General features: G+C 44.1%; 4 protein-coding genes, 1 long non-coding RNA gene and 1 other non-coding gene across 12 annotated transcripts in view; 3 read left to right on the top strand and 3 right to left on the bottom strand.

The window, feature by feature from the left end:
• The first annotated feature begins 23,036 nt into the window (after positions 1 to 23,036).
• On the top strand, positions 23,037 to 24,195 carry LOC109526232 (uncharacterized). Its single transcript, XR_002170290.1, has 2 exons — positions 23,037 to 23,840; positions 23,871 to 24,195. It is a non-coding gene; the product is annotated as an uncharacterized LOC109526232 (long non-coding RNA).
• A 5,120-nt stretch (positions 24,196 to 29,315) lies between these two features.
• On the bottom strand, positions 29,316 to 29,388 carry trnak-uuu (transfer RNA lysine (anticodon UUU)). The gene has a single exon. It is a non-coding gene; the product is annotated as a tRNA-Lys (tRNA).
• Positions 29,389 to 29,725: 337 nt separating this feature from the next.
• nek3 (NIMA related kinase 3) lies at positions 29,726 to 33,916 on the top strand. 2 transcript variants are annotated; one of them, XM_019887394.1, is made up of 12 exons: positions 29,726 to 29,992; positions 30,110 to 30,203; positions 30,707 to 30,804; positions 30,999 to 31,082; positions 31,223 to 31,290; positions 31,412 to 31,498; positions 31,695 to 31,749; positions 32,209 to 32,409; positions 32,520 to 32,625; positions 32,711 to 32,956; positions 33,278 to 33,401; positions 33,527 to 33,916. In XM_019887394.1, the coding sequence occupies exons 1-12, from the start codon at positions 29,876 to 29,878 to the stop codon at positions 33,588 to 33,590; spliced, it is 1,344 nt and encodes a 447-aa protein (XP_019742953.1). In that variant the 5' UTR covers positions 29,726 to 29,875; the 3' UTR covers positions 33,591 to 33,916. The 2 variants fall into 2 exon arrangements, with proteins under 2 accessions (XP_019742953.1, XP_019742952.1); XM_019887393.1 differs by having other exon boundaries at positions 32,696 to 32,956.
• A 6,853-nt stretch (positions 33,917 to 40,769) lies between these two features.
• lpar6a (lysophosphatidic acid receptor 6a) lies at positions 40,770 to 42,536 on the bottom strand. The gene is made up of 2 exons (XM_019887362.1): positions 41,728 to 42,536; positions 40,770 to 41,595 (listed from the first exon to the last, which is right to left on the bottom strand). The coding sequence occupies exons 1-2, from the start codon at positions 42,412 to 42,414 to the stop codon at positions 41,332 to 41,334; spliced, it is 951 nt and encodes a 316-aa protein (XP_019742921.1). The 5' UTR covers positions 42,415 to 42,536; the 3' UTR covers positions 40,770 to 41,331.
• Positions 42,537 to 44,417: 1,881 nt separating this feature from the next.
• On the bottom strand, positions 44,418 to 56,532 carry rcbtb2 (regulator of chromosome condensation (RCC1) and BTB (POZ) domain containing protein 2). Of its 4 annotated transcripts, none has more exons than XR_002170284.1 (12): positions 56,089 to 56,473; positions 54,975 to 55,116; positions 53,676 to 53,826; positions 53,192 to 53,358; positions 52,954 to 53,112; positions 52,167 to 52,489; positions 51,603 to 51,793; positions 50,623 to 50,749; positions 49,457 to 49,596; positions 49,249 to 49,379; positions 48,525 to 48,756; positions 44,418 to 45,498 (listed from the first exon to the last, which is right to left on the bottom strand). XR_002170284.1 is itself a non-coding variant. In XM_019887361.1 (12 exons), the coding sequence occupies exons 2-12, from the start codon at positions 55,098 to 55,100 to the stop codon at positions 48,616 to 48,618; spliced, it is 1,584 nt and encodes a 527-aa protein (XP_019742920.1). In that variant the 5' UTR covers positions 55,101 to 55,116; positions 56,089 to 56,470; the 3' UTR covers positions 48,255 to 48,615. The 4 variants fall into 4 exon arrangements, 3 of the variants coding, with proteins under 3 accessions (XP_019742920.1, XP_019742919.1, XP_019742918.1); XM_019887361.1 differs by lacking the exon at positions 44,418 to 45,498 and having other exon boundaries at positions 48,255 to 48,756; positions 52,167 to 52,309; positions 52,382 to 52,489; positions 56,089 to 56,470; XM_019887360.1 differs by lacking the exons at positions 44,418 to 45,498; positions 56,089 to 56,473 and adding an exon at positions 56,491 to 56,532 and having other exon boundaries at positions 48,255 to 48,756.
• Positions 56,533 to 57,301: 769 nt separating this feature from the next.
• fndc3a (fibronectin type III domain containing 3A) overlaps positions 57,302 to 68,194 on the top strand; it is a 44,441-nt gene continuing 33,548 nt past the window's right edge. Inside the window, exons 1-3 of one of the 3 annotated variants that reach the window (XM_019887329.1) lie at positions 57,302 to 57,395; positions 57,867 to 58,005; positions 62,345 to 62,488. In XM_019887329.1, coding sequence (XP_019742888.1) covers positions 62,378 to 62,488 — 111 coding nt within the window. In that variant the 5' untranslated portion in view covers positions 57,302 to 57,395; positions 57,867 to 58,005; positions 62,345 to 62,377. Of the gene's footprint in view, positions 57,396 to 57,449; positions 57,634 to 57,866; positions 58,006 to 62,344; positions 62,489 to 67,822 lie in introns of those variants that run through there. The other 2 variants (XM_019887328.1, XM_019887327.1) reach the window with 2 other exon arrangements.

Here is a 68,194-nt window from a genome sequence, read left to right as displayed (position 1 = left end):
ACTGTGGGGGGGCAGGGGGGTAGCAACAGGAAAAGGGGGTAGGAGAGGGAAGTAAGTGGACTACTCTGGAATCTGTGTTCACCAGCAAAGAAAGTGGGAGGGCTCGCTTCCAGCCCAGCATCATAAACCTGCAGCGCTTAGCTATCGGACTCGCCATCTACTTAAAATAAGGGCCGGCCTGGCGGATTACACACACACACACACACACACACACACACACACACACACACACACACACACACACACACACACACACACAGAAAAGGCAGCGGAAGATGTGGTATCAATTCCTGGAGCAGTGCTAAATCAGGTTGCGCTTACTATAAATACACAAACAAGCAGACACACGGCTGCGCACATGCGATTGTGGTCAACCTCGGAGTGTTGGCGCGCCATATTTTGCATTTTCCACTCAAGGAGTTTTCAAGACTGGCAGCATTAGAGGATTACCGCATTGTTTTTCGCCTTTTGATCTGTGACCGTGCTCATAACTACAGAAATCACCTGTTCTGCTGCACTTAACAACATTTCCTTGACTTCACGCTCATTGCACTAAATCCTCTTCACTGTTTTTTGTTCTTAAAGGCCCATACGTTTATCGCGCACACAAGCAGTCCAATAGGTATTTCTATACATTTTCAAATACCCCTCCATGTTATAAAATAGTGTTTTCATTCGATTAAATGTGTTTTAAGCATGTGGAAGGGGTAAAACATTTTTTTTAATTAGTACTCTTGGCATATTGTGGATTTTCACTTATTGCAGTGAAGTCTGGAATGTAGCCCAAGAAACAGGGGATGACTGTACAGCTCAGCTTGGTCCCTGTCGCTATCTGCCGCACAGTTGTCTCTTCAAGTTGTGATTCAATCTTGCCCGAGTTAGCTGCGGTGACGGGGCTTTTCTCAGAGGATCAATTAAGTCGTCGGAAAGCGCTAGACGCTAATAAGACGTGTAATGGAAGTCTCAGGGCTCCCTCGGGGAACCGCTGTTCAATTCATCACCGGCTGCTGTTTTATCAGCGACACATTACAAGTTGTAATCAGTCACACACGTCCGGGCGACGCGTCTGCTATCAATCACGCTGTGTACCGCCTCGAGTACACGCGTGTTCCTGCCAAATAAGTTGGGAGGATGTCATGCGGCGAGGTGAGATGAATGCTGCCTGTCCGTGTATTATGGCAGGCGCGGAGTTGGAGTGGCAGCTGTCAAGTCGATGGCGGACTGTGGGCCAGGTCCGCGAGTGCGGTGTGTCCTCACTGTCGAGTCATCCCCAGTGGGAGTTGTCGGACAAAATGCTGAGTGTCCTTCAAGAGACTGCGAAACTTAAATGGACCCTGGCTGAATGAACATTAAACTGTCTTGATTGAGAGTAATTATTTATTTGAGCGGGGAGAAGCGCTTGAGACATACGCCGCCATCTTGTTTTATTGCATGTATTAAACTAGGTTTTTGATTGAATGGGTGCATTTGAAATATAATGATTTATTTGTCTGATTGGACCAATACCGCTAGCAGTTAGCTTGCTAGCTAAACCTACACAACAAAAAATTACCCCCGGATGCCACAATTTACAGAACAGCTCGTTGTCTTTGCTTAAATTCCCAAACAAGGAGGTGACACTGTCCCAGAAGCCTGTTAGCTTGTGAGCTCGCTGATAGCTAGCACCGTACGTTCCGGCATTTCAGGCCAGGAGACGATCTATCCCGCTCAACGGAGTCTTTACTGTCTATATTTTAGCTCCCCAAACATATAGGAATGTGTAGGCATAAGAAAGATGCTCAAAAAAGTCGCATCCATATTTTAGCAGGGTGTGTCTTCACGCATTCAGCTGACACGCCCACAGCATGAACCCCAGGAAGGTTAGCAAAGTGCTACAGCAGAAGCTAGATGGGATCCTATTGAAATAATTAAATGAACACATATCACAGTCGAGATAATTTTGCAATTGACGATTTTTTTTAATCCTTCAAATTTGGTAATGCCAAACAAGCAATTACCAATTTTGAGAATTGGCCGATACAGAGAGAGTGGAAGAGTCACAGAAAGACATAGAAGTGTTTGGCCTTGGAAAAGCGACTCACAAAAACACTTGCTGTGAATTGTGCCATTCAGCGTTATGCAAAAAAAGCACTGAAATATTGGACAGTTGGGCATCTGAGAAGGTCAAATTCATTTCAGCTGTAAAGGTCAAAGTGCGTATTCGATTAATCCTGAAATGTCACCACAAAGCCCAACATCCCAAACTTTTCGGCGGTCGTGTTATGCGGAACGGATTCGGCTGATGCCAAGTTCAGTCATGTCCGATCCTTGTTATTCCAGTCCTGCCTTTCACGCTCAAGGCTGCATTCTCAATGTCGCTGTCGCTGCTTCCCCGCATGAGCGTTCGCTTGTTTCCAGCACACGCCACAACTCGTAAACTGTTGCCTTTTGTTGCCGTGATAAATTAGTGCCTGAAAAGATCCGCACTGAGTGGTTGGAACACATTCCCATTTGGAATAAATCCGCAGCAGTTCACAAGGGGTTACCTTTGCAGTCGTAGGGACCAAGCCCGCCTGGAAATAGCGAAAAGTGAAATTTTACATTTAACCATGTCTGTAACCTGCGGCTCAAGAGCCACATGTGGCTCTCTGTCATTTGAAATTACATCGATGGTGAAGATGATGGTGCTTGAGGAACATAAAAATACATTTTGAGAGTTTTTTTTTTTTTTTTAAACTGCTTAAAATATGTGTCACAAGCGCTGAAATACAACACCCGGTGCCAAGATTTATTCCGGTCGGTAGTAAACATTGGTTCTGTGCTACGTGAAGGATTACAAACAAACGTGGCTCGCAGATTACGATCATGGATGAAAATGAAGGGGATGTCTGCGCAAAAATCACATTCTAACCAGGTCAAAGGAAGATTCATTGTAATTGGCTGTTATTTTGCAAATACATTTGACATCGGTGAGTCAAGTAATCCTTTTGAAGTGTAGTTCAACGTAATGCTTTATAATTCCAGCTGACAGCTGACTGCATGCTGCACAGGCGTTAAAATGACGGGAACACGGGAGCAGACGACATTTTTGGTTTGGTGCGGGTGAATAATTGAAGTTTGGATTTCATGTGAATGAATGAAGAGGAGGAAGACTCAAAGTAAATGGTGACGATGTTATTTCAATGGAAGTTTCAACCAGGGTTTAAAATGTTTTTGTTACACGCTGAAATCAAAATTCATGTTCCCGATAGCAGTTCATCGATTTCATCAATACAATACTTGATAGTTTTCTTTTGGTTTTTTAACATACAGGTGAAGAATATGCCGTGTTATCCCAGTGTTTTCTGTGGTACATCACCAAAAATGGCTTTTTTTTTTTTTTAGTATTTAAGGTTGTCAAACCCTGGATTAAATTATTAATTGAGGCAATTATCAATTTTTTTTTCTTAGGAGAGGGATTTGAATTACTGTCAGTTTGCTAAATAGCAAGGGTTAACTGTACTTGCTAGACTCCCAGTTCTATTGTGTGTGTGTGTGTGGGGGGGGGTTTTTTGGTGAGTGAAGCTGTTTGGAAAGGGAAAAACATTAACTCAGGTGTGCAGTGCATGTGTGTGCGTGTGCGCTAGACCAACCGCTTGCAATGCAACTCCACCCCCAGGCTGGGGTGACGGACTGAATGTGTTTTTGTTGCCAAGGTGAAGAGGACCAGCGGTAGGCTTTTTGCGCTTCGCCAACAACTTGCCACCATCACTCAGGCCTCGTCGTAAAGCCGTCGCGCACCTGACTCGCCGTCTCGCCTTGTTGTCTTTCATGTGAACAACAGGCGCCGTAACCGTCGTCACGGCCGACTGTCCCCCAAATTATCCAGTGAACCTGGCGGGAAATGAGGCGAGCGGTGGCAATGGCAGGCTTTTTTTTTTTTTCTTTGCTTCCCACATCCCCCCCCCTCCACCTCCTATCACAGTCGAGATAATTTTGCAATTGACGATTTTTTTTAATCCTTCAAATTTGGTAATGCCAAACAAGCAATTACCAATTTTGAGAATTGGCCGATACAGAGAGAGTGGAAGAGTCACAGAAAGACATAGAAGTGTTTGGCCTTGGAAAAGCGACTCACAAAAACACTTGCTGTGAATTGTGCCATTCAGCGTTATGCAAAAAAAGCACTGAAATATTGGACAGTTGGGCATCTGAGAAGGTCAAATTCATTTCAGCTGTAAAGGTCAAAGTGCGTATTCGATTAATCCTGAAATGTCACCACAAAGCCCAACATCCCAAACTTTTCGGCGGTCGTGTTATGCGGAACGGATTCGGCTGATGCCAAGTTCAGTCATGTCCGATCCTTGTTATTCCAGTCCTGCCTTTCACGCTCAAGGCTGCATTCTCAATGTCGCTGTCGCTGCTTCCCCGCATGAGCGTTCGCTTGTTTCCAGCACACGCCACAACTCGTAAACTGTTGCCTTTTGTTGCCGTGATAAATTAGTGCCTGAAAAGATCCGCACTGAGTGGTTGGAACACATTCCCATTTGGAATAAATCCGCAGCAGTTCACAAGGGGTTACCTTTGCAGTCGTAGGGACCAAGCCCGCCTGGAAATAGCGAAAAGTGAAATTTTACATTTAACCATGTCTGTAACCTGCGGCTCAAGAGCCACATGTGGCTCTCTGTCATTTGAAATTACATCGATGGTGAAGATGATGGTGCTTGAGGAACATAAAAATACATTTTGAGAGTTTTTTTTTTTTTTTTAAACTGCTTAAAATATGTGTCACAAGCGCTGAAATACAACACCCGGTGCCAAGATTTATTCCGGTCGGTAGTAAACATTGGTTCTGTGCTACGTGAAGGATTACAAACAAACGTGGCTCGCAGATTACGATCATGGATGAAAATGAAGGGGATGTCTGCGCAAAAATCACATTCTAACCAGGTCAAAGGAAGATTCATTGTAATTGGCTGTTATTTTGCAAATACATTTGACATCGGTGAGTCAAGTAATCCTTTTGAAGTGTAGTTCAACGTAATGCTTTATAATTCCAGCTGACAGCTGACTGCATGCTGCACAGGCGTTAAAATGACGGGAACACGGGAGCAGACGACATTTTTGGTTTGGTGCGGGTGAATAATTGAAGTTTGGATTTCATGTGAATGAATGAAGAGGAGGAAGACTCAAAGTAAATGGTGACGATGTTATTTCAATGGAAGTTTCAACCAGGGTTTAAAATGTTTTTGTTACACGCTGAAATCAAAATTCATGTTCCCGATAGCAGTTCATCGATTTCATCAATACAATACTTGATAGTTTTCTTTTGGTTTTTTAACATACAGGTGAAGAATATGCCGTGTTATCCCAGTGTTTTCTGTGGTACATCACCAAAGGGGGGGAGTGAAGCTGTTTGGAAAGGGAAAAACATTAACTCAGGTGTGCAGTGCATGTGTGTGCGTGTGCGCTAGACCAACCGCTTGCAATGCAACTCCACCCCCAGGCTGGGGTGACGGACTGAATGTGTTTTTGTTGCCAAGGTGAAGAGGACCAGCGGTAGGCTTTTTGCGCTTCGCCAACAACTTGCCACCATCACTGGGGGGGAGTGAAGCTGTTTGGAAAGGGAAAAACATTAACTCAGGTGTGCAGTGCATGTGTGTGCGTGTGCGCTAGACCAACCGCTTGCAATGCAACTCCACCCCCAGGCTGGGGTGACGGACTGAATGTGTTTTTGTTGCCAAGGTGAAGAGGACCAGCGGTAGGCTTTTTGCGCTTCGCCAACAACTTGCCACCATCACTCAGGCCTCGTCGTAAAGCCGTCGCGCACCTGACTCGCCGTCTCGCCTTGTTGTCTTTCATGTGAACAACAGGCGCCGTAACCGTCGTCACGGCCGACTGTCCCCCAAATTATCCAGTGAACCTGGCGGGAAATGAGGCGAGCGGTGGCAACGGCAGGCTTTTTTTTTTTTTCTTTGCTTCCCACATCACCCCCCCTCCACCTCCTACCCGGAGTTGTAACGTCAACGAAATGGCTCCTGGGTTGCTCTGGGATTGCTTTTCCAGCTGTCAGCCGGGTTCCCTGCGGACGTCTTTCTCTTTCTTCACAACTTCCGGAACAATCTGAAATTCGTTTTAATAATGGATTGCAAGGCGACTGTTGTGCAGGGATCCCCAACCGACGGTCTGCGGCCCCCATTTTTTTATTTATTTATTTTTCCATGGAGCATACTTCAGCCTGCCTCGCACCACCTGCATTGGCTATTATCTTCTGTAGATGGATAGCCCGCGCAATCAGCAAAGCCCAAAATCGTTGTTTGCGACGAACATTGACAAACAGAAAGGTTTATGTTTACGTATGGATGTGAAGTTTCAACCGCAGTTAATTTCCATTAATTCTCATGGAATGCTTCCCATTTGGTCATTTCCAAATTTCCACAACTTAACTTCTCAAGTAAGTTTACCGTAAATGTCACAGAAATGTTTCACCCTTTTGCGACCCGAATTAAAAAAAAAAATTTGAAATGAGTAACTGGTTTTATAAAATATATTTATGAAGTTACAAGAACTGTACACCTGTGTGACTTTAAGGGGGCGTGGCCAATCGAGTGAGCCTCAGACTTCCTTGATGCCAATTATTCCTCAATTATTAGCCTGAACTACAAATAAGTCCAACAGCTGCCAGTAGGGAAATTCAGCAAAGCGCCGAAAGAGGCAAATTCACGAATAGCAAGCCGCAATGATATTGGACTTGCAAGTATTTTTCTTCCTCCTTTGGGCTTGCCCTGGCTTCCTCCGCGTTCATTTTGGATTCCTAAAGTGTTTTGTGGGACCGCATGGCAGTGCTGTGTGAGTCCTCGCGAGTTGGCCTTGCCAGATGGTGTTGGGAGAGGAGCAAATGCCCGGGGGAGGAGGCCGCCGTATGGTGGCAGGAAACGCTCTGACACGGCTCCGGCAGGGAAACAAGACAGGCCCGAACGCACACGGAGCAGCCACAACATTATGTCATAAATAAATAAATAAATAAGACAGCCAAAGAGAACTTGAATAATGAGTGGAGCGCAGACCTGTTTGTGTCGGGTTCTTTTTGGTCACAAGAACAACCTAAGAAGACCTAAGAAGGCATTTTTTGACAATGTGTGTGAAATTAGCCGATGTTTGAACTTTTATAGCGATCATAACATCCATGCTAAATTTAGTTAGCTCGTTAGGCATGATACGTTAGCGTCAGACTTTTGTGAGATGTGTGTGATTGTGTGTGATTGCACACACACACACACACACACACACACACACACACACACACACACACACACACGCATATACCGTATGTATACACACATATAGTGTATATACAACATGGCACCAGAGGTATAAAGAAGTTAATTTCCCACAATCAGCCTCCTCTACAGTTGCCACCGAGTCTTTTAGCGACATCAAAACTCAGCTCCTATTTGACATTTAGCGACATTTCTACACTGTTCTCTGTCACAGCGCTGAAAAGAATGATTGTGCTCTGAGGATTGATGAGCGCCTACGGGGGGGAGAATGCAATGATGGGGCGCGCTGGAGGGGATGGGGAATAGCTGTCTCTTTGCTGTATTTTGTGACCTTTCCGCAACGACGCTGAGGATTTGTGTGCCATCTGCAGCCCCGTGGGTATCGTCTAATCCCGCCGCCGTCGCTGTAAACCTTTCCACCTTATCATGCTCGCGCACTCGCTGGTGTTTGACATGTCTACCTGCGCGTTGCAACGTCAACAAATACGCACTGGGTCGATAAAGAGTTTTAGCCGAGATCGAGCTAGGCCGGACGCGGGTGTGAGGGCGTGGATATGAAACAGATACGCATCACTCGGGAACAACCTCCTTTTGACCCGCGCATGAATACGGCCCATTGTCGCCAAGGTATTGCTTTCCCGCAGTTGGAAAAAAATTGCAGATTCAGCTGAAGGATTCCTCGGGTGGATGAACTGGGAAGTTCTTTGTCCTTTCCAACGTGGACGCCTTCTATTTGACTTGCATTTATTAGCAATGCCTGTTTCTTCTTAAGCTTTTTGAAAAGCAGACGAAATGAAATAAATTCATACCGGTAGTTATACTGTGTAACTCTGACTTGAAGATGTTTTTGTTTTTTTTATTGGAGCTCATTTTCAAAAGACGATACCACAAAAAGATCGTTTTTCCAGACACAAAAAAAAAAACAAAAAAAAAAACCCTCATCTGATTTTCAAATGTGCGTTACACTCGGGTCCAAGTGGCAGCATTTTGACCGAATGTCATTTTTGAGAAATCTTTTCACATTGCTACATACATTCTTTATCCTCTGCAATAAATGACTACTCTCACTGGGGCTTACTGAGAATCTGTGACCGTCTCCGCGTTTATCCATGCCTCTGTATTATAGTGCCCCAGAGGATACCAAGAAGAACCAGTCCGGTGCGGTGTCCATTGAAGTGAAGCAAAAGGTTTTGGAATTTCTTGACAATCTCTTCAATGATGTCACGTGTGTTTTTACAAAGTGCAAGATTCTAGAGTGCTATTTTTCTTGCCGAAGAGCACATTCTAAACATTTTTGTTGGCTGGAAGGGCCATAATGGCATTTCCATCACTTTCAACAGGGGAAAGATGATTTGACATGATCGCGGTCACGGAACGAATGAAGCTCTCAGTCAATGTAACACCAAACACGGAAATGTCAACATTGATTTTAAGTGTCTCACCATTGCCGTTGTGTCCCTCCTATTCCTATTTGCACAGAAATATCATTGACGGTTTCTGCCGCCTTCAAAGTATACTCGAGTGGCCAGTTGAGAAGGCACGGCGGCCTTTCCCCAAGATCATCTCCTGCTTTGACAACGTTCATTTTCCCGACTCCGGAGTGAGTCGACGGCGTAGGATGATGGAATTGTCATTGAGGACACGGCGCACGTTTCTCTCTGGACTGCTGCTTGCGAGAGCACATCCGTTCCTTTATTGTCATATTTCTTTATTGGTAATTAGTTTTATTGCGCGAGCGGTGCAGGCTGCGTCTCCCCTCAGCCGTGACGAGGATGCGAGGAGGAAATTGGGAGGCGTAAAATGGAGAATGCGCCGGTGACGTCTCCGTCGGCGGAGGAAGTCACTCCGGTTAGATGTGGGCGTTCAACTTAGATATTAAAAAAAAAAAAAAAATAGATGGAAAATACTTTGTAAGATAGATATGCTTGACAACTGGCTGAGAGCATGAGAGCAATACAATAAACAGCAAAGGGAGGTGCAACACATACAGACGATCTTAAGTAAGTTGCAGTTTATTGGTCGCTTTCGCAGAGGATAAAGATTCTATGCCTGTAAGTGTTTTTCTCCTCGGTTTGCGTTCAAATATGAGTTGGTCATGACAGTGGTCCCCAACCACTGATCAACAACAACAAAATAATGGTTGCCGGTCCGCGAACAGCCTGTAGTTGTCTCAACCGGCTCGTGACACAAAAAAGGTTGAGGGCCACTGCGTTGTTGACATTGCGACAGCGATGCTATTCATTCGCTCGTTTGAGGCATTTTGCATTGTTTCTGAGAATTTCGCAAAGTAGACTTGCTTCGATTCTTGAAACTGCTTCAGCGTTGTTGTCGACCTCTTGGCAGCTACGTGGTTGTTTTCAATACAAAATGCGTTATTCGTTGTTTTAGAATCCTTGACAAAATTCCCAAATTTAATGGGTGCCCCCCCCCCCCCAATTTCACATTCAACACTTTTTTCCATTTAAATTAATTCGGCTCTTCTGCATTCACTTGCAATTTCTCCAGGAATGGAATTCCCCTGTTGGTAGATAAATGTCCAATGTTGAATAATCATCACTTCATTCGTTTTCAGTCTCAGCACAGCAGGAAGCTCCGAGGCTGATGGACAGCGTAGCACCGGGAGGAATTCCAAGTCAATCTGATTTGTAGGCCGGGGCCCCCGTAATGCGGTATTTTCCCTTCCCCTGTGATTTACTGCTTCAAATGTTTCAAGCGCAACTTTCTTTTCTTGTTTCTATTAATCTGGCTGAAGTGTGGTGATGCATGGCCGGCTTGGCCAGGCTGCACCGAATCTCACCTCCCTGGTGTAGGAACCGTTTAGCGCCTTTCCAGCCGTTCCCCATCCCCACCCCCCGTTCATTCATCTCATTTTTACGGTGGATGGTCTTCAGGCAAAGTCTGATCCCATTTATATCTTTTTATAGCTCACCAGGAGGAGGGAAAACCTCCTGTTTGCCGAGTGAATTGTGGCTGAAAGTCAAGCTCTCGCGTAGCTTCGCACAAAGCCATCCGTCCGACAATAGAGCGCTTCACATCGCCACATCACTACCCCCGCCAAGGACGTGCTGACCTTCAGCTTTAGGTTGGTAGGGAGTGGACGGGGGGAGGCGGGGCGTTGACCCACTAATGCTGAACCTCTACTCTATCAAGCGCTCGCTCCCATGTTGCCAGACAGCCGCCATTGTTCCTTAATAAATTCACGGCATACTAATGAGGCAGCCTTCGTGCCGGAAGGGGGCACGACATGGGCGAGGAATGTAGATTGTAGAACATGTGCATATGCATTTATTTCTTATTTTTATTCTCGCATGGATGAAAGGAAAATGTCTAAGAATGTTCGCAAAGGTGGGGGTGAGGGATCTTACGTGAATGAATTCTTCTTGGCTCACACCCAATGTGGAGGGAATGAAATTAGGAATGTTTCTTTAAATAGGTCGGTCAGCGTTTCGGACAGCACCAAACTGTCCAAAAAGCCTATCGGGTGTTCCTGCGTTATATCCCAGATTTTTAGGCGCTTTTTTTCGATGTTTTATTTTTTCCAGGTGGCACTGATGATGACTTGTAGACATACGGCATAATTAAGAGCAAGATGAAGAGGCAGATAAGACTCCCCCCCTTACCCCCTTATATTCGTTGTTCCCACAGAGCAGAGTACTGTCGTATGCGCTGTTTGTATGTGATGCGGCGCCGAGTGCGTTAAAGTCGCAGTTGTTTGAAGGTTCCTCATCACCGTAACGTCCATGCGAATTTCAGTTCGCCTCGTGTACGGCGTTTCCCATGACATGCTAGCATTCCTCTTAGCGTATGTCAAATGTTAGCCTTAAGATAGCGTGAGATGATTTTTTTTTCCGCCTGTATGAATGCCTACATAGGCTGAATGTATCTTCTGCCATCTTGTGGAAGACCATTTACTGTTGATGCTTGTCACTATGTCACTGGCATAGATAGAACAAAGACGCCTAATTTGTTATGAAAAAATGTTGATGTCTATGCTAATTGCAAGACAATTGATTATTTAATGTCCCACCAGTCATTTACAATGATAAAAATGACTAGTTTTCTGCCATAATGTAGTGACCAGTTAAGCTAAGAGCTAGCCTAGCTTCTTCTATTTCTTCTGCTTCTACAACGACTTCTACTTTGGAGTTTCTGGCAGCCTGGCTGCCCGGTGGCAGCCTGGCTGCCTCTCACGGGTCAGTGTGAGTCCTACGAAAGATCGATTAATGAATTAATAGTGCGCACGTGTCATTCAGATTTCTGTTTTGTGACTGAAACTGTCACGCCATTTGTGTCAGGGAAATGGGAATGTTTCGACCTGCCACCGTCGTTAAATGGCCAACCCCAGTGCCTGTTTATCCTGCTAACATACCATAAATCTTTCAGCACCACTGGCCTGAGGTTGCACGCAGTGACATTCATCTTGACCCAACAGACACTTCATCTTTTACCTAAGTCCTGTCAGGTCCACGGACACGGTTTTACGGCTCAATCAAAGGAGCCGGTGGCAGAATGCCCGGCGGTGACCCTTTCGAGTCTCTCTAGAGAGAGATTGCAAACTTTGGACATTCTGTGTCTTTTATGTATTCATTCTTTTGGCTCATTGCTACGTAAATCTGGAATAGATGAAGAAAGCAAAATCGATGAATGGGGCAAAAGATCCGCAATACAAAATTCATTTTGTGCAGTTTAAAAATTCAAGTGACAGCGAGACCGCAAAAATGGAACCGTAAAATGGCAAGGGATGAAAGTACTAGACATGGAAATTGAACGAAAAAATGGGAAACGGGAAGTAGGCCCTTGGACTTAGGGTGCGTAAAATCCAGCCTTTGTTATCCAAGTAGTGCTCTCGAGCACATCAGCGGCTCAAAGTTAATTTTGCCATTTTTCACAGCGACACCACGGCGAGTCTTAATTCATCGGCGCTTGGGCTTAACCGTGTTTTATCTTTCATTTTAAGCAGCAGACTCCTTCACGTTCATGAATACTGATGAATTGTCATGAAGCTACTTTTTGCACAGGACTCATAAAACCTGAGGTTGCGCGTGGGTGGGGGTGCGCTTATTTGGTGTAATTGAGTTAGATTGTTGATTCTTGCGATCCTGATGCAAGTCTGCTCCGCCTGCAAATTTAAAGTGGAATTCCGCCGCAAATTACCTGTCGCACGCCGGTTGAGTCCGATGGGTAATACGTTCTAATCCTGTGCAAATTGACTTTATTTGTAACGTACAGTTTGGCCCGCTTCTTTTAAGAATGCGGTGTAATAAAGCGCTAGGTTGATGGAGGAGGCTCGTGATTCTTCAAAATTGTATCTGGCACACTGAATTTACGTCCGAGTCAACAACGACCGAAAGAGATTAGGTGCGTACAAAAATGGTGCCATGTATTTTCCAAGTTATATTTCACATTCTTTCAGTTATTATTGAAACTTACTGTCGACTTTCTCCATGAGCCACTACTTTCTGGTAATGTACTGCCCTCTAGTGGTTTGGAGGGTAAAAAATGAACCATATTAGCTATTTGAACAACATTCGTCACATTTATTGGGGGGGGGGGGACCAGCCAGTTTGAACTGAGAGAATTTGATTCAGTGAACCCAAGTGCGTATGGCTTTTTCTTTGGCGGTTTTTGTGAATTTTTTGTGATCCCACCTCATGATTTCCGATGGTTTTTACTGAATTTGAATCTGTTCAATACTATACAGTATTTACACTAATGTATAATATTGTAAAAGCCCATTAAAAAAATAAATAAGTAAAAACGGGTTTCCACGATAAAGTGAAGATTTCCACCATCGAGAAGGATATTCCTCTCTTGCTCTTCTCTGCGATATAGCAGAGAAGAGCAAAAATCTGCGGAATTGAATCCGACTCAAAATGATTAGTAATTGCCTAGCGATGCCACATGAAGGGGCCAAAGCACTACGTATGTCTAAATGAACGTGTGAATTCACACAACTTGACACCAAGATGCCAGCAGATGGCGCAAAAACAATGAAGAGGTGAGTATCGGCGAGTACCAGATGTTAAGTTTTAAAGCAAAATCCACAAATAGTCCAATTTGCGAATGCCGAAATGTGAATCGGCGGATGTAAACTGTTTTGTTTATATGCGGTCGGAAGCAGTTTTTACTATGATCGGACTTGATTTATTTTCAGATTTTGTGGAGTGTGAAGTACAAAAATGTTTTTTTTCCCCTTTGAAAGTCAAATTCATTCATGGCTTTAATGGAAGCCATATGTGTGTGGGAGGCGGCGGTGTTCCGTCTGTACTCTCTGAAGTGCCATTGGCTCAAAACGGTTCTTTTATGAAAAATTCTTCTCTGATTAGGAGAATTGTGTGCCGTCGCACAGCTGTTCTACTATTCCCGTAGTGTTGGGAATTTTCCCTGAGGTTTGGTGCTGGGGGGAGGGGAGAATGGAAAGAGCAGACATTCATCTCAAACAATCCGGGGCGTTGCCTATGTAACTACTTCTACATTCATCACTCTCTTTCTTTTTTTTTTTTTAGCTCTCCTGATCTTTTCGTCAGTTTGCCTCCAGGCTTTCAACACTTTACAGAAGATGTCTATCAAAACAACTTATCATAACACGCAGCCTGTAATCGGACTTTGAGAGGAACATATCACCCGAGGTGGGGTGCACTTTCACATACTAATTTATCATCTCACTGGTCACGGAATAAACTCTCATCTGGATAGCTTCCAACGGTGGACTTAAGTAGGTTGTTTCCACACTTCTCGACTTACTTTAGTATTTCTGTAATGACGTTATGCTTCGACTCCCTGCATTTGAAAACAGATTAATGTACTGAATACTCCTGACTTTGTCGATATAGCCACGTCAAATAAAGTCAGTTGCAGTTGAGATGTTGATTGATTAAGATCAAGAAAGGAGGAGATTCAGAGAAATGAGATTTCCCATGTTTGGTCTTATTTAGGACAATTGCTGTCGGCTCAAAGAACGATTTGTGAGGAATGTGTTGTCTGTTGGATCTCGTGCGAGCTAAAAAAAAATCCTCATCTTGTGGTCAGGAAAAAAACTCAAGAAACACATGTGATCCTAATGAGGACAAGCACTGTAGAAAAAGAATGGACGGAGGAGGAAAGATTCCAAGCATCTTGTTTTTTTTTCCCTCATCTTCAAATTGTCCCATTTGACAGCCAAAAAATAAATAAATCAGGATTGTGTCACTTTAACTAAGCAGTGTGAATTGAGTCAACAAAAATAAACCTCGGTTCAGTGAATGATAATGAATAATAATTTGCGATTGCCTACAAATGCTAAAAAACAGAGTATACACCCCCACCCGGCCAAAAAAAAAAAAAAAAAAAAAGCAAATGGGCGAATTAGGTACTGTCAAGTTGATGGAAGATGCGGGCATTCAATGTGCTTCTAAACTCAACTCACTCATGTCTCAGGTAATTCACAGCTCCAAAAAATGACACAACGGCATTTATTTCCGCTCTTTTCAAAGGCCGTTTTACCGGCTGAGCATCAACAACGACAAAAGGTGAAATTGCAGAGTGAATTTCAATGAGCCGCCCCTTCTCGACTCCTGTTTGCTTTCAATCTTTCAACGTATCGAAGCAAAAAGAGCTTGTCATCCCCGAGTACACAGGATCAAGCATATATTTGATTATGCAGTGTATCCATTCGACACAATGCTGTCAGGCACACACAAGCGCAGTTCAGTTCTGCTTAGGTTCTCCTTTTATGCTCCCCTATTGTGTTACTCTTGCATTAACTAACATGTTTTGTTTTGTTTTGTTATTTGGGCCGCACACCAAAGGTACTCCAATGTCGGAATAGCTGCACATGACTCCAAAAAACATGATCTTGTAGCCTTATTTGATGCACTTCCTAATAAGTACAAGAAGCTAAAATGTCAACATTTTCAGTCTAAAATTGGCTGTTAATCAGTCAGGAGTCAGGATGTATCTTAAAACATTTGGGAAAGACTGCCGTTCAGCTATCATCATGTATTGCGGTAAGGGTTACATAGTTTTTATAGAATAAATATTTTAACATGCGTGTGAAGAAGATGGCTAATTTAGCAGGCTGGCTAAGAGGAAATGAGAAAAAAAGAAAGGTTTAGTCCTCAGCTAAAAGCGTCTCTTAGTATTTCATATTTTCACGGGTGCTCAGAAGAAAGTTAATGTAGTAAGCTAGCTCCAGAGGCAATTAACCTTTCAAGTAAACTGAAAAGCATTTTAGCATTTAGTTTTTAAGAAAATGACTAACACGGCGGGCTGGCTTTTGAAAAAGACAAAAGGTTTAAGCCCGTGTTTAGCCTTGTTATATTGTTTTTGTTGTTTATGTGCAAATCAATAAATACAGACACAAATGTTCATATCCTAATGCGGGTGTTGATAGGAAGGCTAACGTAGCAGGCTAACTACAGAGGAAAAAAAAAATGGTTTCCGCCAATGCAACATTGTATAACAACAAGCTGCTTTTAATAGCAAAAGCCATCATGTCAACACACAACAAATATTTTGCAGTGCGCTCCAGTCTTTTGCACTTGTGTGTTCAGGGAATATCATGTTAGCGAGAGATGCGTAAGGCTTTGCCAACCCTTACTCCCCACCCGAGGGTAAAAAAGGCTAGCCGGCGCGCCTGTGAAGTTAACACACCACTTGAAACACAAGCCGTTATAAAACAAACCGACATGACTTTGTACGCTTGCTCGTAGGAGGATCCCTGAAGCACTACCGCGTTGTCTTTTGAAAAAGAAGTTTGCGCGGTTGATAAGCTCCCGTGGTGACTCACACTCGCTGTCACCACCAATGCGTTTTGATGTCTGCGAAGGGGACATCGAAAGATTCACCACTTGTTCAGGGCGCTATTAACATGAAAAGTGGCTTTGATACCCCCCCCCCCCACCTCCCCGGGTGACTTCCTTACAGAGTCTCGTTTACACCCATTTAAGCAGTCGAGCCTGCTCATTTTCCGTGTCAATTTGCCACACGCCACTCATGACCTAATAAGACGCGTAGGGAATTATGAACTACTGATCTTTATACAGAATTACGTTTCGGTGAATGACCATTTTTATTGTACCTTTATTTATCGGGGAGATTTAATTGAGAACAGATTCTCCGGGCTGCAGACAGCGGTGAATTGGTCTCCGTAAATTCAGTCAAGTTTTACGATTTTGAGATTCCCACATGACTCTTCAAAGAGCAACAGGTGCATGTTTTTCATGAGGACAGTCGATGTCATGAAAGCTTGGTAACCACGACTCGTGGCTGTTTTGATCCCCTCTGCGAGCGTTCTCCTCCGACGTCGTTCATGTTTGGAATTCCGGCAGCGGCTTAGCGCGTGAGTGCGAACATTTACGAGCAAAGGGTGCGCATACATCATTTCAGCCGACAGCCCACGGAGGAATTTCGCTTGAATCCTTTAGTTCTGCTTATTTAACGATACGTCTTTGGGAACGGAATGTGGACAGCGTCCAATTTGCAATTTTCAAATCTGAGGAGACACACCCAAGGTCGCCGCGAGGCCCTGCTAGAAAAAGTGAAACGGACATAAAATATCTTGATCCTGCTGTTTGAACACGGTGTCTATTTTCAATGAGTTCCAGTTTGAAATTCGTTTTGCTCTTAAATGTTTCCGTCAATCTCAAGCTAACATTGGGAAAATTGCACGTTGTCTATTTAAAACAAACACAGCCTAGCTTTTAGTCAGACAGCTTAAGGCTAATGCTAACATGCAATGGGAGGGGCCTATATATCGCGTGAATCAAGTGACATTTGATCCTAGACGGTACAGCAAAACATTTAGGCATTCGATATGACAGTAATCGCAGTCATGTGGACTTTATCCTCTGCAAGGAGCCATGATGACCTGAGATGTCCATAGTGTACCAAAAACCACACTATCCATCAGTCTGTCTGCCTTTCTTATACTGCCCCCAGGTGGCCAAAGCAGGCAGCGGCACAAGAGGGCAATTTAAGAGAGTGCTTTTTTTTTTGTTGCTGAAAATAGGTTTCTGACATTGAAATTGGGAAAAGGTTGGAACAAATCCTTTCAACAGAGGAAGGTGAGTTGCGATCATTTGGCCGCGACAAAGCTCTGCCCCTACAGTGATGTGCCCGCCAAGAAAATGCATTTGAAACCACTGTGTTTGCAGGTCTTCCTTCCACCACCCTTAAGACTTTCCAAATGTATACAGTATCCCTCTTGCTCAGTTTCTGCCCATGTACTGCCCACAAAATTGCTGTTTCTGCTTAATTGCCGCCTAATGAACCAGAAGCTCGTTTTCCCGCTGTAAGTGGCGCATGCGTTAATTAGCGTCTACAGCGCGGAACTGCGCTGACAAATGAGCGCTGCGATTAGATTCAAACGGCTCTTGACAGAATGCTTGTAGCGCCGACGCTGAAACAGATCAACATAACACACACACGCACGCACACGCACACACACACACACACACACACACACACACACACACACACACTCTCTGCGCGCTCGTGTCAGATGCCAGGCGACTGATATGTTGACACGTGATAAAATGAGCTGCTGAATGGCAACATGTCAACAGCCAACACACGAGCAGGGTGCCACGTTGGCTTTTTTACTCCAAAGTTACCGTCTGTCCATTGATTTTCTATCGGGCTTGTTTTCGACAGGGTGGCAGGTGAGCAGCACATAAAGCAGAGACAAACACGCATTCACACTCACATAAACGTCTATGGACAATTTAGAAGAGCTGCTACCAAATTAAGCTGTTTTATTTTTAAATGCAACACAACGGAATAAACCAATAACTCCTTGCTAACTTTGCTCGCTGCGGGCCAGTTAAAAGCTCCGAGAATTGTGACGTACCATCACATGAATCTGTCTTCCTTGCCTGAATAAAGTCGAGGAGGCGGGAGGGGGTCGGGGTGAGAACAAAAGGCATATTATTCCAGGAATTAGGTCCCATTTGTACATCAAAGCAAAAAGGCTTTTTTTTCCCCTGGGGCAGAAGTGCCCTTTCCAGAATAAAAGGCATCATTTCCAGAAGAAAGTTGTGATCAGAACATTTTTAGAAAGGCAAAAGATTAACTCCATAAACAAATTTGATCGATTTCCATGATTTCTTCAGGGGATTTTTTTTTTGTCAATTTGTCAACAAAGAAGATTTCAAAATCTTCTTTGTTGACACCAAATTTTACAAGTGGATTTAGTTGTTGGTACCAATGGATTAATGGGAAAGTTTGAGCAAAGCGTGCTCATTGATCTGATCATTTGTTACATTCCTTGTGAGAACACTTCAGCCAGGCCTGGGACAACGACCTCGAGAAGTGTTGCGATGCTCACACGTTGATTCGCTTCACACTTGTAAATCCCTCTATTCTCCGCATTCCCGCTCAGCCTCCGATCTGACGCCGGGAGCGCGTCTTCTAGATCCCCGAAAGCAGACAGAATACTCGGCACGGGCGCGGTAAGCCTCACTGAGCGCGTGGGCCGATTCAAGCGCGAGCGAGCTGCCCGCGGGAATTAAAGCGGCATTTGAAAAAGGCGGGGAAACGTGTCTCTACTCGAGGCCCGTCAAGGCTGCCCGACTGGAGGTTTCAGACCACGCCTTCTCTTCCCAGGAGTTATCTCGTAGCATTCCGTTCGCGACCAAAATGGGAAATCTCCCACATGACTACGATCTATTCGGTCACGTCTCCAAATGGTCTGCGGCTAAGTGGCAAATCCTGACCTTGAAAGGTATTGTTTCGACGCAAAGAAGTGTGTCACTTCTTGGCTTCTTCTGCAATGTGAAAAGGAGACTTTTCCTTCCCCCCCTCAAAAAAAAAATTGTGAGTGATTCAGTCAATTGTTTGGATCGACAGTTACCGGTAAGCTAGTTAGTCTGTTAGCTCAAGAGTTCGATTCCTTATTTGACAACAGAAGAAAGGGGCTAATTGTTTGTTTCTTTAGGTAACAAACAATTCGTTGGTTAGTTAGTTAGTTAGTTAGTTGGTTAGTTAGTTAGTTAGTTAGTTAGTTAGTTAGTTAGTTAGTTTGCTCGAAAGATGGTTAAATTAGTCCGTTCATCCAATCAATAATCCAGTGAATTATTTTGTTAGATCCATAGATTATTCGCTAGCTCGATGGATTAGATGAATTGTCCAATCATCGCTTGGTTAGTTTGTTCGTTATTTAATAAGCCATTAAATTCGTTCCTTCGTTTGATAGTTGGTCGGTCAGTTAGTTTGATACCCAGAGCCAGTGCTCACTTTGCAAGGTATTGTCGGGGTATGCAAAGAATTGCGTTGCTTCTCGACCTCGCACTGTGATCAAAATGGTGCCAGGCTGTGAAAAGGAGACTTTTTCATCAGGTCACCAAATAAAAGGATGAGGAATAAAGAAGCCAAGATGGGACAATGAACTTCCCCCGCGGGTTGAAATGTGACATGAAAAGCGAATCGATGGTGATGAAATGTGAGGCAAATGAAGAAAGATCCGTGTGTTCGGCAGGGATGGAGTCCATTTATGGAAGTCTCTCCCAGTTCACGCGGCGGGCTTTTCAGAGAAGCCATTAAGGCCGGAGATAGTCGCTCTGATAATGGAGATCAATTGAAACTCAATCTGACAAGAACTTGTCCAGCTTCTTGGCTTGACTAGCAAGTGAGGGCCAGTCGCGGTGGCAACAGGAGGACTCTGAAACAGTTGGTAAACAGGGGTGGTCCGGAAAATAAAGCCATAAACAAAGAAACCCGTCCGGGATGCGTGGCACTTGACCTTGGCAGAAAGTGGAGGGTGTCGCGTTTGTCCTCGGGGATGGTGAGATCATGCCACCAAAGCTCAACGCCTCTTTTGGATTCAGAGGAAGCACCTTTGATAAGGTGTGGCCTCCGAAAGAAAATAGGGCTGCCAGTTTCTATTTTGTCACTGAAAATATAAACAAACAACGGCTGGTGCAATCTTACTCGGTTCATTTGTTAGTGAGTCAGTCAGCCAGTCAGTTAGTTGTTTGGTTGATTGTTGTTTTTTTTTTTTTTTTTGTTTTGTTTTTTTTTTTGGGGGGGGGGGCAGAAAGGTGTGGTCCAAGCACAAACCAGGAAGTAGTCTGTTCGATACCAAACGTTCAGCTCTATGATTTTTTTGTTTTGTTTTTAAAGTTTAGCCTTGGAAGATGTTTATGCTCGACTGTGTGACAATCTAGTTGGTCTTTGTAAATGCAAAATTTCTGCGAACCAAAGGCCTTGTGTACCGCTGCACTGTTTAAGCCGCAACAAACAAGCCACCAAGGTGGGGCGTTTGATTTGTCTTGTCAGAAGCCATCGTCTCTTCATGTGGCCTCATGTTGAAACCACGCAAGGTTAGCGCAGCCGCACCCTTTCTATTGTTTTGCGCCCTGAAATCAAAGCCAATCTTTTGACGAGGGGGGAAAAAAAAAAATCACAGTATACTACTTAGAGTATTCCAAAGCCTCCCCCCTGCCCTTTCTTCTCGTGCGTGGTAAGGAAATTCAGTTGGATTATATGTGGCCCTGTCTCTCCCTGTTGCACTTGAAAGGGAATCCGTGATATTGTTAAATATTAATCGTGAATTCATTATCAGGCTGGCTGGCAGTGCCTTTCACTCTTTACGGTGGCAAATTTTAATCAAAACACCGTTTGATAATGTTATGTAACGCCACAGCATCTCACTGTGTGTGTGTGTGTGAGTGTGTGTGTGTGTGTGTGTGTGTGTGTGTGTGTGTGTGTGTGTGTGTGTGTGTGTGTGTGTTTGCACTCTGTTGGCTGCTTGCACAAGGATTTACATCCAATCCCCCTGCGTGTCACTTTTTCTGTGATGCTTGGCTCAAAGTTGAAATTTAGGAAGGAGATGCGGTTAAGTTGTCACGCATTGGAAAAAAAAAATCCCTTGAACCTCTCTGATCCTGAGCTGGAATTATGTAAGATTTTTTTTTTTTTTTTTTTGGTAATACTTTATAGACTCTGTGGATAAGTTTGCATACATGTTTCACCTCCAGGAAATGCATCAACTCAAAGGGGGCATAATATGGAAGAATGCCTCCTTTAAGTGCTTGAACAGTTAAAAAAAATAATAAACTATGTAGGGATAGTGGGTCTTCACTCTTCAACAACTTGCCAGCCTATATTGTATCAAAAATATTGTCAAGAAATTGTGTGCTACACAAATGTAATTCAGCCGCTTGGTAATGGAGGATTGTCCACCATTTTTCCATTTTCAACTCACGTCGTTATCTCTCATTGTGTCGCCATAAACAAGGTGATAACAAGAATTTTGAGCTTCTGGGAGCGTCTGGGATCGTGTACATTGTCGAGCATTTGAATTCAAACTCAAAGGCAACACATAAAGAGCGTGCATTTCCACACACCTCCCAGGATGCTCGGCGCCCTCCTGAGGCTTGGGTTTTCGCTCATTACGGGAAAAGCTTTTTTAATTTATGATCCACCAGCAGGTTCTTCCCTACGCGCGTGTTCTTGTTTTGTTTTTTTTTTTTTCTTTTTTATCAAATATTCTGTGCGATCATAGGCTGTAGTCTTGTTCTATCCCCGGGCAGAGAAGGGGATTATGGTCTACCTTTTTTCACCAAGATCTTCCCGTTTCTCACTAACCTGCGGTCTACTCTCATTTTCTAGGCCTGCTCATTGGATCCGGCTGCGCGCTCTATCCGCTTGGATGGGACAGCGAGGAAGTGCAACAGACGTGCAGCAACAGCTCGGACCAGTTTCAGCTCGGTGAGATGATGCAACCGCTAGAAGAAAAAAAAAAAAGAACAAAAAACACGCATAAACACGTTTGTGGTTGCTTCAATTCTTCTCTGAATTGAAGTAAACACAAAACAAACAACACAAGGCGTTTATTGTCACAGTGGGTTCATTTCATGAGAATTCAAAAACGTAGGATGACAGCACAATGAAAGGTTATGCATTCTGAAGAAACGACTTTATTGGGTATTTTGAAGCCCATGCAATCATATCGTATTTCTGTAGTGCTCACCAGTGGCGTGCTGATGCAATAGAAAACTTCAAAAGTGAAATCAAGTTTTTGCCATCAAGCATTGTCGAGCAACAGACCTGCTCCAGTCACAATTTTACAAATGAATCACTGCTCTGTATTAAATATGAAATAATGTTGTGGTAATGCATACTGTACCTGTTGTATCTTCTTTAATATTTTATTGTTTCGAATGAAGGAACATTTATACAATTACTGTACATCACTTCAGTATTTCAATGCAATGAGGAAAGGCAGCAAAAAAAAAAACGGAGTTCTCAAAATGGAAATCTCCACCTTGACATTTTCCAAAAGAGCAGGCATTACAATCATTGAAATAGTTAGATTTTTTTTTTTTAAAGTACACACGCATCAAGTGATTGCAAAACTGACACGTATGATGGTGTTATCAGCGTGTTTAGACCATCACCTAGGTCGGAAATAACTTCAACTGCATTTTTTTTTTTTTAACACTGTCACACCACCTGCTCATCAGTGTGACGTTCTCCTGCGGGAATTCTACGCACTGCGTGAATCGGATTCATTCATTTGTTAGATTACAGATGCTCGACATTCTGTGTAGGTGACAACTATTGAAAACACGACAGGACATGGCATAAGGAATTTTCACCGATTGCAGAGGGTTCTGCACCGTGTGTGCTGCGATCAACGGGGCTTCGGCGCACATCCCCAAGTGCTGCCATCAACAATTTAGCGTTCCAATGCTTTCTTTGCAGGCTCCTGCCAGATCGGCTGGGCCTATTACTGCACGGGGGCCGGGGCGGCGGGCGCCATGCTGCTGTGCACCTGGTTGTCATGTTTCGCCGGCAAGAAGCAGAAGCAGTACCCGTACTGAAGGTCCGAGGACCCAGGCCTGCCGAGCGGCTCCCATGAAACTGGCTGACGGCGCTACTACCGTGCACAACGAGGGACAAACTGCAGGGACTCTTTCATAATGCAGCACACACACGCGTGACACTGCTCCAAAAAGGTCATCGATACAGTGAACCACCTATATACTCGACGAACTTGTGTGCTGGAAGCGTGGGATTGGTTCTCCACTCAGTGACGGACAGTGTGAACGTGGGTGTGTATGGTTGTTCGTGAGTGTATAAATGTTGCATGTTGGTAACAAGGAACTATGTTGAACTGAGGGGAAAGACTTCATTTAGTCCACCCATTGTGTTGTCCAATGGGGGTAAAAAAAAAATGCTTTACCGCCATCTTGTGGCATCTATGGGTATTCTGAACATTTTTGGGTCGGCACAGATTACTTGAGAATGTTAACTGTGGTCGCTATCCACCGTTAGTCGAGGTGGTTCACTGTATTCGTCTTTGGGTTGGAATTACAGGATGGACCTGAAGAGCACTGTCACATTTACAGATGAACCTCACTTGACCGAGTTTGAACTTTTCAATTGTTCAACGTTTCAGAACGACAAGGAGCTCAAGTGAAAACAGGTCAAGGACGTCCACGTGGAGACCCCATCGGGTCTCTCTGTGGCTCTGTTGTAACCTGCAGACAGCGGCGGTTTCTGGTCTGAGCGATATGTGCGGCTATGAAGGTTGAAGTGAGAGGTGATTGGATGTCAAGGAAGTCTGACATCTTTGTTGCTGGAAGATCTCTGGGGAAATAAAGGCAGCACACATTGTTGGTGCAAATGACCGATGCCGAGTATGAAAAGGAATCGTCATTTTAGCTGCGTGGAAAAAGAGACGCTCACAATGAGCGGGCCACGAAGGGCAATGGACGTACAAAATTTACAAAAATGTCAAGAAGGTCAAATTTAGTTCACCTGTCAAAGTTACAACGCAGTTGAGGTTCATTCTGAAATGTCACCCAAAAGCTCAAGATGCCCACCTTGTGGAGAAACACACACACAAACACACACGCACACACAGCTTTGAAATCTTCTCTTAATATGTGGACCAACCATTTTGTGAGGCTTTATTTCACGTTTCTTTCTCTTCAACCTGTTGATATTTGTGTCTTGTGGTGAAGACTTCAATCATAATACAAGTAATAATAATAATAATGCTATATCCGACTTCATTGTAACGTGAAGTGTTCCTGTATCCTCCTCGTCTGTCTCATCATTGCCTTAAACACCAAACCCCGAAATGCAATAATCCCCCGACAAGCTTCTCCAGCTCCCCCGCCCTCCTCGCCCAAAAGAAGGATGCAGACCTTATATGTTATGTATGATAATGTATTTTTTATCATAATAGCACGTTTTGTTTTGTTTTGTATTCACCTCCTCAAATTATTCTGTTTTTGTAAATAAATGTTGATGGAAAATGTTGTGTTGTGTGCTTTGTGGGAGCTCGGGTTCCTAAAAAGCTTTTTCGCATGACCTCCTGATCCTCTTCGGTACCCATGAGAGAAGCGCCCTCCCCATGCCTTCCCCCCCACTCTCTCCAATCGATAAGGAGGATAAGGACAGGCGACGCACTCAGAATAACTTGTCTCGATGTACCCGATCCTCCGACCTTCACTCACATTTATTTGCCTTTCGATCAGCAGGATCCAGACGAAGCACCTTCAACCGCCACGCGAATTGACCTGCGTTCAGACTGCGCGATGCTCACTGACTATTTTTAGACACACACGTGTCCACACTCGAGAGATGCTAGTGCAAAGTCAGCTCATTTACATCTGCTTCCCCAACCGAAATAGTGTCGATCCCACCTTCCCCCTCTGCTACGTTTCTGCTTGCGGATGTGGCTCTTCATCTTTATTCTCTGCTGATTGACCCCCGGTCACAGCGGATGCTTCATCAGCACCAGTTCCACACTTTCAGGGTGTCTTAAAGGAGAAATATTACATGACACACTTTCTTTCTTTTTTTGGTGCCATGTTTAACATGGGGGGCACGGTGGTTGACTGGTTAGCACGCCAGCCTCACAGTGCAGAGGTGCAGGGTTCGATTCCGCCTCCGGCCTCCCTGTGTGGAATGTGCACGTTCTCCTTGAGCCTACGAAGCTTTTCTCCAGGTACTCCGGTTTCCTCCCACATTCTAAAAACATGCCTGGCAGGTTACTGGAACACTTGAAATTGTCTCTAGGTATGATTGGGAGTGCAAAAGGTCATTTGTCTATGTGTGCCTTGAGATTGGCTGGCAACCAGCTCAGAGTGTACCTCGCCTACTGCCCGAAGACAGCTGGGACAAGCTCCGGCACCACAAGGTACGGGCGAGACCAGCTGCTCCCGGAAAACGCTCAGTGGAGAACGGAAAGTGCGGCATTGAGGACAGCGCGCGTTACCTTTGGGCCACACTTGAAATGCGGTGAACTCATCCATGCTGCGCTTGACCTAAGTACATTTTTTTTTTTATGAAAGACTACATCTGCTTCGCTGTGAAACTGTGAGTGAAGCAGTCAAAACAGTCATCCAAGAAACAAGATGACTGACCGCTTGCCAATTGTCCGTTTTACACCGCCCGCAAACGCTGCCACTTGACTGCTTTTTCTGCCGTGTCGCTGTTCTGTAAAAACAGCAGCGGAATGTGATGGTGGAAGTTGACCGGGCAGTATGGTATCAGAATTCCCGTACGCCGAGGCTGGTCGGTGAGTATGCAGCGATGATGAAACAGGCGTGAAGTTTTAAGACGGATTTTGTATTGATAATGTCGCGCGATAGCACTAGCATCCATCAAAGGCTCAGCATCAGAGGCCGTTGGAGCCATCAGTTAATTCTTTCTAATTATGTTTTTCCCCCAACAGGACGACGGCGAGATAATTATTACCCCCAGCTAGTCTTTATGCTCCTTTGACACCAGGCTGTGCGAACATATTGCATTATTTATACGGCTGCCGTTTCCGGCCTGATGAGAAGCCATTAAAGCAATCGTGGAAGCCTGCGTGGAGGCACTTGAGACGTCTGTTGCTTAGTGCTGCATAATCGGGGCGCTTGCACAACTAGAGGTGTTCGCTTTCTCTCTTCAGAAGAGGTTGATGAGCGCCTCAACTTGGTGACTTTCTCCCCCGCTTCGGATTGAGCTCGGCGCGGGTTCTTCTCCATGCGACTGAACTGAGTTTGTTCGGAACTGTGCCACCGAAATCACCGAGAACAGGTCGTTGGTTCCGTCGGAGACCAAGTTCAAGACGAGAACGCAAGTTCTTGAGAAATTGTGAGTCAATGCTGGAGAGCGGATGCTAAACTGGGACAGTACGGAATGAATTGAATCGTTGAAATGCAGAATGTGAGACTTGAAATCGGAACGGTTTGAAAATATAGCTTGAATTGGAAATTTTATTTATTGGAAAAAATGCGATGACAGACATGTCGAATCGTTTAGTATTAACTGGTGAAATGAAATTGTTGTAACACTCCAGGGGAGCGAGTTTGGGGGTTCATGTTATGTTGTTGCCCCCCCCCCCCCGGAAATACATTTGCACCAGAATTGCTGGTGTGGTAGTTGGGGAAAAGTAATAAAGGCGACAATTCCAAGAGCTCCTGGTGCTTGGGCCCTCATTACAACCGTGGTAGCAACAAAGTGGGCCCCCGCGCTCCCACCAGAAGGAGGATTTATATCTTGTGTTATTGCAAGTCCACATTCCGGACATAAAGGGGTGCCTACGGATCTCTTGGGCCTTGGTCACACATTTGTTCCAACTTGAACTTGGTGGACTTCTTTGAAAAAGTAGTTGTATGCTATCAGGCCTCACTCCACCCACGCATAATGACGAAATTGAAAACCATTTGTGATTTTGCATCAGAGAAGATTTTGTGGGTCTACTCATTATTGACAAGCTGACCAAATTTCATGCTGCTAAAGAGTGTAACTTGCTCAAGTGACAGACTGAATTTTCCACAAACTTCAGGAAGCTGTTTTTTTCAGTCCAAAATCTTCTGAAAGTAACTCAAATTATGGCCGCCAACATGAAGAAAAAAAATGTTTGAAAAAAAAAATCAACGAAGCTACAGCTCATATAAGACTGAAAATATCGAGGCACTCGGAAGTCAAGGTAGCACTGTACGTGAAGCCTGAAAAATGCTGATTTATTTGGCCTCAAAAGGATGACGGTGAAGCAATTTTGAGAGTTTATAAAAAGTAAAACGTCATTCAAAACAGAATTTTACATTGCTTCCATATTAGAAGCAATGTACAGGTCAACTATCAATGTCAATGAAGTTTTCTAAAGGGTTCATAGTTTTCATGTGCAGAGGCTCATCCATCATTCTATTAATCTGAATTCGAACAGTCTCGGTCTGAGAGTCAAGCCCCCTGTTCATCCCCGATGGTAACAATTAATGAGATCTGGATTTTCATCTGATCAAATTTCCAGTCTCACACAGTGCTGTCAAAGTCACACGCTTCCGCGATTTGACGCTTGGTTTGCTCCAGGACTGGAGGACCCGAGTCACACTTTGGGACGGCCTAATGATATCCACTTCTGAAAAAAATTAAAAATTGATCATATTTGGTTTCAGCCTGACGATCCTGGCATCTTATCAGGCACAATTTCCTGTCAAGTGATAATTCCTCACAAACAAACGCCAAGTTGCCATTTCAAATCCAGCCCCAATCCCTTCAATCCTGTCTAATTAAAAAATACTTTCTCAAGCTCGCATGATCGAGCCAACCAATAATCATACCGAAGGAATGCTGTTTTGAGAGAGACTGCCACTCTTCTTCAGCCTGCTGCTGCTCAAGTTCAGCTCAAAACATTTACAGCTGCTGTCAAATGTTCACCCCGCGTGAGATGCATTCATCAATATTACTCCTATGATTATAGAGCAGGTCGCCTTTAAGGTTATTTTGGTCGCACGTTGATGGTAATCGATCATTCTCAGGGCCACGAAAACACCTATCTGTGGACCGCTACTCACTTTGGGTTTGATAGTGTATCCATGCGCTACATTCACACTGTGTATATAGTTTATGAACAACTGCGTCCACCGCTTAAAAATGGTTACGGTGAAAGCATTTTTCCTGTGGATGTTGCGTTGTTTAAACAATCAAAACCATGAGCTACACAGATAGAGAAACTATATCGATGCTCACAAGTCATATATTCTTTATCCTCTCTGCAAAACGACTACTATCACTGCAGTTTACAAGAGCAAAACTCTATTGCCCCCTGGTGGTTAATTCCGCATTTAATTATTGTACTACTGTATAGTTTTATCATTTTTTGCTATTCATGTCAGGATTTGGTTCTTACCTGTACCCCAGGTTGTCACGATAACAAAAGCTGGACTGGCCACTGGCCAAGCAGTATACGGGCCTGGAAGAAGGCTGGCTCCTGATCCAGCCTGGAAGAAGGCCAAATATGTCCCCTTTACAGAAAAAAGAAAACAACCTTTGAAGGGTAAAGTGATACACAGCAGCACCAGCAGCAAAGAAAATGAAGCAAATTATTACTGCAGGGATGAACAGGTGTTCTCGGGTCGCGGGAAAGCCATAAAACGGCGGCCTTTTCATGCTCAAATGATTCTTGGAAGTCGAGATTGGAACTTTGCATCCGGCCACTAAGTGTCATTCACGACACATTAAGCAACTTCACTCATGTGTTGGGATAATGAGTTTCGCCTTGTTTCACTCCTCCCATCTATCCTCTCCGAATCGCTGACTAGACAAAGAATACGGCCAACAATTAAAAAGTCCTCTAATTACTTGTTAGTCCTAAACACAAACATCTTGTTTGGCTTTCGCTAAACTTTTCGTTCTTCCTAATTTCTTTGGAAAAACGACATTGTTCGAAAGTTTGGTATAGAATATATGAGATCATGCCAACAGTTTAGCCTATTTTAACATCAGGCACATATTAAAGAGTGGCTCTCACACTTTTATGGTCCAGGGACTTCTTTGTGGGGGTCAGGTTTTCGAAGCATCCCCTCATTATCCCAGCCAATGAAATATACGTAACTACCATGTGCACCACATTTACGACACGTATTACACAACCACCTGTACTTCTATTTATATCGAGATGATGATTACTTTTGCTACCTACGTAGCTACACAGCCAAGAGAGTATGATTACTTTTGCTACCGACGTAGCGATACAGCCATATTTCGTCGCCACGACGTTGCTGAACATTAACGTTTAAGTATATGATGTCATAATTCGTACTCATGGTTTTATAATGTATTTAAATACTTTATAGATTAAGAAAAACGAGCCGCCCGAACAGGGACTTGAACCCTGGACCCTCAGATTAAAAGTCTGATGCTCTACCGACTGAGCTATCCGGGCTCTGGCAATACGTACGGGCGGACCGTTTTTGTTGTTGTTGCGACACACAAAAAGCTGCAATTGGATCAGCTGTCCCCCATTTTGAAAATGACCAGAGCTGACAAACACTGCCATTTAAACGTCCTAATTTCGATGTGCTGTCAATCTTTTTGCGTTATTAAATCCGTTCAGTCGCTCTTGGATGATACACCATTATGTAGTGTTACTTACGTGGCTATACATTTGACAAATGCTTGGGTTTTTTTTTTGTTAAAATAAAGTGTAATCGAACGAGTATGACAAAAAAATGTAATGCTCTTCCGCCATCTTGAGGCCGGGCTGCAACAAGCGGGGCAACGTCACATCTGACGTAATCAACAACACGGAAGTAGCGGTGGAGCTGCATAACAACACTAATAGCCAATCATCGCTGAGATATGTCATACAAACCCCGTTTATTCTCGACGGTGAAATTATTCACTGCTGTGCTTTAACTTCCTTTACGTCTATGGAGAGTTATTCAGTGCACAAGGTCATCGGTGAAGGGTCTTTCGGTCGGGCTTTGTTAGTGCAGTGTAGAAAGACTCAGGAGAAGTATGTGCTCAAGGAAATACAGTTGCCAAAGGTAAACCAAAAAACATGTGCTGTGTTTGTGTACAATAATCGTCTGGGTATTTTTGTGCTATAAAATCCTTATATCTGTATCTAAATTAACATGAAGTTTCTGTTCGATGTTTTGTAGAATGCGTCCAGACTGGAGAAGTCAAGAAGGGAAGCTGTGTTGTTGTCCACCATGAAGCATGAGAATATTGTGGCTTTCCACGAGGCATTTGAAGGTAGGCGGCGAAAGTATTCATTCTACTTTAGTAGAAGTACAGAAACTTGTGGGATTAAAAGTCCAATAAAAGCAAAATACCGACAGGTTCCACTTTGGAGCTAATATACAATACATCTTTATTTATATAGCACGTTCACAACAGTTGTAGCTGTAACAAAGCGCTTAACAAAAAAGTGAACATAAAATAACAAAATAACATAACACAATACATAACATAAAACACGGACAGTCATGCAATCTTAATCACTTTTCCTGCCTACCTGCATAGCTAAATTAAAATGATCTTGTGCACCAAAGTAACATTGCATTTTACTGTCAAGTACTGTACGTGCAATACCAGTTGTGATGTTTTGGCACAATAAAAAAAAAAAATGTATCTTCGCACAAAACAATTTTCTATATTGCCTCATGTTTCATGCTGCATGCTCATTGCGCCCCACCACTGTAAGGTAACCCGTTTTCCCGTTTTGTGTGTGCTCCATGTGACGCGTGTTTGTGCAGCTGATGACCTCTTGTGTATTGTGATGGAGTACTGCAGCGGAGGAGATATGCTCCACAGGATCCGGGAACAGAAGACCAAGCAGTTCTGCATTGATGACGTAGGTCTCATTACGTTCACACACAGTGAAAGCTCACCTTTCGCACCGGTGAGGGAGGCAAGCCCCGACGTGAATGGGCCCCTCCCCCAAAAAAAGAAAATCCCTCAGTCATGAACACCCCCACTTAAAAACGTATAGAATCACTTACGAGTGATTCTTATGCAATCAAATGTCTTTTTTTTCCTCCCCTTTAGATCTTGAAATGGTTTGCTCAGATGTGTGCAGGTGCCAAGCATATCCACGACAAGCGCATTTTGCACCGAGATCTCAAGTCCAAGGTAAATGTTTTTTTTTGTTTGTTTTTTTTTGTTTTTTTTTTGGTCAATGTAACAGTGGAAGCTTACCGATGACGGCAATGCGGAAAATGTGACATTTTTGCAACGCAGCATTGACTGTTTTCAAATGTTTTTCTTTCCAGAACATTTTCCTGACAGGTAAAGGCACAGTCAAGCTCGGCGATTTTGGTTCGGCGTGTGTTCTGAACTGGTAACTTTACTTCTCAATGACCAAGTAATCTAAACCTGCAGCTGCACTCCAGACTGCCCATCCTGGTAACCGGTTAAGTGAAATTTGAGAATTAACCACAATTCTATTTTTCACACTGCAGCTCGAAGGCGTATGCTCGTACGTATGTTGGGACACCATATTACGTCGCCCCAGAGATCTGGGAAAACAAGCCGTACAACAATAAGAGGTATAGATTTTTTATTTTTATTTTTTTCATTTTTTAGTAAATAATCGTAATATTAATATAGACCAATGTTTTATTACAGTTAAAAAAAAAGTTTAAGCTACGATGATGTTATGTACTGTTTAAACATTGAATTTCTCTTATGTACCACTAGAGAGAGCCACACATTGAGAAATGAGTGTTGTGGTGTATTTTGCAGTGACGTGTGGTCTCTGGGCTGTGTCCTCTATGAACTGTGCACCTTGCGACATCCGGTAACTCCTTCTCACATCAACCTTCACATTAGGGGGTAATCACCTTTTGCGAAAAAGTACTTAATGCCAACAATGCAAAACATCATGGGGCTTACCCTTTAAAGGTTGGATATTTGAACATAGACAGTGGTGCAACACATGTAGACAGACAAAACCATTCTCACTTTCTAATTATGACATGACTGCATGGTTTTGTAAAGTGCAATATCGTAGAGCGCCAACTTTCTCACAACTCCCCTAGCCCCATGTTTTTGGGTTTTTTTTTTCAGGAGGGTGGCAGGGATTATTGGTAGTTGTATTAATTACGTGCAGTCATGGAATGAATTAAAAATGTATCTCAAGGCACCACTGTACATACTGTTTGTGATATTTCTGCAGCGCTGAACAATGTGTGAAAAGTTGCCAAGTCACAGGAAAGCGGGGAAAAAAAAAAAAACAACTCACCCGGCCGATGTTCAGTTCCAGGCGCCCAGCTGGAAGTGTCTGATCCTGAAAGTGTGCCGCGGGGCGTACCCCCCGTTGCCTGGGCACCTGCCCCACGAGCTGCGGCTTCTGCTCAAGCAGATGTTCAAGACGGACCCCCGGGACCGACCGTCCCTGCGGACCATCCTGACCTCTCACCGCGCCTCCAGACTGCTGCGAGCGCATCTGTCCTCCCAGGTAAGCATCCCGCGGCGCGGCGTCGTGTCGCAAGCGAGCCCCGTAACCTGTGACACCGCGCTGTTAGTTCAGATGGCTGTGCAGCCGAAGTGGAATTTTTGATGTCACAGGCGATCGAGGTGGAGGAACGAGGGAGGCGGTGGAATCCTGACGAGGGGAAGAAAGTGCTTCAACATCTGAGGGAGAAGAGCATCAGCCAAACAACAACATTGGAAGGTTAGCGTCCAAAAGATGGGGCGTCTATTGGGGGGGCGGCCTTTATTTGAGGAAATGTGACATTTAACAGTGAGCCGTAACGCAGATGCAGAGCTTCACGGTGAAGACAGAGCACCCGTTCCTCGAAGGCGGTGGGCTGAGCCCTCCGAGACGGCGCTGCAGATGTTGGCCGACGCCAGCCTCCTGTCGAGCGATGACATTACGCCACGCCTTCCCGAGGAGGGCCGGCGGCGTAAAAGATGGCGGCGAGAGCCTCCGGAGAGGCTGCTGAATCTTCTGGGGAAAGCCAAGCTGAGTCCAAGCTTCAGCACCTTCGTGATCCACAAAGAAGGTCCGTGCCGTTGCTCAATAGGCTACACTGCGTGTCTCTGGTCCTGTAGGTGGCGGTAATGCACTATTTGGATTTATTTTTGCCACCCACGGCTCTATCAGCATCTGCCGCTTCTACATTGGCCGTCGCGTAACCCTCCACAAAATCTGGTCTGTGGCTTTAGCCTAACCGCGCTAGCTAAATGGCTCAACGGCAATAGCAGACGGCAAGCAAGACATAACCTCTGACCTCTCATTTGGTGCTGAGCAGAGGTCAAAATGTACCAAATTAAGACATGTATGTGAACAAGAAAACAAATTTATGAAACTATATTTTCATTAGGCGCCAGTCCTCTGGCGGATGCCCTCTCTCAGCCTCCGGGCGACGACACAGATGGCCCCGAACAGGAAGTCGGCGCGGACGATGACGACGAACGCCTGCGGCCGCGCTCCGATGACGACGACACGTAAGCGTTTATTGCTCCAATTGTGTCATGTCGCCAGTACCCGCGCGATGAGACGCAATACAAGAGATGAACGTGACCCGATCTAGAAGGTGAGGCTCAGGATGTGCCATCAATCTCTCCCGCAGGGATTTTGAGGAAGAATCTCCCTGTGACTGGATGGGCCATTTGGAGGAAGTGCTGAAACTGTGAAGGAAAATTTGTCCTCTTTTGTATTTTTTTTCTCTCTATTCTTATTTATGTAAAATATTCATGAGCTAATGTAAGAGAAAGTAATAAAAAAAATGCTCACATTTCTAAAAAAATGATTGTGTATCAGTTAATTTAAAATCGTTTCATTGTGTTATTTTGTTTAGTTGAATTCATGAAAAAATTCATACATGTCACTGTCCTGGCACTGCCTGTTTTATATCTTGTTAATTGGCCATTTAAAATGTGAGTCATTAACATTTCAAGCATTTTTAAATCGAGCATCTGTTTTGTTATTTATATTTTGATTAAAATGTTGGTAATTCACAGTTAAACTCTTCCGACTTTTTGTTTGTGTTCGTCAGCAACAAGCCGAATGGGAATGGCCGGGAAATTGTCTGCAAACGTGTCCGCGTTTGATGTCGCTCACATGTCCGCCTGCGTGCACACACGCGCAAAAACACGCACACACACACACACACATGCATGCACACACACACACTCACCACTCCCAGTTCATTCGCTCGGGTCGTCTGGAGGCTTCTGTTGGTGGGTTGGGGGAGCCGTACAGGAAGTATTATTCCCACAGCAGCGGGGTCTTTGTGAGGTCACGTCACTCCGAGTCCACCGCAATGTTTTTATGTCCGCTTCCTACCCCCACCGCAACCTCTCTTTTAATATACTGCAATTTAGACGAAAAGGCTTCTGTTTTGTGAGGATAAAAGGGTGACACGGTGTCACCCGGATGTTAGCGGCTGTTGCATAAACATACGCTCAAACACAAAGGGATCATTTCATTCATTCTTCATATTTTCCCGTTGAAATGAATGATTGCAAATGTCATTCATCTGTTTCAGCTCCCAAAATAATTTTAAAAATAAGTTAGAAGAAATAAAATGTTTTGTAACATGGCTCTCAATACGGCGTGTGACTGGTTAGCACGTCCGCCTCACAGTGCAGATGTGCAGGGCTTGATCCCGGCTCTGGATTTCCTATGTGGAGTTTGCGTGTTCTCCGCATGCTGGTGTGGGTTTTCTCCGGGTATTCCTGTTTCCTCCCACATTCCAAAAACATACATGGCAAGCTAATGGAACACTCGAAATTGTCCCTCGGTATGATTGTGAGCGCGAATGGTTGGTGGTCCAAGTGTGCCCTGCGATTGAATGGCAACCGGTTCAGGGTGTCCCCCGCCTACTGCTTGAAGACGGCTGGGATAGGCTCCGGCACGCCCGCGATCCTCGTGAAGAGAAGCGGATCAGAAATTGGATGCTTGGATGGATGGTTCTCAATACGGATAGTAGCACTCTTCATTATTGTCCGCCATTAAAACGAAGCAGTAATAATAAAATGCACTACAATGTGAAGAATTAAAACCGTTTGTGCATCATCATTTCATGCTGCAATCCAATTCATTGTGCTGCTCCTTCTGGTGAGTGTGCCTTGTTCACTAGCGGGGGCGGAGTAATACAGAAGAAAACAATGCCGATTCCTATATTTGGCAAATAATATTCTGATAAATGATTAATTAGCAGAATAATTTTATATCCATATATAAATGATTATTGTACTGAGGAGGCAGTGATTCTTTCGTGTACCACTAGAGGGAGCCACACTTTTGAGATCACTGCAAGTGTATATAAATTCATTGCGTGTTTATGTCGTGATTTTTCGGTTGTTATCAGCACCCCTGACGGGAAGGGAAGGCAGTCAAACGACTTCCTTGCTTTGTCTTATCACATGAAAAGCTCGGCCAGTGACTTGACTGGACAAAAGTACTGGGACGGCCACTTTTGAAAGTGGAATCAAGTCAGGGAATATGCATCTCTCCAGTAAAAGACGATTTGAGACATACGATTCAAGGAAGCGGAACAATTTGATGAGGTGTGATTACAATTCGATTTGATATGGCATGGCTCAGTTCTAGGGGATAGAATGCAATGAGTTTCTTCTTTCCATCCATATAAATGAATTTGTCACGACTGTAAATGTGGCATTTATTGGAGTGATACACCTCTCCAATAAAAGACGATTTGATACGCATCTCAAAAATCTATTCAGTGGAACGATTCGTTTGATTCGACTTACATCTTTGAAATCTAAACTGATTTTCTCTTTTTAAATAGTTTTTTTTTAATTACCCTAAATGTAATGCAAAATAACAAAAAAACAACAACGTAAATATAATGGAAATAAATAATTAAATGGATTTATTTTAAAATTAATATGACTCAGTCTTTGCCCACGCTGTTTTTTTTTTTTTGTTTGTTTTCAAATGCAATCTTTAAATTACACATGTAAAATAATACATTGAAATCTTTTTGCGCTTTGTAAAATAAGAATGAATTTGCTACCGGTTGGCCTAATTAATTCGGTCTCATGAGCAGCGTGCAGAATTCCTTGCCCAGAAACCAATGTGTTGCAGAATCATTAACTGAAGAAGGAAAAGGAGGAACTGCAGCGACTCGAATCATCAATTTGTTATATTGTGACATCGCGCTACTTTTATTTCCTCAATTTCAGAACTGGACGGCGACAAGTATGGCAGACAAAAAAATGCTTTATCTGTTTACATCAATTCATGTCGAAGAGATATTTCCTTTTTTGCTGTCGGAGCTGTTGGGGCAATACGGCGTATTCTTAAAGGTTTTCTTTATCTTATCTTGATATCCATCCTAAGATGCACTCGCACTAGTGGAACAGTTTAGCGCACGAGTGGAATGACTTCTCAGGCCCCTGCAGAGCTTGCTGATGACCTGAACGTTTGAATCAAGTGTCTTGGAGGAGGGAAACATGTCGGACGGTGGCCCTCGAGGCCCGCAGTGTGACCCCGCCGCCCTCGGCGAACTAGCTTACCAATGTTTTTTTTTTTTTTTTCCCCACTACTAGTGTATAGTATACTTTACACTACAGCAAAGGCTTGTGTGTTGAAGTAGAGCCTAATATTGTGGACCGGGACGGCCGTCTTTCTTGAGCTGGGGTGAGTGGTGACTCAGCCGCAAAAGAGAAGTACACGCGCCAAGGGTGGGGCACCACCTTCCTGTTCCAAACAAAGCACTTGAAAGACCGGCGCGGTCATTGTTGCATCTATTTCTGGCCCCCTTTTCCTCAGTGCCAACCGACACGTTCTGATGGACTTTTACCATAGGCGCCCGGCTAACGGCCGAGTATGAACGCCTGTGGATGTAGTGCAAATATACGGCGTCCGTATCTTCCTAAATCGGGATTTCCAAACGTTGTCTGCGTGCAACCAAGAAACAGAAGCCGTCCGAGGCCTCTTCCGCTTTTAATCTTCGATGTCATTTTCATTCACACATTCGTGAAGGAAGTCACACAAACAGTAGGTGGGGAGGAAGTGAGGGCGGAATATTTCCCGGTCATTTTCGTTACTCCTGTCTCGTGCTTCGATGGAGCAGGTGAACCTCCAGTCTTCCGGTTTGGAGTTTGAAGGACAGTACAATCTTTGATGATTGAAACATCTTTGATGCCGCATTGTGTGTGTGAAATTTTTTTGTGGCTTCCATGCATGGAAGAACCACCGCCGTTGTTGTGCTATTTTTTTTTTCTTTGCTGAGGTATTTTTGGTGTAAAAATGTGTCAGATGCCACAACTTTGTGGGTGATCAATGAATGAAAAAGATTCATTTAATGTGCCACTTTTTTGTGGGTTCAAGCAGTCTTTGACGCCACAATTTTGTGTGTGATCTAGACATGAAAAAAAAATTAATTTGATGCTCCTATTTTTTGGGGTTTCTATATGTGGAAGAGGAGATATTTTTTGTGCAAAAGAACTGCCTTTGGTGCCACAATTTTGTGTGGCATCTATGAATTAAAAAAAAAATCGATGCACCAGTTTTTGTGGCTTCCTTGCGGAAACGTAGCTGTCCTTTGAATAAAAGAACTGCCTTTGATCCCACAATTTCTCTGGAATCTACACACGAAATAACTTTTGATAAAGAACGGTCTTTGATGTGACCATTTTTGTGGATAAGAACCGCCAAAATCAGCTTTTTTCCCCTCCTACATTCCAAAACCCTTATTTTCACTGAAATCGAAGAAATGTTTTTGGGTATGAATGTGAGCGATAATTCTTGCTTGTCCATACTTGCTGTGTGATTGGCTGACAATGAGTCCAGGGTGTCTGAAGCGTCTCGTGCCAAGACACCTGGGTGAGGCTGCAGCTGACCCGCCACTCTAATGAAGAGGGTCACTACAAAAAAAAAAAAAAAGGATAGATGGGTATTTTTAGCTTGGCCAAGACAAACGCCAGGGCCACTTTGGTGACTTTTGAACCTTGACAAGTCTTTTGTGTGGCCGTCCGTCGCACCAGTGGCCTGTCACCTCGGTTTAAGACGGCCAAAGGATTACTGTCATCGAGTGAGCGGAGCCTCCGAGAGGAAAATACGCAGCTTGTCCACAAACTCGGAGCGGAACGTTAAAGCTCGCTCAGGCCCCAAGTGAAGACGGTCATTAAATGTTCATGTGAGGTCCAAGCGCGCCTTGCAAAATATTTCCCACAGGTTTCAGATGCTCCAACAGGACAAAATTCGATGCCCAAAAAAAATAAAATAAAATAAAAAATCCCAGGATTTTGTGGGAGTTCTGCATAAAACTGGGGAATTTTGGGGGTGCGTCTATTTATATAGAAATATACTCGATCCTCCGTGACCCTCGTGAGGATAAGCGGCTTAAAAAAAATGAATGGATTTGATTAGTTTTTATCTTTGTCTCCAATGTGAAAATTTTACTGGGGTTTCTGAACGAAAAAGAAAAAACGCCTTTGAGGCGGCAGTTATTTTTGAAGGAATCTCTTCGCCTGTGTTTGTTGTTGACCTAGGAGTCATTTTCCAGAAGCCGTCTTTGATACTGCAAATTTTCCCAGGCTACAATTAACAGTGTAAAACGACAAGTCTGCTTTGTTTTTTGTCATGCTAATGCTCAGGCGCTCTCATAGCTTGATTATGTTCACTGAGATGGGGGTGAGGTGCGCGGTGTGTGCGTGTGTGGGCGGGGGTGTGGTGATCTGGGGTCATGTGACTGCCGGGTTTACCTCATTTTGTTTATTAGCCCGGCGCTGCTTCTCAATTTGCTCGGAGCCTCGCACTGGTCTTCAAAATCCATTTTTTGTCGTTGCGTTTGCCGCAACGTGTCTTTCGAATTGGCGCCGAAGTCAACTTTTCTGGCCTGCCGATACGAAACATGTTACAGTGCGATAATAAAAGTGAAAATGAGGTGGGGGAGCACATAGTCGAGACGTGCTGTGTCTCGTGTGTCAAATGGACGTTGCTCGTATCAGCTTAATAGCAGACATTTCCTCCCAATGTAACTTGTTGAGCCATGAGGGGGGTGCGTGGGGGATATGTTTCATTATCCCCCGCAGACCCCCGCCACTGTCATCCCCCTCCTCCGACTGAGCTCCCTCCCTTGATAATATGTCATCGTAAATGACAAGTAGAATTTGTCGGCATCGGCCCTTTCCTTGAGTATTTGTGTTTCTCAAGATCCGTCTTTGATGCGATCATTTTACAACATTTTTTTTTTTTTTTTGCAGGATTTTTAGGTGAAAATAACGTTTTGGGTGTGGGTATTATGTTGCATTTTCTGATCTTACGGGATCTTAGTGGAAGAGCCATTTTTGATGTGCCAGTTTTCTGTGGTCTCTGGATGCAAGAAATGTCTTTGATGCTGCCATTTTGGGGGGATTTGCTGTGTGTGAAAAGAACCGTCATTTGATGTTGGAATCTTACAGAATCTTTGTGCAAGATTTTCTGTGATCTTTGTTTTGCTTTTTACGTAATCGCCCTTAACTGAATGCGCCCTCGTATTTAATTGTTGAACCAAGACATTTGTACATAGCTGAAATTCCCGCCTTTTGCTGCCTTCAGCTCACAGGAAGCGGACTGGTAGATGGTACAGGCTGGCATGACCCTGATGGAGCTTGTCAGCCTAAACACGGCTGCTGTGTGCAAGCGTGATAACCTTGCATCCCGTTTTCAATGGTTAAAAAAAACAAAAACAAAAAAACAACTAAACAAAGCAATACAAACCTCCCTTATTTTTCAATGGTTAAAAAAACAAAAACAAAAAACAACAAAACAAAGCAATACAAACCTCCCTTAAAAAAAGCGCAAGCAGAATGCGTGTCTGTGTCTTGTCAGGCGAAGGAGGGAGAGGTTAGACTGATTAGATAAGGTTTGTATACGCAAAAGAAGCTTTGTTTATTACCTCCCCCAAAGAAGATACAGTCCCATTTGTGGGTTTGTCATGACATTTTTCCACAGCCGACATTTTGACAGATAGAAACAGCAAATGGTAGGATGGAGATTTTCTTAAAATGGTGCTTCTCAAACTGGGGTCTGCTGACCTGCAGCTTGGGAATCGGCAAAATAATTGGCAACAAACGTTAGGGTATTCAAATGGGTGGATTATCTCAGCAAAGGGGAAGTGCTCACTATAACAGATTTAGATAGTATTTGAGAAATATAAACCTTTTGTCAACATCAAAATGTCTTAAAGCTAACCCTGCCCTAAAAAATGGTGTTACTGGTCAATATGACCAATTTTAAAGTTGAGAAAGAAATAAGAAGAAAATAAATGTACCCTTGAATCTGCCTGATAGCACTGATTGACTACTTTGTATAAGTATACAGCTTTCCGGGCTAGGTTTTGATCTATCCTGGGCTCATTTGTACTTTGTTCCTCCACCGGACCAAAAATCGCTCATGACGTCAAAATCCTTTTGTTTGTTTTCACAACAGCACACGAGTCCTGCGCCCTTGACTCGCCCTGAAGGTGGCACGTCATGGGAAATAAAGTCATACTAAGCCATCTGCTTTGCATTGTTCGAAGCAACATGAGTTGTAATCATTTGGATGTTACTCAAAGGCCTCCTATAGTGGGAGAAAAGAGCCGAAGATAAACCTCAAAGACCCTCCATTGTTCCGCCTGATCCGCTCAAGGAGGTGCTTGTTGACATAGATACATTGGCCGACCACATCATTAGGTACACTTGCGCAGTTGAAATCTGTCTGTTTGAAGAGAACGTTCAGTGGATGAAAAGCGTTAAGCCACGTGAACGACCACTTGTAAGTGCACTTCAAGTGTTTTAAAAGAAAATCAAGAAAATATACCTATTTGGAAATGTACAACAAAAAATGATCAAACTTACGACTGCCTTTCTTTTTGTTATTGTAAAACGTAACATCATTTTTTATTTCTTTCAAAAAACATTTACACACTCATTTTACACACAAGCACGCAGACACGCTTTAAAACATCACCCAAACAAAGCGCGCTTCATTTCCTGCTGACAAAACTGAAATTCGAAGTGAATTGACCAGTCTCTATTCTTTGATGTGATGTGATAACACATGCAGGTGTACCTAAAAAAGTGTCCGCAAAGCACGTATGGTTTCGCTCAACTGCCGCACCAAACCTCCACACAGGAACTTGGCACTCCCCGCCCGAGCGGAGCGAGACGCTTCACTTCCTCAATCTCAGAGGTGGGAGTAAAGGCCCGCACGGTATGTGCCGTCTCAAGATTTAACCTTCGACTTTCAAGCGAGTGAGTCCCAAGTTAGTGTGGCAAAAATAAAGCAAGTCCAAAAGTGTTCTGACTCCCCTCCAGGCGGCCGCACGTCAGTAAAATCCACAGCAGAAGGGTGGAGAGGGCCTCATAAATCCACAGCGGCGGTTTCCCTTGGATTGGATTTTGGATTTGAGAGCTCGTAGAGGGTCAAAGAGAAGCGTCACACCGAGGACTCGTGCAGCATTTTGGCTTTGAGGTTCCTCAAGCTGCAGTGCAAGTTGGAGCTGGATTCCGAGTGGAGCGCCTCGGACAACTTGGCGTCGCACGGCCGCCCCGCCAGCGACTTTCTCTTGATGGAGTTCTGGATGGTCTCCGAGGTGAAGTAGTAGACGATGGGGTCAAAGCAGCAGTTGGAGACGGCGATGCACAGCGCCACCGGGTAGATGGTGCGCACCACCGACTCGGCGAAGCAGCCCTTCAACGTCTTGGTGCGCACCAGCGAGTAGAAGACCAGGTTGACGTTGTAGGGGATGAAGCAGAAGCAGAAGGTGGTGAGGTGCACGGCGATCATGCGCAGGATCTTGGTCTTGTTCAGCTTGCCGCCGCCCCTGCTGACCTTGTGGGGGCGGCGCAGAGTCTGCAGCACCCTGACGGAGCAGCCCACGTTGAGCAGCAGTGGGATGACGAAGCCCACCGTCTCGATGAAGATGACCACCTTGGACAGGTGCGACTTCCACTGGCTGGAGGAAAAGTTCTCGAAGCAAAAGGTGGCGTTGGCGCGCTGCCGCTGCCGCGACGTGGTGTCCAACAGGAAGCCCGTGGGCAGGCTGCCCGACAGCACCAGCGCCCACACGGCGGCGCACACCAGCTTGGCGTTGCGCTTGGTGCGCAGCGTCCGCGAGCGGAAGGGGTGCACGATGGCCAGGAAGCGATCCACGCTGATGCACGTCAGGAAGAGGATGCTGCCGTACATGTTGGTATAGAAGAGCGACACGGACACCTTGCACAGCACGCTGCCGAAGGGCCAGCTCCGGTTGATGAAGTAGAAGACGCGCAGCGGCAGCGTGAAGACAAAAAGCAGATCGGACGCCACCAGGTTCATCATGTACGTGGTGGTCTCGTTGCGCAGCTTGAGCGAGCAGGCGAAGATGTAAATGGCCACCGCGTTGGTGATGAGGCCCACCACGAACACCACGCTAAACACTGTGCTGTACAGCGGGTACTTGAAATCGTCGTTCTTGCTGCAGCTCCAGTTGCCCGCAGAGACGTTGCCCGATCCCGGCGGCGGGACGGTGTTTAACATCGTGGCACGCGGGAGACACGTTTCCACGCAAACAGAGACTACGTTGAGCAAATGTCCACAGAGTCTTTGATTGCGGTTACCGGCGCCGCCGTATGGGTTACATCGCCGATGCTCGGTTCTGACGATATCCCGTGTGAAAAGAGTTTCCGAGGTGGTCCCACAGGCGGGTCGGGGAGACCTGAACCAAGAAGGCTGGGCAGGCTCTACTTCTGTGCCTTTGGCAGGGTGGAGGGAGCTACTTTCTGCCGACAGTCAACCCGAAAACGTGCAAGGTGGGACGGCAGCTGTGCCAAAGGGGGATTCAGCAACGCCAAGTTCATAGCAGTCACCGGCGCAAACGTCCCCGATGCTTGGCCCCGAGGTGCCAAATTTGCCAACCTCCGAAGAGAGGTGGCGGCTCCCAGGTGTCAAGTTTAACACCGGAGTCTCACTTCTCCCAAGGCAACTGTTGAGTTTGTATTTTATTCCGGACACTCGTGCGGACTTCCCCGCCAATTTGGTGCGACGCTTGAAAAGGGGCGAAAGGAGTCGTAGCAGATCTCGAGGATAGCCCTTGTGACAAGGTGCCAAATTTTACTCGGGAGCACCGCACAGCGTCGGCGTAGGTTCCTGAGGATTCCAAATTTGCCAGCCCTTGAGGTAGTTCCCAAGTATTACGCAACATGCATTGTGCTGCAGTCTTAACGGGAACGTGCACCGGTTTAGGGTCAAATGGGTTTAAAAAAAAAAAAAAGGATGAAGTGGGCAGAGGGGTAAACACAAGAGAACCTGGTTCCGAGGATTCAGACCTCTCGACTTCCATCCAACGCGATGCCCATCCTAGCGGACGTCCAAGAGTTAGCTCTCAGTGAAGACAGCCGTGGGGGTAGAGCCGCTGTCCCCCTTCGTCGTCCCCCCCCACCGCGCGCCTCGAGGCTTGGAAGTCGCACAAAGGGAAGGCTGGCATATCCCTCAAGATGAGAACAGAGAGCACCCAAATCGGGGCTTGTGTGTGTCTTGTATCCTCGTCCGCCTCTTCCCTCAAAAAAGAAATAAAAAAAATCGGAGCAAGTCACTGCGCTCGTGTCATTTTTTTTCTACTCCGGCAGGTTTCAAGTAATCTCAGTGAGGAGCTGCTGCTGCTGCTGCTGCTGCCCACTTCTCTTTTGTGCCGCTCGCTCTCTCTCTCGCGCGCTCACTCACACTTTTGTACTTTGACTGGGTCCACTTCCCCGCCTCCTGGACCCTCCCCCTCCTTTCCCTTTGTCTGCTCCCACGGGACTAACAAATGCTACAGACTCTTCTTTTTTACATTTTATTTGACAGTGATCTCACGTTTGTTACCAAGCTAATTGGGGGGGGGGGAGAGAACTACAAAAATATGGAAGCATGTGAATGATATTTACCAATATGGAATGATAACGAAAGATAGAAAATGATGTGAAACGCTATTGAAAGAATGATTTTTTTTTTTAATGTGTCATTGGATGAAGAATTTTTTTTTTGGCAGGCCGTGGGAAATTTTTGAATGTTGCAAAGTGTTCCCAAGGTTTATTGAATGAGCTGAGCATTCGAATTTGGAATGGGAGTGACGAAAAAATCTGTACAATCAAGAGTTATTAAATGAAACATGAAAACATGACTGCGTGGCGGAATGGATCTCAAGTTGTGGTGAGTCGCATGTTACAAGTGGCAAGAAGTGCCTCATGCCTTGTCGCCGCCAGCGTGTCAACGGCTGGGGCAAATGGATTAAATGCATGATAATGAAAAAGGACGTCACAAGAGCGCCCGCCGCATCTTTTCATGAATTTCATCGGCTCTCACACACGCTCTCTAATACATTTTCCTCCTTTTTAAAATATATTTCATAGTGGTTCAACTTCTAGTTACACTTCAATGACCATGATGACAAATGTATGATTTTTTTAAATCATACATTTATGTCCAGCATTTGCATACTCAGCTTTTAGAATATTTTTTGGGTGCGAGGCCTCCATTATTCACAGAAAAACTTACATTCTTTGTTTTTGTGCTCAGGCCAAAGCCACGTCTAATGCCCGCGAGCATTTATTCGGGTACAATATTTTTGTACAATCCACTTTGAGTGAACATCATTGAAGTGCATTTTTTTTTTTTTGCTATACTTGAAGTGTTAATCATCATACGGTGTACTGAGGCAACCTGTCACGATTGTCTTTCCCCTAAAAACAAGCTCCTGACACGCAAACATGCGCGGGCCGAACAAAAGCAAACAAAAAAAAAAAAAGCGTGCTCTAAATCCCAAGACTGCTGAAGCTCCCACAATGCCAGGAAGCATGTCGCCCCACCTCCCTCGAGCTCCCTCGTCCATACTCAAGGCCAAGACTGAAGCCTCGAATGGCGAGCTATGTCAGCTGACATAGCTTCATCGGCATCACGTTGGAATTCCTGCGAATAACACGCAGGGATTGAATAGTTCCCACATTTAGCACGTTAGCGTGCAGTTCTGCGTTTGGCTTGCTTTGTACAACAAACCCCCACCCCCTCCTCCAAGCCACCTGCCCCACCCACACATCTGTGCAAACAACCACGCTAACAGCTTTAAACTGTAACAACGGAAACATTTGTGTGGTTTTTGAATCTTCACACATCGAGGCAAAAAAAAAAACCCAAAACAAAAAAAACAAAACCGCAACAAAAAACAATAACCGAACAAACAAACAGGAAATTTTGTCACAAACATGCCAGGCCGTATCATATTGGACCCCCTACCGGCAACCACAACATAAAATGGATTTTAAATAGCAAGGAACCAAATGATGTTGAGTTAAATCAAAAAACGAGCCAGGGGAACTTGAGATAAAAGGTCACAATCACTTCTTCCTCATGTTGCTAAAAAGTCCACACATCCCTATTCAAGTGCCAGGTTTCTGTGTTTTTTTTTTAATAATAGATGGACTGATGCAAAGTGGAAAAGTGTTCTGTGGTCTGACGAGTCCGCATTTCAAATTGTTTGGGGAAATTGTGGACGTCGTGCGGGAAGTTGGAAAGCCAGCATCTGTGATGGCATGGGGCTGCGTTCGTGCCAATGGCTAACTCAAGACATCTGTGAAGGCGCCATTCATGCTGAAAAGGAGACACACGCGTTACGCTGCCAACCAAGCAACATCTTTTTTGAGCGGGACAATGCCAAACCATCTTCTGCATGTCACAACAACATAAAAGAGTGCTGATCCAAGACTGGCTTGCCTGCAGTCCAGACCCGTTGAAAATGTGTGGTGCGTTATGAAGCGTATAAAATACGACAACAGAGACCGAGGACGTGTTGAACAGCTCAAGCTGTACGTCAAGCAAGAATGGGAAAGAAGCCATCCGCATTGCTTCAACAATTAGTGTCCTCAGTTCCAAACGTTTATGGAGGTTGTTAAAAGGAAACGGTGATGTAACAGACATAAAATGCTCGGTTAATGATTATGTACTAAAAACAATTTCGTCAGTTTGAACATGACATATTTTGGTCATGTCCTCAATACAGGTTGAACGTGATTTGCAAATCATTGCGTTCTGTTTTTTTATTCGTGATGTCCCGACTTGATTGGAATCGGGTTTGGGTTCAGAAGCAGCAGACTGCTGCTGTCTTATGCTCTCTTGAGTTGATTACTTCAGATGACATTTCGCCTAGAAACACTTGAGACTTCCTCATCTCTATGTCGAGGCGTGAGCGTGTTTGTGATGAGTTAACACATTGCGTGTGTGCGTGTGTCTGGTAATAAACGCAAGTGAAAGCAAAGTGCGAAATCCTCAGCACCTTTTGCGTGCACGTTCAACATAGTGAAAACATTTAAGGCGACGGTTCTTCCAATTGTTCTTGTTTGGAATTTTGGCCCAATGACGGCAAGAAAGGAGACATTCGATTATGGTTTTTGCTTGTCTTTTTTTTTAATACAGACTACGTGAGATAATAATAGTGCAACTTGTATAAAAGTGGAACTATTCAGTAACATTTGCAGTCCTACCACGTGATTTGTTTTTTATTAGTATTTTTTTAAGTCGGCGTCACAAAAAATTATACAATAATAAAATGCATGCGAGGTACATAACACAAAGGGTTGTAAAAAATACCCTGAAGGGCAAGGGAACCACTGTGACAAACAGTTGCGTGTGTGTAGGTGGACATCACACCATTAATAGCCCCTTTCACACAGCCGCCTTTGTCCGTTAACATGGAATGGCGAGGGGGGGGGGGGCTGCCGGAAAAGCTATGAATGCCTTGATTAATATTGTTACGGCTCTGATGTGCCAACATGGCGCAGTGGCGTGCAAAGGATGGTTGCTGCACGGCCTTTTTCACCCCTTATAAATAAATACAGGAATGCCTTGAGATCCGAGTGCGCTTCAGACGCCCGCCGTGAGACGGCGGCAGCACACTTCACAATATCTAGCCGTCGGCGAAGCGCAAGGACGGACAACACATCAGGTCTGTTTCAGGGTCAAGATTCCCATGTTTGCAGCTTACGTGAACAGCAAACTGCTACTTTGGTGTGCTTGAATACAGTACGATACTGTTTAGTGCAAATTTTCTCATGAGAGAGCACCCGCGCACGCATAAAATGGGTGTTTTGGTGGGGTTGGAATGGATTGATTGAATTTTTAGCCATGTTATTAGGGAGAAATAATTTCAGATGGACACCAGCGCCATCGAATTAGCTAACTATGGAATGTCGTTTTCCCTGGTTCCTGTGTAAAAGCAAATAAATGCCCGGTCTTCCGTTTACAGCTCAGATGTACCAAATTTGAGCGTGTCAAAGCCCCTTTGCGCAATTCAGGTCAAAGATTTGTCCCACATTTTTGATCTGAATTGAAAAACTCGGTGCATCGTGCCTGAAAGCCGCGGGAAAAAAATTGCATCTTTGGAAAAGGAAAAGAAAAAAAATCAGATGTGGAATCAGAATCAGAAACAAGACGCAAAAAGCCTTCAATTTTGCACCCAACTGTGTGTCACCAGAAGCCATTTTTTTTCTTCAAGGGTCTTTGTAAATGCAAAAGCTAATTATTTATTTATTTATTTTATTTTATTTATTTATTTTTTTTTGCAAGTTTGCTGTGTCTCTGTGTGAAAAAGGCTACTAATACTGTTAGCTTGACTTATTTTACCGTCCGCAGTAAAACGTAACATTCGTGACACAAGAGCAAAACGATGGCAAAGAGACACTCCCCTTCTTAGGAACATTCTGGCATTCAAACAAACAAAAACCACAACAACAAAACACCATCACTCAATACTTTTGCAGTTTTTCCATCCGAATTTTGTGTTGCACACTTTGAGTTTAGCAACACGTCGCGTCGTGACAAGCTGGGCAGAAGTGAACTCTACTGGAAAAACACAGCATAATGGAGACCAAATAGAAAAGGATAACCCATCAGTTAACCCCCCTCCCCCCCAAAAAAGAAAAGGTAGAAATAAAACAATTTGGGCATTTTAATATTTGTTGCGTTGACCATTTTTGTATTTGAATATATGTGTAATTCTCTTTAGTTTTATGTATCTGTTGCAACAATTGTTTGAAAGTTTACGATTACCGTAGCTTTGAGGATAATATGCGACAGCGAGATAGTGACATAATTTAAGCTGCCAACAGCCTTCGGGAACACAAATTGTTGGTAAGCTCGGGGAAGAGTGCCTGCAGTGACTACGATGGGCACCGTTTCAACTTTGACCTGTGATGGATGGGAAAGCAAAACAAGAAAATAAACAAAAAAACAAAAAAAAAACACGTTTGAGCATCAGACTGGGAGTGCACATTTCTTTGACCTGTAGTTGACGAGTGAGACAAAATGACTCGGAAAGGCAGCATTTCTTGCAGAAACATATCGAGGGGATATTTTTTTTAGGCCATCGACTCAATTTTTCCTGCTCGCCCACAGGTGCTGCTAGATTATGAGTATTTTTTTTTGGTTTGTTTAAAGTTAGAATAAAAACCTCCCACTTTTGAGGCATATGTGGCAATGCAACCCCAAGCACAAGTTCTTGCCATCGTTTTTATCCGTTTCCCGCCTCCCAGGTGCACTCAAACCACGGTCAACTAAACAGGCAGAATCTTCGGTCTTTGTGGTTTTCATCTTTGGAAAAAAAATGATAATGCTTCGTTTACCTTGCTTGGTCTGTGTCGGACCGCCGTTGGAAAGCGAGTGAGGTCATCACAAGTGGGAGGGGCGGGGCGGGGATCAGGCTTTGTGGCGGGGTCAGTTTCTGAAGGCCCCATGGCGACTGGCTTTGCCGATAAAATTTTTGAGCAGGTCGTGGTCCATCTCGGCGAAGGCCTGGGTCTGTGTGACTGATGTCAGGTGGTTGATGCAGAACTTGAAACAGAACTCCTCCAGGTCCTAAAACGATCAAGACGGCCCAGTCTGGTCAGCGGCAAGGAAAGTCCCGGTCACTCTGCTGAATTTCGGGCATCCTAAAAACGAGCCTCGAGCAGCTGAGGAGGAGGACTGAGGGGACGTCCGTACGGGAGCGAAGCTCGGGGATACACAAGGGTAGATGTTGGTCTCCCCACAAAAAAATGGGACAACAGCAACAGGAAAAAATGAAAAGCAAATGTTTTCAACTGTGTTATACAAGTGATAGCTTACATTGATGACGAAAAACCTTTGGAAATGATTCCTCTTGGTCTCATCGTTTTCTAATCACAAAAAACGGCCATTTGAACAAGGGTTGGCGATCCACTGTACGTATGTATCAATATCAAGGAACAAAAGATAGTTTCTCCCCTCTCACGGATGCCCGCACTCCTCATTTCTCTCCTTACAACTTGAGTAATTTCCTTGACCGCGTCTAAAGCATCGACAGTGTGCGGGGGTCTTCCAGGAGCTCACCCGGGCTTCGTACTTGACGGCGGCCGAGAGCAGAGTGATGGCGTTCTCCTCCGAGATGCCCCGCTTGATGGTCTCCTGGCACAGCCTCTTGAGTCTGCTTTCCCGGTAGAAGGTGGCCAAGTCCAGTAGGCCTGCGAAAGCCGAGAGGAAGGAGCGCGTTTGACGCCATTGGCTTGCCCGGTCGGTGTGCTCATTGCCAAGTCCTTACCCACAGCATCCTCTGGTGGCAGGTTGATGGAATCGGTGTAGAGATACTCCAGGAAGGCTCGGTACACCAGGAAGGGGAACTGGTGGATTTCGATGGTGTCCTCGTCTGTTTCATTTAGCAGCACGCGGAAATATTCACACCTGGAGAGACAATAATGCACAAAGAGTCATGTGTGCGGTTGGATTATAGCTGTCAAAAAAAAAACAAACAAAAAAAAAAAAAAAACGGTGTGACTGTACATATGGGGGAATACAATGTATAAAATAAATTTTTAAAAAGTGATGGTTGTGTATAAGGCCAAAAACAAAAACAAAAAATTGGTGCTTGGATTAAAAAAAAAAAAAAAAAGAGAAAAACTACAACCAAAACTAAAGTGCGATTTTAGTCATACATCTCGAGAACTCTCTTGTAAGTGGATATCATGACAAATGTGGCCTGTATCCGTACAGCACAGGTAGCTGAACAAACAACGACTTCCTCAGTTAAAGGTCAGCTCAAGCGCTTCACTGGGCACGAGATCTTTGCATCGCAGGTGTTTTTGAAGTGCAGCATATCCGTGTTACTCGGAGGCTGCTGCCGCCGCTGCCGAGGCAGCAGCAGCAGCAGACTGTCTGGCTCCTTCCGGCGGAGAAGAATGCAGATGCTCCGTGTGCAGAGAGCGCCGTTATAAAAAGACCAACGCGGAAACAATACGTCTGCCTTGGCCTCTCCTTTTGACACCGGCAGGAAACGCCACTGCGGACACAGGGCATTTTTTTGTTTTGTTTTGTTTTTTTTCAACCACCGCACACTGGGAAAACTTTTGACACTCCCAAATGATCACATCTCAAATGATTATCATGACTCCAGCAAAATATAAATGACAGCCAGAAAAAAAAAAAAAAAAAGTGATAACACTGACAAAAGTATTGGGTCACAAGGGAAGAAATGCAATCTATGTTTTTTAAAAAAAATGTCATAGCTGTGTAAAAAGGTTATTTAAAAAGACAAAGTGTCTGTGAGTATTTGTTGGGGTGGTTTTCATGGCTTACCATTCATCAAGCGTTCCAACAACATTGGAAGCACACAATTGTCCGAAATGTCTTGCTACTTCACACTGAGCGGGTCCTGATTGATTTTTTTGTGCGTGTCCAAACAGTGCTTTTGCTCATGTAACATAAATGTACCTTATTTTTAGCAGCGCTTTGTGCACATGAATGCACTTTCCGTCCACGAGGAACTTCAAATCGGAAATCTCAGGGCTGTCAAACTCCTTTTTTAGCGACTGTGCGACCGTCAGGTAGTCGTCGCCGTCTGTGGCACATGGAAGGGGGGGGGGGTAAAAAAGAAACCAACCAAAAAAGGTCCGTTAAGGTTTTTGAAATCCTGCCAACAACATAACAAATAACGGTTGTGAGCGTGACATGTCTGCGGTTGTGAACTTGCGACTGGAATCAGACGCTATGAGCAGGAAACAGACTTTCCTGTTTCCATTTCTTCGAATGCTTTCACTGTCACAGAAAAGAGACCGCTTGCATGACAGCATCGTGCCACAAAGCAACAATGCTGTCATGAAAAGACTCCCTTCTGTCATTGGTTTTTTTCCCCACTTCATATTGATATGTAACGCATGCAGAAAATGGGGGTAAAATGTTTACGAATAGCCGGATCGAAAGGGAAAAACATGTAATTACATTACAAAAAGAGAAATAAGTACAATAATACCCACGTATACGGAGCACACCGGCTTTTATCGATTTTTTTTAGTGCTCCACAGCTCCCCTACAGTTCGCTGTCAATGAATACAAACTTAACACCACAAACAAATGGGGGGATCAGAGGTTACCATGGCAACAACACTGACACCTATTGTTATTCGTCAACATGATGCCATTGTCACACTTCTTTCCGGGCCAAATGATAAAATACGGATCCATTTGGCGTTGTCAATATCATAAATGGGCAAAATGATTGAGCCACGTCGATAAGTCTCTTGGAATGTATTTCATTCTTTTGTATAAAAATGTCTCATTGGGCGTGCATGATTTTGGCAGGTCTCACACGCGGCTCTGCTAACTACACTTTTTGGGGAAAATAGCCATGCCTCAAAGCCACCTTAGGGTGATTAACGGGTGAGACTGACTCATAAATGCATCTGATGCCTTACCAACGGTTAGGAGGTGCCACGTGACGGCGGGTGTGGCGAAGCAGGCAAAGACGTCGTCGGTGCAGCTGAAATGCGTGACGTGCGGGTTGGTCACCACCTGACCGCGACACTGTCCCCACATCAGCACCTGCCCGCTCTGCGTCTTGGCGGCGGACGTGTGGCTGGTGTGGCACGCCGCCACCTCCACGATCCTGTGAGGATCAAGGCAATACAGCGCTGCCTTGAGATATGAGTTTAAGAACTCACGATACAGTTAACAAAAAAAAAAAAATGTATCAGATCAGTGGCGCAAAGTATATTGGTCTCTGGATTTCACAATGCTGTGGAGCTTAAAAATTGTTGGTGGCCAAAACATGCCTAATTCAAATTAAACTGCACTCATAAAGTAACCACCAGAGGGTGCTGGAACTACACAAATGGAAAATACCTTGAGGGTCCGCTGTATTTTGTTCTTCAATTCAACAAACTAATTACCATGTCAGATGTAGACAATAAGCATTTCAAGGGTTCTATTAAAAATTCAAGCACTTACGTAATTACCATGGTGTGTGGGTGTTTACGCACCTCTCCTTGTCGGTGCTGATCAGCGTGGCGAGTGAGTAATTGTTCTTATTGCCCGTACCCAGCTGGCCATAGGAGTTTGCTCCCCAGCTGTAAACAAAGCCATCGTCCGTGAGCGCTAACGTGTGCGCGTAGCCGCAAGCCACCTGCAAGGCGGGAGAGAAAGGGCCTGGGTGGGCTTGCTGATGATCATTCAAAGGCAAATGCCTCACTCTTACCTGGACAACCTTGACTCCCTGAAGAGCTGCAACCCTGCACGGCGTCTGCTGGTTGCCGGTATTGCCCAGACCTAACTGACCGTTGCAGTTGTAGCCCCAACCGTAAACATGCAACGTACACACACACACACACACACACACACAAAGAAATGCTAAGAGCAATTCAACCATTGCCAATTCACGATTACGGATTTTGTCGACAGCCAAAGAAACAAATAAAAGACCGCCAGGTCTTGTTCAACATGGCGGCTTTCCCCGCTGATTGGTCTATTTCTGTTAGCACTCTGAAATCACTCTGCCAGCCACCCTCCCATTGGATGTGCCCTCTGAAGTCACTGCGTCACTGCTTTCGAACTGAACTTTTTCTCAATTCGAGGTCAGCATATGATTTAAAAGTTGTGATATTTGACAATGTTTTCCGCCAGATTTAACCATTTTCCCACCGCAGGTCATCTCATGAAATGCTTCCTATTTTGAAAAAATTTATCACCTCAGCATGAATGATGCACTGACCCCTGACAACATACAGTGATGTGTGGATTTGCCAATGAGAGCCCAAATCATCAAATTACCTCTCCGTTGTCCAACACAGCCATGGAGCACAGTTGCCCACAGGCTATGTTGACCACCACTTTGTTCTGCAGGCAACTGCTGACCCGGCGCGGCGTGGGTTGGTTGGCGGTGGACCCTGATCCCACCTGGCCTGAGTTGTTGTAGCCCCACGCGTACACCTGAAGGCAGGGGTGACAAGTTTGCCGGTTTTAAAAAAAAGATAGTTGGAATGAAGAAAAAAATAGTAAGGAACATTACCTCTCCTTCTGTGGTAAGGGCAATGGTGTGGTGGGAGCCACAGGCCACTTCGGTAACCCTCTTGTTCTGCAGGTTGGTGGAGACCAGGGCGGGGATCAGCCCATGGACGGTGGTCCCGTTGCCCAGCTGACTGTAGCCGTTGTGGCCCCATGCGTACACCTCGCCCTCTACGCAGAAAGAAGAGTTTCCTTTTTCCAGCCTGCTCGCTATCATTAGCTTTGTCACGCACTAACCATTTCAGCATGAAATGAGCATTCCTGTGCCATTAATCTGAGTCAATTAACGAGACGGTCATTAACATCCAAGTATGGACAGAAAGTCATGTTTATTGACGTTGGCCCTTTAAGATAGGTCCACATTTCCCACTGTGGAACTGAAGGAGAGTACCCTGCTCATGCTGGCACAAAGCAACAAAATGGTCCACAATAATAAACGTTTAAGCCTTTCGCATGTATTTTTGTGACACAATCAGGTTCCGGGTTACCCGAAGTGGCGATGACCACGTGCGGTCCGGTTCCGTAGCTAAGGGACACGATCTTCTTCCCGCAGAGGACATCGATCCTGCGTGGCTCGATGGTGCTCTGCAGGTCACCGAGGCCTAAGCAGCTGCTACAGTTGGTGCCCAGACCGAAGACCTGCGCGCAGACAAGAGGGCACCGCATTTCAAAATGCGGTGGTGTAATGAAGCAGACGTTGTATGTGCGTGTGTGTGTGTGTGTGTGTGTGTGTGTGTGTGTGTGTGTGTGTGTGTGTGTGTGTGCTTTTTGTGCTTGTTTAATAAACAGCAGAAAAGTTGCCGACTGTGGCTCTCCTTTCCCACATGCAGAGGGCATTGAAGTAATTCAGTAGGCTATAAAGTAAAATTCACTACTAAAGGGGTAAAAGGTGTCCCTTGGCGGATATTTTGATCTGATTTGCCAGCAAAAATGTGAGATATGAGCGTTGAGCTAACTTCAAAATATGCAGCAGTGCGTGCTTGCTTCAAGCTGTTCACTGCCACTCCGACTTGACGTTTACTTTAAAACTGAACCTAAAATCAAGAGAATCCCATGTTATGTATTTCACCATGCCACATGCAGGTAACTTTGCCTTAGGGAAGCCCGCTTGCTCACTGCTAACCCACAAAACAAAATTCCATTGAAGGGCTAATGAAACGAGCTTCAACGTTACAGTAGTCAAAAATCTTGAAGCAACATATGTTTGAACACAAAGAGTGCAGCAACATACGCAGGAGTAGCAGGATTGCCTACTGGCTTCTCATGATGCACAAACTGATTAATTCTTTACATTTTATTTAATTATGTTTTTACTGTATGTGTCTATAGAATCGAATCCTGCTATTCAAGTGCTTTGTTGGCGTTCTTGTGGGGTGACTGGAACGGATTAACTGCATTTCCACAGTTTTGTGGGGAAGGGTGTCTTGACATACAAGTGTATTCAGTTAAAAGCATGCTCACGGAGAAATTACAATCAAGGCACCACACTTCTTTCCAAAAGGGCCAGTTGTACATTTGTTAAGTGTTTTGCCATCTTGCACTTCAAAGCATCACGGTGCTGTGATTTATTTTCAAACAACATTGTTTGTCAGGACAAAACAAATTAGCAAGGATGAGCCGGTCACACCTCCACCCTCCTCCTGCTCTGTCTAGAATTAGGTCCTGGTGTCTAAAGATAGCGCCGTTCCATCTGCTTAACCTTCCCGCCCGGCCCCTGCACGTCGCATGCATGCATCTGACACCTGGCTCCACACGGAGCACACAAGGCAGAAACTCGCCGCTGTTACCTCGTCGTTGACAGTGACATAGAGGGCTTCGTTGGCGCCGCTTCCGAAAACGCACGCCTGCCGAATGAGGCCGAGTTCCTCAGGCGGGAGGAGGGCAAACACTGGCCACTTCCCCACGTCCAGCATGCCACTCGTACAATCACTGCGGCACAAGTAAGGGATGTAAACAGCAAACAAATATGTTCCAGATAAACAGTTGCGAATTTTTGAGATTAAACTTGCAATAGCACAAACTTGAAATCATTATACAACGAACCGAGGCAATTCACTGACAAGCAAAAATCTGCAAGTAAAAACATAAAAAGGTTTGAGATGGTGGCAAAGTACAATTTGGAACTAAATGAACTCACAACTCACATTATCATACTTCCTTGTCACCGCGAATGCAAGGAAAATTAATATGTGGCTCCTGCGCCTTCGGTTATATCTTGATATGTTCAATATAATGTCTGTGAACGAACAACTAATGGAGTGTTGGTTGATTCTCGACTCTTAATTTTTTCTATGCATTGGACCTATTATAAAAAAATATATACACATCAATAAGTCATTATTTTTGCCTTCTTCGCTCAATTTTATTCCTGCTGTATGACTTAACATTTGTGCATTGTTATTTAACTAAAATGAGGCTTTGTGGTTATTGACTGATGGAAATAGCAATTTAATTTTCAATGTAGTTTTCAAATTTGTTATGCTGAGATTTACCGACAGTTTCCTGGAGCGACTGGAATCACTCAAGCAGTCAAAACGTTCTGAATATTTGTCATAAGAAATCATGTCTAAAAGACCTGCTGAATAATGATGCTCGTTCCAAGTACATCAATTGATCTTTGAACATTTACGCACAAACCTACTTAGTTTACATATGTCACTAGCGAAGTTCAAACACCGTAACGCTTGACGTCATCAAGTTGTTCTGACGTTGGCAAAATATGAACGCTTTCCTTCACTGAACCCTTAGCAACACATGCTACACTTGTGAAAAACAAAAAGCTTAATGCACTTTCCCAGTCGCAATAGTCAGTCCATTAGTTCGAGATGCTAAGATAAAACAACGTATTAAAAGGGCTAAGCTAATTAGCATCACGTGTAGTGTTGTTCACTTTACGGTTACCTTGCTTATTGGAGACGCAAAATAACTAAAGTACTTGGTTCTTCCGAGACGCCGTCTACTAGTTGGCCGCGGGGCTCGTAAAATTATCCTGGTGGTCACAAATTTAGCATGTCAAATGGGCGACGGGTTCATAGCGAAAGCAGTTTGTTAACAGCGCAATCTGCAATTGCTACTACACATTAGATCGTCGGAGCTTCGTTAGCTTCTGCCCGGTAGTGTTACTTCCGGCATCATGAAGGGACGTTCAAAGACATTGCGAATTTTGCAGATGTAAACAATCGAATGTAAAACAATTACACGCCCATTTGAAAACAAAAACTAACAAACACAAATAAAAAAAAAACTACAACTATCAACATGACCTATTTAGTTTCGTAACTGACGTACGTATCATGACTTTACTTCCTTTGGATGCTGCCGAGTGCGTAATCGAGTGGTGCTACTTCCGGCTTCTAAACGGTACATTCAAAGACATCAAGGGTTTTCTTGTTTTATTTCAGCGGTTGGCATGAAACTGTCAGGTGTAACATCACGGGGAGAACAAAATCTACCTACATTTAATTTGAAACATTTCAATTAATCTAAATAATTTTTAAAAATGATTCTAAGTAATTTTTTTGTCTATTTTTCTTCTTGATTAGATTCTCTCTCTCTCTCTCTCTCTCTCTCTCTCTCTCTCTCTCTCTCTCTCTCTCTCTCTCTCTCTCTGTTTCTCCCTCTCTCTGCTTCTGTGTCTCTCTCTTTCTCTTTCTCTCTGTCTGTCTGGCCATTATATAAATATAAATTATAGTAACAGCAATTTACTAATTCTGTTGTACAGTAATGATATGAGACAACAAATACTGTACTCTAATTTTGGCGTACAATCAGGTTACCACCAGGAGGCACTGCCACCGATCTTGAACTGCCATACTGGTACATTGGATGATTTATCAAATTTCTTTGAAGATAAATTTTCTGTGACCTTAATGTGGATTTTTTGAAAACGAAATAATATTAAAATGCATCGCTCAAATGATCACACGTATAAAGTCAGTGTATGTTTTAATTGTGTGGGTGACTTCGGATGAAAAAGAACCTGAACAAGGAACATAACAAACAAAACATAACTACATATGTAATTTCTGTCTTTTAATGTACACTTTCTGCATGCTGTTTAATCAAATTTCAGTTTCGTTGAATTGGTTAGAATTCCTGTTGACGTGAAAGGTTTTTTCCCAGCCCAGTTTCAGCCGCTAGTCAGACTCGATTGACACTTGTCACAGTGAACCAGCCCACACGTCTACAAAAGTTTCTTCCAAGAAAAGGTACCATGGAAAACGTCGGAATCGAGCGGATATGTGACGACATTTGTACGTTTAGCGCTATTTAAACGGAGCCGTCAACGCTTCAATTTACTTTCTATATAAATTGGAGCTTCGCCATGATTTGCTGTAACGCGCATGCGCACAGAATCGGACCTTAAGCGATGGCGAAATTCCTGCTTTTTATGCAAGGAGGACCAACCTGGGAAGCCAAGTTATCTCGATAGAATTGACCACTTAGGTGAGCCTTGACCCAATTAAACGGTCTTTCGGCTTCACTCGGAAGCCTTTTGAGACGAAAAAGAGAGATGAGGGTTTAAAAAAAAAAAGAAGCTTCGTCTCGTTCACTATTAGCAACGTAGCATCAGACGGCTAACATTAGCATGTCCCCCAACTCTCTTCTTATTTGGCTTGTTGTTTTGTAATCGCGAGCGCACACTTGTACAACTGTTGTTGTTTTTTTCTTTCGTCCAGGTGGTGTGGGAGGGTTCGCACCGAGGGGGAAGCTGCTCCTCTTTGCAGCCCGCTGACGTGGACGGCAGAAGGAGAGAAAAAAAAGGCGACAAATTTCAGTGCGGTGCATCGCTTTATCGTCCAACAACCGTCTGATTGAGTGAGTAACGTTAGCTGCTCTCTTTTGACACTACACACTTCCCCCATTTACCATGAGTCATCGTTTAAAGCAGCATTTGGAAATAAAGTGACATATACAAACGGTTTGCACCTGCTAATGGTTCCCGCAGCCTGCGAATAATAATATGACACCTGTAGCTAGAATAATCATAGGGCTTGGCAAAACAAGTAGTCCTGTAGAAGCACTGCAACCGATAATTGCGAAAGATGCGAAACCGAAATTGTAAAAATAAATAAATAAATAAAAAGATCACCAATGATGACAACACAAGTGTGGCGTAGACATATTAATGTATGTCTATACTATACTGTAAATCAGTAAGAAATCAAAGTAAAGCGCATATTATAACCGTAATGCAAACAAATCTGTGGCTTTAGCACTTCAACATATCCCATTTTTCATGTTGCGTGAAGCATGACATGCAAACACGTGGACTGCACTTCTTAAACACTCAGCGTATTTATCTTCATCAAAATAAACACATGTAAATAGCCTACATTGAAAAACAAAAACATCCTGGCGATCTTCAGTAATGTCACGCATGCTAAAGTAGGAAAAGTAAGATTATACTGCTTATATGAAGTAACGTTTTCCGATTTCAACAACCAGCAGCCTGCGTTGAAAGCGGCGATGGCTGCGCCTCATTGATTAAATGACGAGCAATAAACAATCCGTCTGTCTTCATTTTCATTCATGAAATCAGACGCCACATCATATGGCCACCTACAGATGTATTTATCCTCGGAATGTATGACAATTTATCAGGGCGCTTTCATTTTCAAATCATTTGGGCGGAGAATATGTCAGTAATGCCCTATGTGCAAACCTCAGAAACACATCAGTCAAACTTTTATTGTACATGTGCGGCACACATTACACTGTTGTGGTTGCGCACACGACAGGTCGTCTATTAGCACAGGCACTACAAGTATTTATCAGCCTCTCTCTCTCTCTCTCTCTCTCTCTCTATCACATCATCACAATTACGAGAATGAAGTTGTTTGCTTTCAAGGTTACAGTGGTTGCATTATGAGAGTAAAGTTGTCTATTTTTTTTAGATATAAAGGTGTGTGTGTGTGTGTGTGTGTGTGTGTGTGCGCGCGCGCGCGCGCGCGCGCGTGTATATATATATAATTTTTTAGGTTAATGTCAAAATACGAAGACAGCTGGAGTGAGAATACACAGGTCTTGGCAAGACAAAGTGGCAAAAATAATTAAAAGTCAAACTCAGGGAAAATTAATATTAGGGCCACACTAATAGGAAAAAAAATAATTACAACTAATATTCTTTTAGGATAATGAATATTCTTATAATAAAGGTGTATATTTTTTAAGATTACAGCTGTAATATTACCCAAATAAAGTCATATATTTTCAAGATAATGAGTCATATATATTTTTGTTAAAGGACATTCTATTATAAGAATAAAGTCTCGTGGAGGAAAATATGCATTTTCAAGAAAAAGGTCTAAAAATGTCTTTTTGTTTTCTAGATTCAGTTTGTAATATTCCGAGAATAGTAGTATTTTTCCAGGAAGCTATTTCTGACATTTTCTTTTTTTTTTTTCAGCTGTAAAGTTGTAAAATTACAAAAATGAACTTCTAGATTGAAGTCATGTTTTGCTAGACAATAATATATTTTCCCAAACAGTCATCTACAAAGTCACATTTAAAGATTAGGCATAAAATTATTGTTTTGTTTTCCAAAGTATTACACGTTTTTTTTTTGTGTTTTTTTTTTAGATTATTCGTAATGTTATGAGGGAAATTTGCTTTTTTTGGGGGGGGGTGTGGGGGTGAATGATTGAAAGCCATGTTTTCCAAATGCAAAGTCTTATATATTTGAATAAAGTTTCAATATGATGGGAATAAAGTACGTGACAACTGTGTGGCACCAAACCTCATAGTTGCACTGAATAGCATTATAAGTAGGTGCATAACAGGTTTCAGCCAAACCATCCAGTAGTACCTGAGAAGTAGCCTTAGCAGTGTAATGACGTCAATCTATTACAAAATCCTTATAACCATCTTTTTTTTTTTTTTGGCGGGGGGGGATCATTTTCATATGACATAATGGGTTCAAATGCAGTCTGTTTTGTACGGTGCCATTGCGTGCTCTGAAAGACGCCCATCAATAAAATGAAATGTTTTTATGATTATTTTCACTTTCACACTGCGTGTTATGAAACTGAGAGCCACGTGTCACTTATTTCTGTCAGGTGCAGTCCACACTCCTCAATGATGATATACATTGGTCACATTTTAATCCAGCTCTTGACATGTGAGGGGACACGCATTTCCTCTTTTAATTGCGAAAGCAGGGATGGAATCAAGTCACACAAGTAAATCTCAAGTTGTGGCATTCGAGTCTCAAGCAAGGCTCAAATCTTTTTGTCACTTAACCGTTTTTTTTTTTTTTTTAATGAACTAATTTCAAAACCACCCTTAGCCCATGCACTCTTTTTAACCTATTTAATTTTCAAATCATATTCATCCCAAGTTCCGTTTTTAGCAGATTTATGCCTGATTTTAAAACCAACTACTTTATTTACTCTCTTTGTAATCCACTGTTTCTAACTATATCGATAAACAAAATAGACGTGCGGCTTGAGAGTCGACGCCTGAACGTCAGCCGCCCTCAAATTTTTGCATCTGATCAAACTGGATCATCAATGCCTTTGTGTGAAATGTGCTTTTTTTTTCGTATTATTATGCGAAAATATATTTTTTACAAACTACGTTGATTTCTCTATTAGGCCTCTCGCACACCAACCGATGCAGATAGAGAGGCTAATGAAGAGCATTAGCGTCGCGGTGGAATAACCTGCAGGCAATGGATATTTGATTATGAACGGTGGAGCACCACATGTGGGGAGACAATATAATAATACTCGCCAGCATATATTCTTGATCCTCTGAAGAATGACTGATATTACTGTGGCTTTCTGAGGGGTGATGTTCTTATCTTTACATCTGCATTGCACTGCCCCCTGGAGGCCAAGTCACACGCACCAAAATGAGCAGAATTGAAATGACATGCAAACCGTTTACAATCGGGGGTGAGTGTGGTTGGCGGGGGTGTTGGAGCCTGGAGCGGATTAATGGCATTTCCATTCGTTTCCCTGGGGGAACATGATTTGAGACACATGTGTTTTGAGTTCCGAGTGTTGCCGCAGAACAAAAAAAAACAAACAAACTTGGATCTCAAGGCACCACTCTGGTAAAGTAGAAATACGACATACAGTACCGCAACATGGCTTGGCAGTGGGTGGCCGGATCTGGCTCGGTACCCGGAAATGTAATTTTGCAACGTTGCGGCGCTGTTTACCTGTATTTCAAATCTCGAATCGCAGCGCAGTCAAAGCATGCCAAAGTGTTGGATTCGGAGAAGGTGTCAGGTGTTGTATTGATTTTTGGACTGTTGCGTAACGTCAAAAAGTCGGCGGGCCAGCTGATTGCAGGCGTCGGGGGCCAAAGAGGCGCTCTGCGGGCAGGCCTTCCGCCCACCCCTCGCATTTCAGTTCATTGACCGTCGCATTGTAAACGCAGCCGTGTTGTTTCAGCTTAAGACTGGGAGGGGCTAAAGCGAACAGATAAGCCAGATCACTGTGAGCTTTAGGAGCGCAGGCATACCGCACTGTAATTAGGTTCAAGGACATACGATTCATCTCTCTCACTGGCATTTTTTGGAAAAGTTTCACATATTCTGTCCTCCACTGAAAGCCTCCTCATTGTTTTTTTTCCAGAATGAATCCTATTACGCATGATTCAAGTACCTTACCTGAGTGGTCTTGAGCTGGTGTGCAATCGCTCTCAGTTGAGCAATGTGTGCATTTCCTTCAGTACTTTTTCCAGGCTGATTGATTTGATCCTCTCAATGGAAAGTAGAAATGAGCCCTTGATAACTAGAGTGGTCTAACTCCACAATCTTGTCTCTTTTTGCATTGACACCATAATTCTATTTTTGATACTATACCTGTAGAACATACCTTGACATTCGTCCTGAAATGATACCGTGGCAAACACCTAAAACATCAGTAAAAGGCGTGGACTCAGAAGGCAAAATATGCAACTTCAAATTTGTGATAATATTAACCCTAATATTGGGGAATGGAGAATGTGATGTACGTTTCCTTTTAATACAATTAAATGGAGAATTGACACACAGCCACTCTGGAAGCAAAACAGTAAATGACGCGGTATCTACAGTTTTTATAGACGCCGGTACTCTTTTCGGACCGCTGCATCATGAAACCTAACAAATGACATGTCTGTGGCAGTAAATTCGCCTAAAGTAAACACTGCGCCTTTGTTGCAGGAGACCCTCTCTAGTGGTGTGAATGAGGGAAACATGGCAGACCACACCCCGCCTCTGGAGTCCGGCCAGCTTCTCAGCCCTGAACTCCCCATCCTGGCGTCACCTCCGCCTCCAGCCATGGTCAACGGGGATGGCCCCCAGCAGGTACACTCACGCCCATTTCACATTGTCGCTGAGGGTCCCCCATTTTGCCCCCTTTCTATCCCTTTGAATACCACTGGATCTCATATGCGAGTAGGCGTATCCCTGGGGGTACAGTGCAGTGAAAAAGTATTTAAAATCCAAACCTACTTGTCCCTGTGTGAAAAAGTAATTGCCCCCTGAACCTAATAATGGGTCTTGCCACCCTTGGCAGCAATAACTGAAATCAAGTGTTTGTGATAATTGGTGATGAGTCTTTCACATCGCTGTGCGGGAATTTTGGCCCACTCTTCTTCGCAGAATTGCTTCAACTCCGCCATATTGTAGCGTTTCATTTTCCATAAGAGAAGTACCAAAACATTCAATAGCTGCTACTCAACTTTCTGCAATAAGTCAGTTTTCACACAGCCTGTATAAGTCGTCATGTTCCCTCATTTTTTTTATCCCCCGTGTCCGTCAACGTTGTGGGATGTCAGCATGGAAGAAGCCAGTTTGCGGCACTGCAGTTATTTATAGAAGTGTCTGACGTCTTCTGCAATTTGAGGAGAGATGTCAATTTGCAGAATGTTGCACGCACAAAGTGTTTTATTCTAAATTGGGTCTGCAGTATGGGTAGTAATGGGGTATATTAGGTTGGAAAATCTTCGGATTAGACGAACCTTCGTCACGTCTTCGTCAGTCTGATATTGAAGAAGTGTCATCATAGCATATACAGTACTCACTAATCAGATGAGAGCTGCTCAATTTGTCATCTTGTGAAACCTGACGCGCCCGGCCAATTGTTTCAGATGCTAAAAACATGCAGATTACTCAGAATCACTCCTGAAACACCTCAACCGGATTTGATGACGAATTTCTCGAGAAGCAGATGTGCGTCTGTTAACAAGCACAGCTCCCTGAGTGGGTATCGTATAATGTAGCATTTTTTTGGGTGAGGGTGAGGGGCTTGTTTATTTTACGTGCCAATTTAAGTGAGACCGAGTGGCCGTGATGTGAGGGCTGTCGTTATTGGCTGCCATGATTTCTGCAACTTCCCAAATAGCGCGCGGTTCGTATATACCCTACTGCTTTTTCCATCGTCACTTCCATCTTGTGCAATTTGTTCAGATAAGGCTCACTAATATTAGCCACGGTCCATGTGGCTTTCCAGCCGTCCTGTCATTTTCCACAGCGGAAAAAAAAAAAAAAAGTCATGCCGCGCCGCGAGGGTGATCTCACGGAATTCGGCTGCCTTGTTGACGGAGAAAAATAAGAGGTCGCCCGATTGCCTGCGCACGTCACGCATCCGTGTGCTTAACGTTTTATGCCAGCCAGAGGAATAAAAACACGGTTTTACCTTCCCGGTTGACGTCATCGCCGCACCTCCTGTTCGGGCCAATTTGAGCTGCTGCGTGTGCATGACTGCTGAAGGGCACTGAAATGTGTTCTCATGTGGCGTAATAGCACGTATCTGATAACATGACTGTGTTTGTCTTAACGTACAGACAGTCACCTCCCTTAGATGTGTCAATATTTAAATCAATGATTGACAATGTGACAAACAAAACACCTTGACATATTTCCGGAAATAGTGGCCAGGGAGAATTAGATCAATCAATTGCACTTATTTGGAATCATATCAAAGAAATAATATTGGGATAGGGAAGGAGCCCTGCGCCCTTACTGTTGAGAGGCTGAATTTTGAGAGGATTTTGACAGTTTTTTAAAATCCCACAAGGTCTCAGAATGATTAATCAATGAGTTTGCTCATCGTTTAGGTGTCGATAAAGTGATTCATCCATGCACTTCGAGCTGTCGCAGTTACATACGGGAACGTCACACTAAAATTGAGATGGTTTACGTCCCGCTGTTTTCTTAGCAAAACAGTCAAGATGTTCAGATTCACACTTGGTGCCCATTTTTGTCCTGTTGACATTCAAGGCGGCATCTGTTTCAGGGATTAATGAGTGAGGCATTAATATTGGAGGAAGTCCGGTAATTCCTAATCCAGTCGATTTATCGTAACCGTCACATTTTGTGTTTTAGGAGCTTTCCGCCAAAGGTCTGAGGTGTGTACATATCACGGCGACTGGACCCAGTGGGGTAGTTTGGGCCTGACAAAACAGGGCAGGGCTGCCGTGACGCTGAAAATCTGTGACGGCTTCACAAATCCGACCCCTCCGCTGCCCCCGCCCCCCAACCCTCGCTGACCTTTTACTTTGACAAGCTGCAAGGACACTTCCACCTCCGTTCTCCCGCATCCAGTCTGGGCTGCCGCGTATTTGCGCTCAACTGGAGCGGTGATTGTGAGTCAGGGACGAAGCCACTGTCATGGGGTCATTACCTGGGATGATTAGAGATCACTTTGTTTACAGCGTGATTCACCGCTTCCGTCCATTAACTGTACCCCCACGCCCTGGAAGGTCTTCCTGCGGTTGCTAGTGAAAGTGGCGACAGATGAATCTCTGTAAATTTTTAAACCTAGCTAATGGCTCGTGGACTCGGTTGCTTTGATTTAGTTGATGGTGTGCAGTTGACTTTATTTTTCAACCATTGTGCTCACGGCTTCTCATTCGACCCAAGGTTTGAAATAAATGGATTCGCTGCACAATTTGAAAGTCAAAATTACCGTTTGGCAGCTCCTTGAAACAGATTGAAAAGCAGAGAGAATCAGATGTTTTTTTTTTTTTTCCTTAACAGTTGAACCGCAGAGACGTTTTCAAAAAGCTTTGCTTTTGCTTGCGTCACATATTCGCGGGAAGCAGGATGCAAAAGCTATTTTTAATTATTAATTTATTTTTGTCAGTCTGGGTGGCTCAATTGCAACCTGGATTATTTATTGATTGATTGATTGATTGATTGATTGATTGATTGATTGATTGATTGATTGGGCGACGTGACCTCAGTCCGAACGGAATGGTCGCATGCATCCATCTCATCTCTATTTCATCCCTGCACTTTGAATATTTTATTCTTGGACACTATTCTTCTTGTCAAGTCAAAAATGACCTTGTAAATATCGGGTGAAATTCAATTCAACTTAAAATATAACTTAGTCAATGAAAGTAAAGTAAAATAAGAATATATCAAAATCATGCCAATTAAAAAGTAAGCAATAAAAATAACTACCAGCTCTTGCTGGTGTGTGTGAGTTGGCCTCTTAGGGGCAGTATGGTGCTGTGCATGAAAGGAGTACACGCTTAGAATGAGAAGAAGAAAATCTCGATTGAGGTCGATAAATAGAACTCGTTTTTTTTCATAGAATAGGCAGTCGATGTGCCTTTGGGTGTTATGTGTTCCCTGCAGCGTTTGTGTTTTGAATATTTGTTATTTGAACGAATATCCGTCACAGAATTTTATGCCAATTACCCATTCGCGTATCAATGGGATTTTGCATTGACTTTAGCATTAGCATTGGCGATCTGTTTCAAATGAAGGATGTACTTATTTATTTTATCATTAAGCATCTTAAAGCACACTGAGGAGAGGACAGACTCACATCTACGTCACGCACGCTTACTGCACAAGAAACGGTTCACTTTTGATGAATTGCCCAACCCTGGGTGTGAGTCAGGCGAGCATAATTGATCGCATTTTAATTGTGATCATGGTTTTTCGCTGCCATGATTAAAGTGACCCGATTGTCGCTGTTAGTTGCACTTCAATTGCAGTCTGGGCGGCATAATCAAGCCTTTGTGCAACCACCGGGTGATCAAACACATGGTGAAAGCTTCCTTTAGATGCCTAAGTAACCATCAAGCACACCCTGCAGTGGGAGCCTTAAAGTCAGTCGGTGGCCTGATGAGCCTCAAGTCAAGAGAGGAAAGTACAGCAAAAATTAGAGATTCAGGTGCCTCATGGTGAAAAGCGAGTGCCTCCAAAGGGGTCAACGTCCACAGACTGGACTTTGTAAAGATACTCTCTCATGGTATATTTAGTATTTATTCTTTCCGAGTTTACCCCCCTGACATCTTATTTACTCAATGTTTATGGAATAAAAATATAGATGTTTTAATAATTATGATTACAGAAGTGCTCCAAATAATTGATTCTCTTTTTGGCCATCATCGTGTGTGTGTGTGTGTGTGTGTGTGTGTGTGTGTGTGTGTGTGTGTGTGTGTGTGTGTGTGTGTGTGTGTGTGTGTGTGTGTGTGTGTGTGAGAGAGAGAGAGAGAGTGGCGAGGGTGAGTCGGTGCGCATGTGGGAGAGCCCCCTATTTGGCACCTATTTTGTGGAGGTGGCCAGCGTGTGACTCAGCAGTGTTTTTTTGGACACTCCCTTTTCTTGGCCAGAGAGAGAGAGCAGGGACATTTTTCTCTATCACATTTTGGATCTAGTTTCAGGAAAGCCCAGACACACCAATGTCCAAACAAAGCAAAATCAATGTTTTCTTTTGTTTGTGTGCAAAGAAGCTTTATTTCTGGAGCACGTTTCATACAAGGGGCAACTTGTATGGCAGCGTCCCTAAAAGAATGTACAAACAGCATCTAATGACATTCAAAAGCGAAGTAGATAAAATTGCTCAATGAACGTACATTGACATTTAATCAACTCTAGGCTCCACGAATTGTTGCGTGCTCTTTTAATGTTCCATGTAAATTTAAAGTTTGAGTGAAAACATTGACAGAAAATCTAAAAATAAATGCCAGAAGGATGCAAAGAGGTGACTTGATGAAAAGTGAACCGCAAATGGGCATCACTGGACTTTGAGCCCAGTGTTAATAGCATGCTCATTTTGTCTAACGATGCATTAAACCGATGACTCGTCCCGCGCCACGCAGACGGGCACAGTTTGACGTCCTTCATGCTCATTGATGGGAGCATCTCATCGGTGGTTTGTTGCTAAAAATATCTTTAATCTCGGGCTTTATAACACATCTCGGAAAGATTCTTCCTTTCCAATGATGTTATTCAATCATCTGTTTCCCAGGGATGATGAAATGGGTTTGAATCATCAATCCTCGCACACGCAAGACCGTGGCCGGTTTGTCCCGAAACTGGCAGGCTCGTTTATTTATTTATTCTTCCCCTACGAACACCCCCTGCCTCCCCCGTGGCATTTGGCTGGCTTCCTGTCCTCCAGCTGCCGTTGTCGCACTGGCGCACAGTAAACAATTAAAGAGGAACAAATGGTGAGAAACCTGAACTCTGAGTCAGAGGCGGCAGCGACACGTCAGCGCCCAGAGCCATGAAATTATGCAGCGGTGGTTGTAAATCGAATGTGTGTCACTCTCGGCGACCTGCGGTAAGCGTGTAGCAGGGGGACAGGGTGGCAGGGGTGGGAGGTAATGAAATACAAATACTTCATGACTGTACTCAAGTCCATTTTTCTGCGATATGTGTTGAACTTGAGTAGTCTTTTTAAAAAAGTTTTTGCTTCTCCAGTTGAACACAGATATCTGGACATTCTACTCCCTACTAAATGGACTTAGTGCTTTTTCCCCAACCTCTGCGGATCATAACATGATGTAATAAAAAAGGGGGGAAAACCACAAAAAACGTAAAAACAGGGACAGCACTGAGCGACATGGAGGAACACGAACCAGGTAGCAACAGCGCCAATAGCGAGACCGTTCCGGAGGACCAAGATATTTGCCATCCGTGGCCTTATTTAAGAGAATCGCCGCATGTTGTCAGCTTCAAGAATGACTGGCTGCAAATGCTTTGTGTCTCTCGCCAACATAAAAATCACCAGCTTCTGGCGTACAAAACTAATCAGAGAAAGGACAT

This window comes from Hippocampus comes, unplaced genomic scaffold (genome assembly GCF_001891065.2).
Source record: "Hippocampus comes isolate QL1 unplaced genomic scaffold, H_comes_QL1_v1.1 scaffold194, whole genome shotgun sequence".
NCBI lineage: Eukaryota > Metazoa > Chordata > Actinopteri > Syngnathiformes > Syngnathidae > Hippocampus > Hippocampus comes.
Note: the sequence above shows the minus strand (reverse complement) of the source record. Positions and strands in the feature narration are given on the sequence as shown.

Bases quoted from the DNA above. Each gene is read 5' to 3' on its own strand.
- nek3 (XM_019887393.1), top strand. From the start codon at position 29,876: ATGGAGAGTTATTCAGTGCACAAGGTCATCGGTGAAGGGTCTTTCGGT. The intron at 30,805-30,998 runs GTAGGTCTCATT...CCTCCCCTTTAG, and splicing joins AGCAGTTCTGCATTGATGAC to ATCTTGAAATGGTTTGCTCA. The intron at 31,083-31,222 runs GTAAATGTTTTT...TTTTCTTTCCAG, and splicing joins ACCGAGATCTCAAGTCCAAG to AACATTTTCCTGACAGGTAA.
- rcbtb2 (XM_019887360.1), bottom strand. From the start codon at position 55,100: ATGCTGGACGTGGGGAAGTGGCCAGTGTTTGCCCTCCTCCCGCCTGAG. The intron at 53,827-54,974 runs GTAACAGCGGCG...GTCTGCGCGCAG, and splicing joins ATGTCACTGTCAACGACGAG to GTCTTCGGTCTGGGCACCAA. The intron at 53,113-53,191 runs GTAATGTTCCTT...CCCTGCCTTCAG, and splicing joins CCCTTACCACAGAAGGAGAG to GTGTACGCGTGGGGCTACAA.
- lpar6a (XM_019887362.1), bottom strand. From the start codon at position 42,414: ATGTTAAACACCGTCCCGCCGCCGGGATCGGGCAACGTCTCTGCGGGC. The intron at 41,596-41,727 runs GTCAGCAGGGGC...GTGCGCACCAAG, and splicing joins CTCTGCGCCGCCCCCACAAG to ACGTTGAAGGGCTGCTTCGC.